The sequence below is a fragment of the Hemiscyllium ocellatum genome, chromosome 25 (assembly GCF_020745735.1).
Source record: "Hemiscyllium ocellatum isolate sHemOce1 chromosome 25, sHemOce1.pat.X.cur, whole genome shotgun sequence".
In the NCBI taxonomy this organism is placed as follows: Eukaryota; Metazoa; Chordata; class Chondrichthyes; order Orectolobiformes; family Hemiscylliidae; genus Hemiscyllium; species Hemiscyllium ocellatum.
The window spans coordinates 3,333,815-3,405,903 of NC_083425.1; positions in this window are offsets into that span (position 1 = coordinate 3,333,815).

The window sequence follows — 72,089 nt, forward strand, 5'->3', positions numbered from 1 at the left end:
GGAATTTCCCAGGATCTACGTAGTCCAGGCTCAATTGCTCCAGTCATTGATCAGTCGACATTCAGTTTAATTTATAGATCAGTAATACCAATTTTCCACGTTCCCATTTATATGGGAAGATACTGCAGGATAGGGAGTGATTAAAGGCAGCAGTCTAATTGAGAGATTCAGGTGATGTCATAAACCGCAGCAGTGAACCTTCAGTACATTATTGCCTCACCAAAGCCCAAAAATGCAATTACAGCATCAAAATCCCAGGGGTACCTTTCTTGAAAACATACATAAAAATAACATACTAAAGCTGAGTTTATCCTATTTGGGGTTCTTTTTGAGTTAACAGGAACAATTTTTTGTCAAACTTCAAAACCCAATGATAGTTGTATTACTGCGGCATTATAAGTTATAGAATAATTTGAAATAATATCTGAAATCTTATTATAATTAACAGCTGTCACATTTTTTTCCCGGTAAGTATCTATATGTTATTAAGAAACATCTCAGGAGATGGAGTTTTTAAATTTATGTCAAAAAGATGGTTCTGGGAAATATAAAAGGCTCTGAAGAGAAGTAAAACAGTAACGCTGCACGTCCTAGAGCAACATTCAACATGTATACAGATTCACTGCATAATCAATTGCTGCTAAAGGATATGCAGTGGTTACAGTTTTACTTTTCAATTGTCCTCCCGTAGTTTATTTGCTCTGTTGATCCTTCTGCATCTCCCATCCTGCAGCAGAGCTGCCTTTACAGTTATAATTATACAGCACCTGATGTTGCTCGTGAAGGGGAGTCAGTGCACTTATGTTCATTCCAATGAATTTACTCAACTCGTTACTCCAAACATAGTAAAGGGACAATGTTCCCACTTGGTGCCTACTGCCATCGTTGTAGGAAAAGGGAGAGCAGGGGATGATTACACAGCAACAATCTTCTACTTAAACTGAAATGCTTCAGTGTTCCACAATATACTTGTTTCATTTTTCAATCTATCCTGCAAAATTGTTCCCACCATCAATTGCAAGGCTATGACTACTTTCATCTTTAGGCATTGAAGCTCAAAATGATCACCTAACGCAAACCAACTTTGGAAGGAAAGAATCTGTCAGTAGACGTTTTATTATCATTGCCAGGTAAAGAAGAGACTTTGTGGAGGAGGGAGGAAGCTGTCAGATCTACAAATTAAGAATTGGAAAGGCCATTCAATCTTGAATGAGGTAGCCACACAGTCAGACAAGGCACCCACTTACTATCCTGCACAGTCTGATATCTGTCAGGAAGGCAGTAAGGTCAACGCTGTTGTTTTACACAAAATTCAAATCGATTCAAATGATCAACTTCGAATTCAACAAATTACCAAGAAACTAATAGAAAAGCAGTCAAAACAGAAGTCAACTGAAATACTTTAACGGAGCAAAAGATTGCTAATGAGGCTAAAGTGAAAGATGATTATAAAACAGTTACATAGATAAAGAAAAAGCAAACCTTCCATATTTGGACATAATCCAAGAAAGATTAATTAGTTCAACATCAATCCAATATAGGTCTTGCAAAGGCCAAAAGGGCTCAAAACAAATAAATCTCCAAAGGTTGAATCAATGGTATTGATCCTAGAATGAAAAAAATGAAAGATGAAATGTGAGGGGAAGTCAATGAATGTTAGGAATGTCTTACTACTTTGGCAACAAGTTAATAGGACACATATTTTTAACAGGGATTTAGTACAAATCCATTGGGCTTTAATCAATTCCCAGGTCAAAAAAGAATTGAACTATTTATCAGGAACAAAGGTGAAGATTTTCTGTCAGATGATAACGTCAGCTTATTGGGCTGTGAGCAAGAGCTGATCCTCCCAACCCTTTTTGTCTTTGATCTCTCAATCAATGTGAAAAGCCCTAAACTTTGTTTGGTTATGTGAGCTCGAGATTGGTCCTTCCAATCTTTTTAAACCCAGACCTCCTTTCAACCCCAATCACCTGATTCCATTACTCCCTCTGGTGGATTGCTCCAAACATTTATTACTCAGATTGAAGAAATCACATCCGCAAGATGAGCTTTAATTTTGTTGTTAATCATTTTATATTGATGCCAGCTAATTCAGGCAGGATTCCAGCTTACCTTGTCCAGATCATCTGAGGCTTATATTATTTGAATAACCAGTTGTTTTGTGGAAGATTAAGTTCAGGAGTATAGGGATAAGAGAAGGCCATTTAGTGCCTTGAGTCTGATTGATCAGAATTCTAATTTGATTATGTACCTCAGAATCTGATCTGTACCTCAGTTTTATTTACCTGTCTTGGATGCCTATCCTTGAATGTCTTGACCAGTAAACATCTTCAATCTTGAAAAATTCAATTGCACCCCTGCATCCTTTTGAGGGAGCAGATTGCTGAATTCCACCATCCAATTTGTAGAAAAAGACATCCTTGTATGACTCCTGAATGGTTAACTCTGAATTTAAGACTGTTCTCGCTTGTTCTGGATGGCCTATCAAGCAAGAATAACTCCACTTTCCTCATAATTCAGCACGATTTCTGGTTACTGTTCTCTTCTAACGCATGAAATGCAAATCGCTGCTAATTCAATTTAAAGCAGTGAAAATTCAAAATAGAAACTGTTTTTGAAAAAAGAGCTGAAGAGAATCAGCTAGAGAGTGCTGGTTAAAGAGATTATATCACACTGGGACGTTGTGCTGAGGATACTTGGAAGGCAGGCTTGTGAGTCAGCTATTCTAAATTTCACGAACAGATTAGATTTAACCAAACTTTCACAATAACTTAGGGTGAAATATTTCCAAGTTAGTTACAGTTTCAAAATTATGCAGAAAAAATAAATATAAGGATGATTTGGATACAATGATATCCATGGTTATGGGAAAAAGCAGGAAATTGACATTAGGTACTGATATCGAGTTTTGAGAAGGTTTGTAGTTCATGTTGAGGTTTTGGATGTAGGTTTGCTCGTACGAACCTTCCAGCTCAGCAAGCAAACCTACATCCAGAACTAGGTACTGATGCTCGTTAGACAAGTCAGTGTAAGTAGGATGGGCTGAACGGCCTCCTTTTAATGCTATTAAATTTCTGTGATTCTGTGAAAATATCCAAGTAATCAGATAGGCAGGAAACAATTGGTCAAGAATAATGGACTGTGAGTGGGCAGAATAAATGGGAAATCTATATGTTTCATGGACAATGTTAAGAAAGATAACGATAAAGCTGAGAAGTGTTAAGTGTGTCAGTATGACTGTAAGCTGGAGCTGTCTAACCCTTTGAGATCTCTGTGCTCCTCCAATTCCATCACTCCGTGATTGCTGACTGTACCTTCAGCTATGAAATGGCTTGGGATACTTTAAGATACTGAAGGCTCTCAATACGCCTAGTTGCTGCAGGAGACTCTGTGGTTAGTCTGTTCAGTCACAAGACTAACTCTATGCAGAGGAATAATCTCAAGCATAATATGGATTTTGGAAATCACATAATCAAAAAATGATGCAAAGCAATTAACAAATCAGACAAAACCTGTGGAAAAAGAGAGCCTGGATATTTTAAAAAGAGGAGAAAGTGCGGAGTGCAGATGCTGGCTTTTAAAATGCTGAGTATTTTAAAAAGAACACTGTTCCCATGGGAGTACCTGAGTGCCTAGTTTTTAACTATAGATGGGTTTATTGCAAGTTTCCCACCCAATGTTCAACCTGACTACTACATTCCCAGGTAGGAATGCCTGCAGGAGAAGGGCAGCTCAGTGTCGATGCTTTCTTAATCAACTTGTTCAGCAATGTTACTAAACACGACTGGAGCAGGGAGGACTTGAACATGGACCTCCTGGCTGAGCGGAAGGGATACTACCACATGCTACAAGAGGACTAGAACTACAAGAGTAGTTCAGCATATTTACAGGGGTAGAGGAACCACAGGGAAGATGGCTCATTGTGGGAGGTGGGTGAGATGGAGGAGGGAAGATATCATTGTGGGGATGGCATTGGGAAGTGGGATTCTACAGAAGAGGGGAAAGATTGTGAGAGGAGAGGGACCAATCACAGGTGGGCAGGCATCCAACAAGGGAACTATAGCTTTCCACCAACTCAGAATCCTGCAGTGAGTAACACAACTCCTGACTTCCCAAAGTCTGTCCACCATCTACAAGGCACAAGTCAGGAGTGTGATGGAATACTCCCCACTTGCCTGAATGGGGGCAGCTCCAACAACACCCTAGAAGCTTGACACCTTCCAGGAAAAAGCAGCCCACCTGTTTGGCCTCATATCCACAAACATCCATTTCCTCCATCAATGACGTTCAGTAGCAACAGTATGTACTATCTAAAAGATACACTGCTGAAATTCACCAAAGATCCTCTGAGAGCACCTTCCAAACCCACAATCACTTCCACTGAGAAGAACAAGGGCAGCTGATACGTGGGAACATCACCATCTTCAAGTTCCCTCCAAGCCACAACTCACCATCTTGACTTGGAAATATATCACCATTCCTTCAGTGTCACTGGGTCAAAATCCTGGAATTCCCTCTCTAAGAGCTTTGTGGATCTTCCTACAGCAGGTGGACTGCAGTGGTTCAAGAAGGCAGCTCACACCCACCTTCTCAAGGGGCATCTAGGGACAGGCAGGAAATGCCGGGCACAGGCAGTGACACCCACACCCCATGAGTAAATTAAAAATAGACTCAACCCTCCTTTTTGAGGAGCTTGAAGTTACTCCATTGCTTAAGTGCGTAAACTTTGAGCAGAAGTCAGGGTTAAACTATACAGTGCAGAGGACTGGTAGAAAATACAAAGCATTGCCCAGAGGGAGTGGTTGAGACATAAACCACTGCAGAGCCAATGTAGAGCAAACAAAGGAAGAGAAGAAGCTGCTGGGCCTTTCCAGCAACGCGGGGGTGCCAGGAACTGCAGAGGTTCAAGAAGGCAGCTCATTATCACCTTCTCCCAAGTCATTAGAGATGCCCATTAAATGCCAGCAAAATGACAACATTCCATGAATTAATTTTAAAAAACAGCAAATTCAGAACAAATGTCTTCATTACACGAGGTGTGATCAACACTCAACATGAGGAAGAGGAGACTAAAAGTCTTAGAATAATTTACAAAGCGTATGGATGCTATCTCTTTGGGCTTGGGGTGGGGTGGTGGATTTAACAGGGAACTTTATGAATAGTTTCCCACATTGAGCCATTAATCTTCTAAAATAGCTGTGTCCTCCTACAGCACAGTTTGCATCAGGATAAGAAATGAGGGATAAATCTAGTCATCAGGTTCAAAACAGATCCCTACTGTGTTTCCAAAATACAACTAAACAAATGGTAAAGTTATAGCCATAAAAAAAACTTTTTTTGTGTAGAGGCTGCATAGAGAATAACACTTTTTTGACATAAAGGAGTAAATTAATGCTTAATATTAAAAGGGCTTTCCAGAATTCCTCAATAGCACTTAATGCACCAACAGAGTTTAGTTTCCGACCATAGTTTTTAATGTCCTCAAACATCTGCCCAGCAATCTCATTTTATAAACTCATTTCATCCACCCCTTCCCATTCTCCTCACCCACTTGGGTATGATACATTGCTGCTGCAAGTTCAAGCTGAATACTCTCTGATGTTAGATTGTATAAAGCACAAGAAACACCCTGCTGCTATATTTAAGAAATTGGATAATCCTCTTGGATTAAACTGCCGTGTTTGCTCATTGAAAATAAATAGGTGAGTAATTGAATTAAAACAGTAAGGACAGAAATTCGCACATGAATAATCTGTTCCAGGGAAGAGTCATAGGACACCAAATGTTAACTTGGTTTTTCTCCACACAAGTTGCCAGACCTGCTGAGTTTCTCCAGCACTTTTCACCTCAGACTTTTCTTGCATCTGGAGTAATTTGCTTCTATTTTTATGGAAAGACCATTTTTATTGAAAATAATTTCTGAGTAGAATATAAGTGTATAATTATGTGGTCAAACTCAATTGGAGGAATTATAATGCTGCTAATAAATTGAAACGGGAACATTAAATTTTTAATATGCCTTAGCCAAGATAAAAGTGGCCTATAATGAATTGGAGAAAATAAAAACTACACACCCAAATTCTCTCCTGGTTCTGTGTAACTACCTGTGCTCTTTGGGGACAGCTCAATCTGGAACCTCACTGTGTAATGCAGCTTGTAATTGCCTAATGCACAAGGATAACACACAAATTATCTTTAGCTTAAGGACTGAGCTCCCCAGACTGGAACATGGCACAGAGTTATTAAACCTTCTGTAAAGCACAGTGGTTTATTGCGAGAACTTTTGCTCACAGTCAAGTTTTAATTGATCTGATCTGCTGAGTTAAGGTTTCTGATCAGTGTATTCCCTTGCATGTGTAATAGGTTGGGAACTGTACCATTACTTATTAAAAAAGAGGGAAAATAAAAACTGCAAGTCTGGGAGATTTATTACGAACATTTTCAAAGTAAATCTCAGCAGGCTGGCGAAACTGCCAACGATAGAAAGCTTTCGGCATACTGCTGAATACCCATTTCACACTCAGCTAGTCAATTGTTGCACAGAGGAAAAGGTTTTGTTTTGTATTTCACAATCATGGATCATAATACTGGATCAACTATAAACTATTGACTTTTTTAATTACAATGTGGCTGTGGAAGTAAATTTAGTGGAAGTCTGAGTGAGACAGAGAGAGAACCTGGAATGTCACTCCTGATGAGGTGTCAATGAAGATTAAAAGGGACGCACTTAAAAAGAAGAACTGCACTATAACTGAACTGTAACCTCCTGGAAATTATCTCAGACTGAATATGGGAGAGAAGAACGTAATCTGGGTGAGAAACATGTTTTGTGTCTTTTCCCTTCAAGAATACAAGAACAGGAATTAAAAGCCATTTCAAGCTTGGTTTCAGTGTGCTCGTGGAAAGTGTGCTAATAAACTGAGGTGCCTTTGGGTGTCAGTTAGCTGTGGCATTTTGTCCTATTAGTCAGGGTTCAAGTATTAGCATGCTCTGAAGGGCACTGTTGAAGAACCACCCACTAGTCACCACTGTGTTACCAATTAAGGTATCTCTCACTTAAGACCAACAAGAAACAAAACAAAAGGGAGTTCAACTAACCCAGAAAGCCAAGAAACCAGGAATCAAACAGTCAATTGTTAACGTTCCACTATATATGCTTCATGAGTGACCCATAGAGACTTAACTGTATATATTTTCACTTTTACCAGGTTAAATTGGCTCTTTTTAAAATTCATTTATTTCGGGAGAAAGGCATCCACAAGGCTGGGGATCTTTTAAAAATTAATCTTGTTGACACCAACTGAGGGTCAATAAAAAAGGAGAGGCAGTTCATCTTTTCTCAGCAGGCAGCTTAATAACTTGGGACGTCTTGTCTGAAACTGTAACAATGTGTGGAATTTCGCCCACAGTTTGATCATAACGACACACAAACATTAATAGAATCATCAGATAATTACAGCACAGAAGTAAGCCATTCGGCTCAAATATCTGTGTTTGCTCTCTGCAGGAATAATCGTCTTAGTCCCATTCCTCTGTCTTTTCCTTACGGTCCTGCAAATCTTCTCTGTTCAAATTTTATATGATACGATTCTGTAGAAATGTCACTAAGTGTTACTGTCCACAAATGATGATTAAAGGGCACTTGGGTCCACTTTCAGGAGAAAGGAAAAGCCTATAAAAGATTGTTTAGCATCTCTGTTCTGAGACAGAAGATATCTTTATTAATACAAAACTTAATGTTTCCTTGGGTGACCTACAAGCAATCTCCGCACTTAGATAACACAAATCTACCCAGCTAATATTCATGTACACCGCTCTGCACCTGCCTGTTGATGTCAGCACAGGAACCATGTACATTCAGTGTGTCTTTAGTAGGTACAGTCAAATATGAAGGGAGAATGGTAACTGGACAGCAGTTTCACGTGGAAACCAACCTAATTACGAAAAAAAATCCATTGTCATTTAGTTTAGCAATGCATCTATACAGACTTACAGTCACAGAGTCATCGAGATGTACAGCAAAGAAACAGACCCTTCAGTCCAACTCGTCCATGTCGACCAGATACCCCAACCCAATTTAGTCCCATTTGCCAGCACTTGGCCTACATCCATCTAAACCCTCCCTATTCATAAAGCCATCCATTCCTTTTAAATGCTGTAATTGTAATTAAAATCATGTTTTTCATTACAAAATGCCATAGTATGCTATAAGTTAATGACAGAGTTGTCATTGGTACTGACTGCCAATTACCATTGGAAGAGAGTGTTTTTTTTAAAAGCGGTAAATCCAAAAACATCAAACCCCAACGGAGAGATAAATGAAGTCCAGTTGACAAGATTCTTTCAAGCTTTTGAAACAAATGCTATATTCCAAAATGTTGTGAACCCTTAAGATTTAAGGACTAGACCAATACACTTTGCATATAGCTGCAGGGCCAGGTAAAAGGGATCATGTTAAGTCTTGGAATCAAAGTCACATTGAGATATACAGCACGGAAAGAGACCCTTTGGTCCAACCCATCTATGCCAAATCTTGTCCCATCCTCTGAACCCTTCCTATTCATATACCCATCCAGATGCCTTTTAAATGTTGCAATTGTCCTCCCGCTGACTCTATCCCACTCTGACACAGTTCCCTAAGGGATGCTACTTGTGAAAGCCAGGATTGGAAGAACCAAAGATGAAATGTACAGCAGCTTGGGATAAGTGGAATTTATTATACAGAAAGGCAACCTGTACAACCCTTGTCTCTGTTTCCATTGAGGACATTGTTGTACAGTGATTTCACATCCTTCTGGTCTGCACAATGCATGCAGTGAGCAATGTATTATCGAACGTTTAGGAACAGTGCCATTAAATTGCACCTTCTATTACTGTCACCTCCATAATACTCAGATCAGCCCTCGCCCTCTGACTTTTTCCATGTCTGCTTTCTCCAGAATTGACCATTCCAACCCACTCCTGGAAGGTTATTCACATTCTATCTCCTGGAAACCTGAGGTCATCTAAAACTCTGCTGCCTCTGTCTTAACTCCCATTGCCCTATCATCCCGTGTGTTGGTCGACATACATTGGCTCGGCAGGGCCAGGGAGGGTAATCATGCATTCGGCAACTTCTCCCATTTATTATCCATTCACCCAAAACCCCTCTTAATCCTCATAATCTTCTGTGTTTTGGGTCAATTTGAACAGAAACACACAGCACAGATGATGGCTATTGAACCCATTGAGTCTTCAGCAGTATTTTCAGAGGGAAATCCAGCCAGTCCTACCACTAATGAGCTTCCATACCATTGATGGTTTCTCTTCCTCTTGAGTATTTATTTAATTCCCTATTGACTGCGGATTTGAATTTTAATCAATCTCAGACTACAAGTGCATTTCAAATCCAAATCACTTTATCCTCATGCCAACTCTGGTATTTTTCCCAACCAAGTTCAATTAATTTACCATGTATATTCGTGTAAAAGTTGACTTTTTGGACTTTTTTTAAGGTTAGATTTATGGGATTGACTATTACATGGATATGCAGGTCCCAGAGCGGAACGGGATGGTCAGTGGGTTAGAGTCCCAGAACAGAGCGGGATGGTCAGTGGGTTAGAGTCCCAGAACAGAGGGGGATGGTCAGTAGGTTAGAGTCCCAGAGAGAAATAGGATGGTCAGTGGATTAGAGTCCCGGAGCGGAACAGGATGGTCAGTGGGGTAGAGTCCCGGAGCGGAGCAGGATGGTCAGTAGGTTAGAGTACCAGAGAGAAATAGGATGGTCAGTGGATTAGAGTCCTGGAGCGGAGTGGGATGGTCAGTGGGTTAGAGTCCCAGAGTGGAATAGGATGGTCAGTGGGTTAGAGTCCCAGAGCAGAACGGGATGGTCAGTGGGTTAGAGTCCCAGAGCGGAGCGGGATGGTCAATGGGTTAGAGTCCCAGAGCGGAGCGGGATGGTCAGTGGGTTAGGGTCCCAGAGTGGAACAGGATGGTCAGTGGGTTAGAGTCCCGGAGTGGAATAGGATGGTCAGTGGGTTAGAGTCCCAGAGCAGAACGGGATGGTCAGTGGGTTAGAGTCCCAGAGCGGAGCGGGATGGTCAGTGGGTTAGGGTCCGGGAGCAGAGCGGGATGGTCAGTGGGTTAGAGTCCCAGAGTGGAACAGGATGGTCAGTGGATTAGAGTCCTGGAGCGGAGTGGGATGGTCAGTGGGTTAGAGTCCCAGAGTGGAATAGGATGGTCAGTGGGTCAGAGTCCCAGAGCAGAACGGGATGGTCAGTGGGTTAGAGTCCCAGAGTGGAATAGGATGGTCAGTGGGTTAGAGTCCCAGAGCAGAACGGGATGGTCAGTGGGTTAGAGTCCCAGAGCGGAGCGGGATGGTCAGTGGGTTAGAGTCCCAGAGCGGAGCGGGATGGTCAGTGGGTTAGGGTCCCAGAGTGGAACAGGATGGTCAGTGGGTTAGAGTCCCGGAGCAGAGTGGGATGGTCAGTGGGTTAGGGTCCGGGAGCAGAGTGGGATGGTCAGTGGGTTAGAGTCCCAGAGTGGAACAGGATGGTCAGTGGGTTAGAGTCCTGGAGCAGAGTGGGATGGTCAGTGGGTTAGAGTCCCAGAGTGGAACAGGATGGTCAGTGGGTTAGAGTCCCGGAGCAGAGCGGGATGGTCAGTGGGTTAGAGTCCTGGAGCAGAGTGGGATGGTCAGTGGGTTAGAGTCCTGGAGCAGAGTGGGATGGTCAGTGGGTTAGAGTCCCAGAGTGGAACAGGATGGTCAGTGGGTTAGAGTCCTGGAGCAGAGCGGGATGGTCAGTGGGTTAGAGTCCTGGAGCAGAGCGGGATGGTCAGTGGGTTAGAGTCCTGGAGCAGAGTGGGATGGTCAGTGGGTTAGAGTCCCAGAGTGGAACAGGATGGTCAGTGGGTTAGAGTCCTGGAGCAGAGTGGGATGGTCAGTGGGTTAGAGTCCCAGAGTGGAACAGGATGGTCAGTGGGTTAGAGTCCTGGAGCAGAGCGGGATGGTCAGTGGGTTAGGGTCCGGGAGCGGAGTGGGATGGTCAGTGGGTTAGAGTCCCAGAGTGGAACAGGATGGTCAGTGGGTTAGGGTCCGGGAGCGGAGTGGGATGGTCAGTGGGTTAGAGTCCCAGAGTGGAACAGGATGGTCAGTGGGTTAGGGTCCGGGAGCGGAGTGGGATGGTCAGTGGGTTAGGGTCCCGGAGCAGAGTGGGATGGTCAGTGGGTTAGGGTCCCGGAGCAGAGTGGGATGGCCATACAAAACATGAATACTTATTGTGCTAATTACTGTGCTCGTTCGATAATGAACATAAGTAATCCGTAGCCCATCGTTGGTGTGAACTGTACATCCAAACACATAATAACATGAAAATGTTAATTTTAACATTCATCTACAGGATAACACGTTGACTCACAAATATTGATCTGTGAAGAGCTGGTGTTGATTTTCACATGAGGTATATGAAAAATCCCACATTTTGTGGCTAATCTTAGGGGGTCAACTTTTACATGAGATCAACTTTCACTCGAGTATGTACGGTAAATTTAGACCAATTGTTTTCCAGGTATTAGAATGAGTTTTTATTTATTTGATTGAAACTCCCCCATATATTTAACCCATCTCCAACAAATCCTCTCAGGCTTCCTGGCTCTTTGGTGAGCAATCTGATTTTCTCTGTAATCCCCCATCCCAGGAGCCAAGTTTGAGTTGACATATGGGGTACTTTGACTCACACAGAAACAGAATTAGGAAAAAGCCATCAATATCCTTTATAATTAACTTTTCATGAAATTTAAAGTCACTACAATACAAAAAAAAGCAGTCATTTTCTCATCATTACTTTTAGATTGACCCAAGACAACAGGAATAAGTTATTACAAAAGAATTTTTCAAGTGACAGACACTATTATACAAAAAAACCCATCACCATAAACATAATTTGGTGTTTCAATGGGCAGTGAAAATTTGAGAGTTCACTTCCAAAGCACGACAGAAAGAGCAATTACATTCATGAAAGGAATTGGGAAATAAATATAGAAAATGGGACTGGGAGTGGGAGCAGGAGTTTGACAAGTATTACTCCATTTGGTAAATGGTGGCTTTCAACAGTGTCCAATGGAACATGTTTTATAAGCCATTGATAATCGAAAATGCACACAGCGGCTCTAATTTATTTGAAGAGCTTAAATGAAAAAGCAAAGATTTGTCAACTTTCCAAGTTTCTATTCTTAAATGCTCTACATAAACACAGTCTGCTAAGTCACATGCACCATTTTCATTAACTCATGGCACTGAAATTCATTGGGATAGAGAGTTGTTCATATTTTTTTATCAGAGGTGTTTAATTGGCAGAAGACTCCCTCAAATACACAGTGAAAAGATGTACCTCAATATGGCTTTCAGCATTTGCATAGCATCTTTAATTTTAATATAGCTCCATTAATGTTCCTCGCAGACATGTCATAAAAATGCAAATTCAAGGATGACATGATCAAAAGGCAAGAAAAAAAAGCTTGAAATTAATTTAAGGGGAGAGAAAGCAGTGGCTAATTGCAGGTGAGAAGGGCTTTCAGCAAAGTTTGATGACCATTTTTCATGTTTCTGAAACATACAATCAAGGAACTAGATTTGGGTACTCAGCTCTTTGATCCTGCTTCACCATTCAGTAACATCATGGTTGACTTAGTTTTAACCTCAACTCTGCATTTCTGCATATCCCCAATAACCTCTCAACCCCTTGATAATCAAACATCAGTCTCCTTCTGCTTTCATAATATCCACTGCATTTTGAGAAAGGGAATTCCAAAGAGTTACAGCCTTCAGAGAAATGAAAAAAAATCCTTATCTCTGTCTTAAATGGAAGCCCTATTATTTTTAAACTATGGCTCCTAATTATAGATTCTCCCACAAGAGGTAATATCCTTATAACATCTACTTATTTAAATCCTCTCAGGACCTTATATGTTCCAATTAAATCACCTCTCAGTCTTCTAAACTCCACTGGATATAGACCTGGCCTGTCTAGCTTTTCCCCAGAAGGCATTCTGCTTATTTCAGGTATTAGACTGGTAAACCTTCTCTGAATTGCTTCCAATGCATTAACATCCTTATGTTCATAGTGACCAATATTGTACAGAGCACTCCAGATGCAGTCTCACCAATTCCCTGTATACCTGAGGCATAATCTCCCTACACTTGAATTCATTCCCCTTCCAATAAATGACAACATTCTAATAGCTTTCCTGATTATTTGTTGAACCTGCAGACTAACCTTGTGATTCATACACTAGGAGACCCAAGTCTCTTTGCATCTCAGAGCTCCAAAACCTCTGATAACTTTTTTAATTCTTTCTGCCAAAATGGACAATTTTACATTTTCCCACACACTACACCATCTGCCAGATCTTTGCTCACTTCCTTAATGTATCTATATCCCCTTTTAAGCTCTTATGTTGTCTTCACATGTTACTTTCTTACCAAACTTGCTGCAATTAGTTTTGGGCAAAGGTCTGTATCCATTCCTGCTGATTTCTGTCATGCCTTTTTTGTCAGCTGTTACAAATGGCACCGCCCTAAATGCATTTTCTTTTGCACCAGAGTCAGTGCCCTCAACTGAAGAGATTCTAAATCTAAATTTTTTTCTTCCTTATATATCTTCTAACTTCCACGCAGCAGTAGATTAGATGACTTACAGTGTGGAAACAGGCCCTTTGGCCCAACAAGTTCACACCGACCCTCTGAAGAGCAACCCCCCTAGACCCATCCCTCTACATTTACCCCTTCACCTAACACTACGGGCAATTTAGCATGGCCAATTCACCCTAACCTGCACATCTTTAGACTGTGGGAGGAAACCGGAGGACCCGGAGGAAACCCACACAGACACGGGGAGAATGTGCAAACTCCACACAGAGAGTATCTTGAAGCGTGGAATGAACCCGGGTCTCTGGCGCTGAGAGGCAGCAGTGCTAACCACTGCGCCACCATGCCGCCCAAAGTGCTTATTTTTTCCCCAGCACCCATGTTGTGTGTATGTGCAGATGTGAGACACAGTGAAGGACAATAGATGTACAAATCCTTATTCAATTCCCACCACCAGGAAGAAACGAAACACCCAAGTGGCCAGTGACAAGCAGCGCCCTTAGGAAATGCATTTACAGGTTATCCATTATTAAGGCTCATTAATCAGTGAGGGAGTCAAGGTTTGCAGATAAATGGAGTTGAGGATTATCAGATCAACTATGATCTCCCTGATTGGCGGAGCAGATATCACCGGTCAAACAGCCTCCTTCTGCTCATTTATCTTATGGTCAGTAATCCAGTAAAGGGGATAATTGTCTGCTGTAGAACCAGCTTGATCCAGCCTTATTTGTATTGCTCAGACCCCCAATATATCTTCAGTAATTCAACACTCAGTTTTTTGACACATTGTGTTCCATCCCTCATTGGGATATACTCTGCTCTGACCCCCTCTACTGTATACCTCTATTATCCCGACCTTTGGATCCTATTTGAATAGTTTTTGAACCATTCCAACTTGGTGATCCACTAACAAAGTTGTGGTTCTTAAAGGGCAACTTCTTTGAGGACAAAATTGTATTGCATTTGTAATAGAAAAGCTAAATTGAACATGTCACCAAGAATCCCTCAGGACAAATACTAAGGAGGTGGCTGAAAATTTAGTGTTGCATTAAAGGTCGTGCTGTGTGGGTTGAGTTAATACAGGTTGAAAGTGATTTCTCCAAGCCCTATGTTTAAAGCATAACCTGTACCTAATTTGCAGAAGAGTATTGTAGTAATTAGGGCAGATGGAATTGCTCATTTTTTAAAAGATACACAAGAAAGAGGATGTACGAGAAGATTAAACGTCAGATACAAAAACAGTAACATGCCTCAATAGCACATGTGCCTGGTTCACTGATTTCTAATTAAAGGTGACCTTATTTACGTCATGCCTTAATTAAGGCAACATTATAACAGTGTTAGTTTTATTTTGGTAAAAGACTAAACCTTGGAGAATTGTTTCCTGCAAAGGGGTCCAAAGGCTTGAATATGAAGTATATAAAAGGCTGAGAATAGAGATTTTTAATCAGTAAAGAGATCAAGGGTTACAGAAAAAGGGCTGGAAAGTGGAGTTGAAGATGATCAGATCAGCCATGAACTCACTGAATGGAGGAACAGACTCGATGGGCTGAATGGCCTACGTTTGCTCAAACATCTTCTGGTCTTACCAAACATAGACAAGCAATTGGACAAAGTTAGACATGAGCTTTTATTTTCAGAAGGCAAAAGAATTCCACCCTCCACTGGTGGTGCATTAGTAGCGTATTAGTTACTGCTGGTGGCCCTATATAGGCAATGGTGCAATAATGAAAGAGGGACCCTCCTTGAAACTCACTGACAAAGTTCTGGGGTTTACCTAATGATCTCCCTATTTTGCAGTAAGGCACCCTATGGTCCAGGTTTATGGATAAACTCTCACAGCAGGGAGAAGGGAAGGGAGAAGTTCAGGGGGCGCAAGTGACAGAGGGAAAGACAAGACAGCTGGTGCTGTGGTGACAATGAAAGAGAGAGAAAGCATTTGGAGAGTTGCTCCAAAAACTGTTGTCTCCGAGTTTATATCTTTATGTGATCCACGGAAGAGGTTAAAATGACTGCTGCTTTCTGAAGTCATTCACTATAATGAGCACCTCATTATTCCTTCCAAGACTGTCAAGTGGCATTTCTGTTGTAAACTCTTCTTCAAGACGCAGATTGGTACCAGATTAGGCGGCACGGTGGCACAGTGGTTAGCTCTGCTGCCTCACAGCGCCAGAGACCCGGGTTCAATTCCCGACTCAGGCGACTGACTGTGTGGAGTTTGCACATTCTCCCCGTGTCTGCGTGGGTTTCCTCCGGGTGCTCCGGTTTCCTCCCACGTCCAAAGATGTGCGGGTCAGGTGAATTGGCCATGCTAAATTGCCCGTAGTGTTAGGTAAGGGGTAAATGTAGGGGTATGGGTGGGTTGCGCTTCGGCGGGTCGGTGTGGACTTGTTGGGCCGAAGGGCCTGTTTCCACACTGTAAGTAATCTAATCACAGAAACCGCCTCTCCTGGGCACTGCTTCTGATATCTTCTGATGTTCAACCCAATATTTTGTTTCTCATTATTCAGAATGCATCAGGTTGACATCAGAACATGAAATTACGACAGCAAATCCAAAACAGAAGAATTTTAGACCAACAGATCAATTCATTACTTAAAATTCAAACATTGAAAACAGGGGAATTTGTTTAAATTTGAAATGTTTGTGCAGTCATTTGTTTTTAGGTGATTCAGTAAATATCTAGAGGTAGTGATAAAAACAGAGCTAATTAAACCCCTTAGAACAACAGCAATGGCCTGCTCTCTGATTCTTGGTTTGAGTTCTGCCAGCTATTGACCTCATTACAGTCTTGATTTAAACATCACCAGAAAGATTGAATGGGGGTGGGGGTGGGATGTTGGAGGTCAGAATGATTGCCCCTATAAAGGGCAATATTACACTGAGTGCGGCATCAACATCGCCTGGTGAAACTTGAATCAACAGGAATCAGGGAGAAAGGTCTCCAATTGTTGGAGACTACAATGTCTAACAAACACCAAACTACATTAACCCATTTACCTGCACTTGGTCCAGAGCCAACAATCCTACAGCATTTCAAGTGTTCATCAAGATGTTTCTTAAATGTTGTGAGAGTACGTGCCTCCATCACACTCTCAGGCAGCATGTTCCATTTTTCTTCCACCATCTAGGTGAAAACATTCTCTCTCAAATCTCCTCAAAACCACTTGCTCTTCACTTTAAACTTATGCCCTCTGTCTTCGACACATCAGCCATGGGGAAGAGATTCTCACAATCTCCTCTGCTTATGAGTCTCATTAATTTTGTATACCTCAATCCAAATTCCCCCTCTGCCCCAAGGAAAGCAAACACATTCTATCCAATCTCACTCCATTATTGAGACTTTTCATCCCAGGCAACATCTTGGTGAAACTCCTCTGCACCCTCTCCATTAAAATCGTGTCCTTCCACTAGTGTGGTGACCAGAACCACACTCAATATTCCATCTAAGGCCTAACCAATGTTTCATAAAGTTGTAACAAGACCATTTTGCTGCTCTATTCTACATCCTGGCAAATGAGGGAAAGCATCCTAAATGCTTTTTTTACCACCCTGTCTATCTGCTGACACCTTTCCAGGACTTTCTTCTTATTTCAAAAATATACTTTATTCATATAATAATTTGATGGTCTGTACAGTTGGTCATGCCATATATATGCAAATGTGTTGCTGGTCAAAGCATAGCAGGCCAGGCAGCATCTCAGGAATAGAGAATTCGACGTTTCGAGCATAAACCCTTCATCAGGAGGCTTATGCTCGAAACGTCGAATTCTCTATTCCTGAGATGCTGCCTGGCCTGCTGTGCTTTGACCAGCAACACATTTGCAGCTGTGATCTCCAGCATCTGCAGACCTCATTTTTTACATGCCATATATATGTAAACATTTACATACAGAGATCAGAATTTATCATTGTTATATACAGGTCTGTACATTTTTCAATCATACGCCCATATATTTAGCTGAGGCATCAGCAGAGCCCAAATGACTGCATGGGCCCCTTGTTCTTCGTTAGGCAGGCAGATGTTACACAGTGGTCTTACCCCACCGTGCCTTGGCGGCAGCTGCCCCAAGCTTCAGCGCATCCCTTGGCACATAGTCCTGGACCTTGGAATGTGCCAGTCTGCAACACTCAGTCAGGGTCAACTCCTTCAGCTGGAAGATCAACAGGTTTCAGACCACCCAGAGAGCACCTTTCACCGAAGTTGATGATCCTCCAGGCACAGTTGACGTTCGTCTCGGTGTGCACCCCGGGGAACAGGCCGTAGAGCACAGAGTCCCACGGCATGGCGCTGCTCGGGACAAACCACAACAAACACCACTTCCCTTTCCAGGACTTGTACACAAAGGTCCCTTTGTTCCTCAGTACTCCATAGGAACCTACCAATGCCTGTGCATGCTCTTCACTTACTACACCTTCCACTTTACACTCATTGTGATTAAATTCTATTTCCCACTGCTCTGCCCATTTTACCAGCTGATCAATATCATACTGTAGCCTGAGACCATCCTCCTTATTATCAGCAACATCATCATCAGGTTTCATGTCAGCGGCAAACTTACTCATGGTACCTTCCACATTCACAATCAAATCGTGAATGTAAATATCAAACAGCAAAGGTCCCAAACTGAAACCAGTGTAGCAGTGCTGGTCACTGACTTCCAGTTACAAAAACAACCAATTCTGGACAGTGTGAAAATAGATAGGTCCCCTGGGCTGGATGGGATTTATCCTGGGATTCTCTGGGAAGCCAAGGAAGAGATTGTAGAGCCTTTGGCTTTGATCTTTATGTCTACAAGAATAGTGCCAGAAAACTGGAGGATAGCAAATGTTGTTTCCTTATTCAAGAAGGAGGGGTAGGGACAATCCTGGTAATTATAGACCAGTGAGCCTTACTTTGGTTGTGGGTAAAGTGTTGGAAAAGGTTATAAGAATCATAGAAAGGAATAAGTTGATCAGGGAGAGTTAACACAGTTTTGTGAAGGGTAAGTCTTGCCTCATAAACCTGAGTTCATTGAGAAGGTGACCAAACAGGTGGATGAGGGTAAAGTGGTTGATATGGTGTATATGGATTTCAGTAAGGAGTTTAATAAGGTTCCCCACGGTAGGCTATTGCACAAAATGTGGAGGCATGGGATTGAGGGGGATTTAGTGGTTTGGATCAGATATTGGCTAGCTGAAAGAAGACAGAGGGTGGTGGCTGATGGGAAATGTTTATCCTGGAGTTCAGTTACTAATGGTGTACTGCAAGGGTCAGTTTTAGGTCCACTGTTGTTTGTCATTTTTATAAATGACCTAGATGAGAGCATAGAAGGATGGGTTAGTAAATTTGTGGATTACGCTAAGTTTGGTGGAGTTGTGGATAGTGCTGAAGGATGTTGCATGTTACAGAGGGACATAGACAAGCTGCAGAGCTGGGCTGAGAGTTTAATGTGGAAAAGTATGAGGTGATTCACTTTAGAAGGAACAACAGGAATAAAGTGTACTGGACCAATGGTAAGGTTCTTGGTAGTGTGGATGTGCAGAGAGATCTTGGTGTCCATGTACATAGATCCCTGAAAGTCACCACTCAGGTTGATCGGGTTGTTGAGAAGGCATATGGTGAGTTAGCTTTTATTGGTAGAGGGAATGAGTTTCAGAGTTATGAGGTCATGCTACAGCTGTACAAAACTCTGGTGCGGCCGCATTTGGAGTATTACATGCAGTTCTGGTCACCGCATTATAGAAAGCATGTAGAAGGTTTTGAAAGGGTTCAGAGGAGACTTACTAGGATGGAAGGAAGGTCTTATGAGAAAAGGCTGAGGGACTTGAGGCTGTTTTCATTAGAGAGAAGAAGGTTGAGAGGTGACTTAATTGAGACATATAAGATGATCAGAGGGTTAGACAGGGTGGACAGTGAAAGCCTTTTTCTTTGGATGGTGATGGTTAGCACGAGGGGACATAGCTTTAAATTGAGGGGTGATAGATATAGGACAGATGTAAGAGGTAGTTTCTTTACTCAGAGAGTAGTAGGGGTGTGGAATGCTCTGTCTGCAACAGTAGTAGACTCACCTATTTTAAGGGCATTTAAATGGTCATTGGATAAACATATGGATAAAAATGGAATAGTGTAGGATAGATGGGCTTCAGATTGGTTCCACAGGTTGGCGCAACATCAAGGGACAAAGGGCCTGTACTGTGCTGTAATGTTTGGTGTTCTATGTTAACCCTCCACTATCAATCTTTGCTTCCTCTTTGCAAGTCAATTTTGAACCGAGTTTGCTGACTTGCCTTGGATCCCATCAGTTCTTATCTTCTGGACTAGCCTTTCAAGTGGCACATAGGAAGATGTTGTGGTTGATGGAGGTCAGTCACCCCAACTCCAGGACATCTCTGCAGAAGTTCCTCAAGGTCCAAATATCTTCAGCTGTTTCATCAATTACCTTTCTTCTCCATCATAAGGAGAGAAGTGGGTGGGGGGGGGGGGGAATATTTGCTGATGATTCCACAAAGTTTAGCACCAATCATGGCACTGAATTAATCTATGTCTAAATGCAGCAAGACCTGTACAAAGTTCAGGTTTGAGCTAATAAGTTGCAATTAAAATTTGCACCATAGAAGTGCCAGACAATGACCAAGTCCAAAAAGACAGAATCTAGCCATTTGACCTTGAGGTTCAATGGTCTAAATTACTACATACCCCATTTTCAATATCTTGATGTTTGTCATGAATAAGACAAGCCACATTAACAATGGAAGAGATTTCAGGAATGATGAGGGGCAAGGCCATAGGATGTGAAAAGAAAGGCAATCATTTTTAAAATGAGCTGTTGCCAGACTCAGAACCGATATGAATCAATGAAATCAGAGATGACGAGTCAATGCCAATACATCGTAAAATTACTCCTGAAGTTAATGAGGTTCCTGTTCCAGGAACTCAAGCCTGTTCAGTAATTTCTCTGACTATCATTATCCTTTTAAATGAGTGCATCCAATGAACAGATTTCCAACCTCTCTTGGCTTAAGTTGTTGTAGTGCAGTCAGTCTAACTGGCTGTGTGTTTCATTAATAAAAAACAAATCAAACAATCTTTCAGAACATGCTTTTATTAAATGCTCGCAGCATTTATTCACATTTAAGACATCTAGTCAAGCAACTGTCTTGCCTCTTTATACATTAACATCTTCCTTTATAATATTAATTAAATATGTTATGCTCTCACAATATTTCATCTAAGGTTAGTTTGTTGATTGGCAAATGAGTTTCAATTTAAAATACAAGACAACTGAAGATTACCACTTTTATTGGAATTGGTAGATTTAGCTGATTCATCATATCCTTGTAATAATAGAAAACAAACTTAACATCACCTTACAACAGTTATTTTGCATTGAAATCGTCATGAAGTTAATATGACACATGGTTTACTGTAACTTTCAAAAGACAAGTGATATATATTTGTAAAGGAAAAAAATACTGCAGTGCTATGGGGAATGGGAGTACTTAATAACTACTAATGAGAAAAAGAGTTGGTACATGGTAAGATGGGCTGAATGGCCTCTTCTTCTATTGAGGATTTGAGGATATTTCATTTACGGAATAATTCAAGAATCACCAACCAGTAAAAAATCAAAGCCCTCTGCTTCTTCCTTTCCCGCCGCACCAACCAGTAAAAAACCCTGTACACCTCTATCCCCCATCACGAAGGACTCAAAGCCCTCCGCTTCTTCCTTTCCCGCCGCACCAACCAGTAAAAAACCCTTCCACTGACACCCTCCTTCGACTGACTGAACTGGTCCTCACCCTGAATAACTTCTCTTTTCAATCCCCCCACTTCCTCCAAACTAAAGGAGTTGCCATGGGCACCCGCATGGGCCCCAGCTATGCCTGCCTCTTCGTAGGATATGTGGAACAGTCCATCTTCCGCAACTATACTGGCACCACCCCCCACCTTTTCCTCCTCTACATCGATGACCGCATCGGCGCTGCCTCGTGCTCCCACGAGGAGGTTGAACAGTTCATCCACTTTACTAACACCTTCCATCCCGACCTGAAATTCACCTGGACTGTCTCAGACTCCTCCCTTCCCTTCCTAGACCTTTCCATTTCTATCTCGGGCGACCGACTCAACACAGACATCTACTATAAACCGACTGACTCCCACAGCTATCTGGACTACACCTCCTCCCACCCTGCCCCCTGCAAAAACGCCATCCCATATTCCCAATTCCTTCGTCTCCGCCGCATCTGCTCCCAGGAGGACCAGTTCCAACACCGCACAGCCCAGATGGCCTCCTTCTTCAAGGACCGCAGATTCCCCCCAGACGTGATTGACGATGCCCTCCACTGCATCTCCTCCACTTCCCGCTCCTCCGCCCTTGAGCCCCGCTCCTCCAACCGCCACCAAGACAGAACCCCACTGGTTCTCACCTACCACCCCACCAACCTCCACATACAACGTATCATCCGCCGCCATTTCCGCCACCTCCAAACGGACCCCACCACCAAGGATATATTTCCCTCCCCTCCCCTATCAGCGTTCCGCAAGGACCACTCCCTTCGTGACTCCCTCGTCAGATCCACACCCCCCACCAACCCAACCTCCACCCCCGGCACCTTCCCCTGCAACCGCAGGAAATGTAAAACTTGCGCCCACACCTCCACACTCACTTCCCTCCAAGGCCCCAAGGGATCCTTCCATATCCGCCACAAGTTCACCTGTACCTCCACACACATCATCTATTGCATCCGCTGCACCCGATGTGGCCTCCTCTATATTGGTGAGACAGGCCGCTTACTTGCGGAACGCTTCAGAGAACACCTCAGGGATGCCCGAACCAACCAACCCAATCACCCCGTGGCTCAACACTTTAACTCTCCCTCCCACTCCACCGAGGACATGCAGGTCCTTGGACTCCTCCACCGGCAGAACACAACAACACGACGGCTGGAGGAGGAGCGCCTCATCTTCCGCCTGGGAACCCTCCAACCACAAGGTATGAATTCAGATTTCTCCAGTTTCCTCATTTCCCCTCCCCCCACCTTGTCTCAGTCGGTTCCCTCAACTCAGCACCGCCCTCCTAACCTGCAATCCTCTTCCTGACCTCTCCGCCCCCACCCCACTCCGGCCTATCACCCTCACCTTGACCTCCTTCCACCTATCCCACCTCCATCGCCCCTCCCCCTAGTCCCTCCTCCCTACCTTTTATCTTAGCCTGCTTGGCTCTCTCTCTTATTCCTGATGAAGGGCTTATGCTCGAAACGTCGAATTCTCTATTCCTGAGATGCTGCCTGACCTGCTGTGCTTTGACCAGCAACACATTTGCAGCTGTGATCTCCAGCATCTGCAGACCTCACTTTTTACTCCAAGAATCAGAATAGCCCATTTGTCCTATTGAATCAGAGTGACCCATTTGTCCTGTTGATTCAGAGTGACCCATTTGTCCTGTTGAATCAGAGTGACCCATTTGTCCTATTGAACTTTGAGTGTCAGAAGTGCCTCAGTCAGTTGCATTTTGTCTGAATCAGTGCACTACTGCAAAGTCTTCAGCAAATCACCTACCATGGTATAACTGTGCAGGACTGAAAGACCCATGTCTAACGAAAGCTCCAATTGAGAGTTTCATCATCTACCTCATGCATGTTCAGATTTTCGGAAGATGGTGACATGGGAGAGTACATTTGAGGTGTAATTAATGCAGAGTAATAAATATGAGTGTTGGGATAGCAGAAGCACGTAGCAGGCTAATTGGCATCTGAAAGAATAAAGTGGGCTCATATTCCAGGGAGACCCTGCATCAAAACCCATGATGAAGAGCTTACCTGTAATGCTTATGTCCTTAGACTGTAAATATCAATGTTTAATGCAAAATTAACTCCAGAACTTGAATACTGGCTCTGTTTGTCAGAGACCTGGCTTTAAGACCAAGCTTTGGCTGATCCAAGCACTGGAACATTACCCTGCAGAATGATCCTCTTCCTTCACTGATCTGACATGCAGCTTAGAGATCAATCAAGGCACAATACTGACCTGAGCCTAATACAGGACACATACAGCAATACTGGATAAATCCTTTGTTTAATCATCTGCGACAAGTTTAATGAAGTCTCCATGTGCCATTATCCATCAAGGCAGAGTAATTGAAGGAGATCCATATTATCTCTAATCTTGCTCCTTCAGAGCTATTTTATTGCATAAAATAGTCAATTATTTAAAATGAAAACCACAACTTTATTCTCCTGACCATTGATTTATTCTCATTAGGCAAAAGACTATTTAACTAGATGACAGAGGAGTGTTAGTCTGTCTCAGTCACCAAAACCAATAACATTGTAATGTATCCATCATAGATCCTGCCAGGATACAATGGGGTGTAGTGCAATGTAGACAGTCAAAAGGTTAAGACATTTATACTCAGCAATCAATACCTACCTCTGAGTCAGAAGCTCTGGGTTCAAGTCTTCGTCCAGCTCTTTTAACCAGGGAATGTTCACAACATAGTTCAATAGGTTAATAACTGGCCTGCACCATTTCCAACATTTCCTACAGTGCCCCAAAGGGAAAATAAAGTATGTGTGAAGATACCAAACAAACTTGACTTCCTTTGGAGGGAACAACATGGAATGCTGGATGTTTTGCATGCCCTCACTTTCAGAAAGCACTTATCGAACACTTTAGCTCGAATAGCTGTGAGGTAAACAAAAACCCTTGGGGCATCATGGAAATAAAGAAGCTGAAAACGAGGAAACTAAAGGTTATGGAGAAGTTCTAAACAACAACACTGCCGAGCCGAGTTTGAAAGGTATAAAACATCTGCTACTCACAACACAAAATGAAGGGTCTTGTTGAACACATCTAAATTCAATTGTCTAACTTTGTAGATGTTGCCAAATTCGATGGAAAACGCAAAGTAATCCATAGAGACTGAGCAATTTACAAATGTAGTTTATTTGATCACTGTAGTAAAAAGTGCAAAAATGATTAAACAATAAATTATATTTTTATGCAGCGATCAATGCAGAAATAATTACTTGTCATCATAGAATCAAATACTAACGGTGTCAGAGCTGAAAATGTGTTGCTGGATGAGTGCAGCAGGTCAGGCAGCTTCCAAGGAGCAGGAGAATCGATGTTTCGGGCATGAGCCCTTCCTCAGGAATGAGGAAGGTGTGCCAAGCAAGCTAAGATAAAAGGTAGGGAGGAGGGTCTTGTGGGAGGGGCATTGGAAATGCGATAGTTGGAAGCAGGTTAAGGTGAGGGTGATAGGCCGGAGTGGCAGTGGGGGCGGAGAGGTCAGGAAGAAGATTGCAGGTTAGGAAGGTGGTGCTGAGTTCAAGGGATTTGACTGAGACAAGGTGGAGGGAGGGGAAATGAGGAAACTGGAGAAATCTGCGTTCATCCCTTGTGGCTGGAGGGTTCCTAGGCGGAAGATGAGGTGCTCTTCCTCCAGCCGTCGTGTTGCTATGGTCTGGCGATGGAGGATTCCAAGGACCTGCATGTCCTTGGTGGAGTGGGAGGGGGAGTTGAAGTGTTGAGCCACAGGGTGGTTGGGTTGGTTGGTCCGGGTGTCCCAGAGGTGTTCTCTGAAACGTTCACTTGTGGAATGCTTCAGAGAACACCTCTGGAACACCAAAGCCAACCAACCCAACCACCCCATGGCTCAACACTTCAACTCACCCTCCCACTCCACCAAGGACATGCAGGTCCTTGGACTCCTCCATCGCCAGACCATAGCAACATGACGGCTGGAGGAAGAGCACCTCATCTTCCGCCTAGGAACCCTCCAACCACAAGGGATGAATGCAGATTTCTCCAGTTTCCTCATTTCCCCTCCCCCCATCTTGTCTCAGTCCCAACCTCGAACTCAGCACCACCTTCCTAACCTGCAATCTTCTTCCTGACCTCTCCGCCCCCACTGCCACTCCGGCCTATCACCCTCACCTTAACCTCCTTCCACCTATCGCATTTCCAACGCCCCTCCCACAAGACCCTCCTCCCTACCTTTTATCTTAGCCTGCTTGGCACACTCTCCTCATTCCTGAAGAAGGGCTCATGCCCAAAACATCGATTCTCCTGCTCCTTGGATGCTGCCTGACCTGCTGCGCTTTTCCAGCAACACATTTTCAGCTCTGATCTCCAGCAATCCTCACTTTCTCCTACTAACAGTGTCAGAAAGGCAAATAACATTTTGACCTGTGTACAAATAAAAGTCCATGAATGTGAATGTTAACAACACTACATGCACAATACTATCTCATTTGTGGTCATCAGACATACAGCAAAATCTGCACAACACAGAGAAAGGGAAAAGACAGATTCAAGCCCTTACAGCATTAATATAGGAAGGGACTAAAAAAATTTAATCTTGTTTTATTGGAAGACACAATAACGGGAAGAAGGACATGATTGGATTTGTTCATAAAAGAAATGGAGTTTTAGAGATGTAAAAAACTTTTCTACAGAAGTAGCATTAGAGAACAAGTTAATTTATATGCTTAATACAAAAAAATACCTTCCCCATGAACGAGAAGTGGTCGGATGGAGCCCTGGAGACCTGAACGGCCTTTTCTCATTGCTACATTCTTATATTCCTATTATTTGAATGTGCGATTCATTTATCTTGCACTGTACCATTTAGAAATGATTAAAGCCAGACATTACCATGAACAGATACAGCAAAAAGCCATTCTCTTAAGGCACATCCAGAGACATGACAGGAACAATACTACAGGCAGATGTGTTTCTCTGATCTCCTTTTCCCCAACTCTCCGTGATACGACTCTGTGAAAGAAAGTTCTTCTCCACTCCCCTCATTTCTCTTGACAACAATACATACTGATGAGTGCAGAAGAGGAGGTGATCTTAGAACTATACAGTACTGAAAAGGCTATATGGCCCATCTATTCAGCACTTACAAAAATAAACTTCTACATCATTACCACTTTCCCACACTAGGCCCATAGCCTTGAATGTCTTGTTACTCCAAGGACTTCGTAATGGTTGTGAGGTTTCCCATTACAGGGCCTTCCAAATTCCCACTACTTTCTGGGAGAAAATGCTTTTCCTTTAATCCCCCTCTAAACCTTCTACCTTTTACTTTAAAATTGCAATGATGACCTACTTACCAGTGCCGGTGGAATTTCACAGCACAGTTGATCTGTGAACATATCATCCCAGTAAATTCTCTGTGAAAAGTAAAATGTTATTATCAACTGAAGAACTTGCAAAATTCCACCCCCCCTGACCCCTGCCAACCCCAACCCCCCCTACACACACACACACACACACACACACACACACACACACACACACACACACACACACACACACACACACATCTAATGGACTTCTGGGCTCCAGTAAGGACCCTGAATGGATATGTTTATTGACAGGTCAATCCTTCAATGTTATCTCAAAGATAAAGTAATCCATAGGGGTGGCCCTGTGGCACAGTGGTTAGCACTGTTGCCTCACAGAGCCAGAGATCTGGGTTCAATTCCCACCTCAGGTGACTCTCTGTGTGGAGTGTGCACATTCCCCCTGTGCCTGCATGAGTTTCCTCCCACAGTCCAAAGGTGTGCAGGTTAGGTGAATTGACCATGCTAAATTGCCCGTAGTGTTACGTGAAGGGCTAAATGTAGGGGAATGGGTCTGGGTGGGTTGGTGTGGACTTGTTGGGCCGAAGGGCCTGTTTCCACACTGTAAATAATCTAATCAGATCCTTTCTAAAGAAAACAAATGAAGAGCTTGTAGCGGAGGTAGATGAGAAATGAGGACAAGCTGCTTCATTGCATTGGAGTTTGATACTACACGTTCGATTGTTGTAAACATTTTGGGTATTTAGTGAACTGCTTGAGAGTATGTACGTAAAATAATTACAATGATCCATGAATACCTTCATCAGCTGTTCCCAACTCGCCAGCAAACATTCTATATTTGGCACGGTGAAAAACTGTTTTAAAAATCTATTTTTGGGATACTTTCAATTTTTCTTCTCCCCCAAGACAGCCTTGAAAGTGACAGAATGGTACAATCCAAATCTCAATGAGGGTTGCCAGTCACTGAGGCAACTCAATGTCAAACAGACTGGAAACCGTGCAATCAAACAGCAAGCCGATCTTTCTATTATGCTTCGAGTTTATTACAGATATGCACTGATAAGTCATAGAAATCTTTTATCTGCACAGAATTCCTGTCATCTTTCTTCATTACAGATGTGTCTGTTCTCATTTATAATAAAAGCTGCTTACATAAGCTCGTCACTCAGTAATTACAGTTTCTTGTGGTGCCACCATTGGGAGAAGACTAGAATTATAGTGTGACAAGTTTACATAGTGTGTTACTATTGTAAATTCACATCAGAATGATGACTGATACTACAAAAATAACAGCACAACACATGACTCTAACATATAAATAATGTCCATCAGATGTCCCACTTCCAGTCTTTTCCATTCCTTTAATCCTGTTTTATACTTGGTCTGACATTCCATGTGTAACATCACAGACCATCAGCAAGTGAATGGATATATAGCTGTACGTTGGAGATAGGTAGGCGATTTACATTGTGATTGCCCATGCACAGAGATAATCAAGCAGTAACTGGTGAAAAATCCTTGGATTCAGAGATATTCAATAATTAATCGTAGTTTCGTCACAATACAACAGCACTCAGTCTTGCACATCCCTCTTTCTTGATCTCCCAAGAATTTATTGGACTGATCTTACATACCCGATTTCACTGCCTTAGTACCCCAGCATGGCACAGATTCCCAGGCCTATTCCCAGCTGGTTCCCACAGAAAGGCAGGCGGTGGTAATTCTCAAGATACAATATTGACCTTAATATCTGGGAAAATGGTTGGAGTTTCTGAAGATATTTAAAAAGGAAAGAGTTAATAAAGTAAGCATTGTTCCCATAGAAAATGAGTTTATGGAATCAATAATGGAAAATAAGTTTACAACCAAATCCCCGGCAAGATTCGCAAAGTCATTTTAATTCTAAACAGGATACCCACATTGACAAGCCCCTGCATGAGGAGGAAAGACCTGGCTCCTTGTATTTATTTAATTCCCCCTCACAACTGTTTGGAAAAAGATTCATTTTAAAAAATAGACCCCTTGCTGATAGATGCCTTTCTCCCAGAGTAAATGAATTTATGTTTTAAAATAAGCCAATCTAACCAGGCTTCCTTGTTATCAAAATACTAAGTTTAATAGTTATGAAGAAATAATAAAGCACACACACAGACTAGAAATGAGAAGTGCGTTAAGGTAATGATATATTTATCAGTCACTATTGGTCATTCGTGAGGAGTAAAGAGTTGAACACTGATAATTAAGCAATTGATCTTGCAGGTTAGTTGGAATTCTTTAGTCCTTGTTCCTTTCAACAGTGACTGACCGACAACAGAGCAAGATTTCTTTCTTTTGTCCTTTTTGAATCCATCCTTTTGAGGTTTCCTTGACAGCTCAAGTGTGACATAACAGGTTCTCACCCATTCCAGGCAGCGACTGAATTTACATCCACTGTCATTTTCTTTGCTGTAGCATTCCCTTTTAAAAATATGCATGTTGGAATATGTATGTCCAAAGGTGATCCAGGGTAATGATATTAAGGTGTGGTGATACTATGGCTTTAAGAGGTGAATGTTGCCCTTTTTTCGTGAAGCGAGGTTGAGATAGAAGTATCGAACAGTATGTTCCAAACCAATAAAGTCAACATCTTGTGAGGCCTTGGGGTTTTTCTTAAAGTTGGAACAATAGAAGCAGGCTGAATGGGTGGGGTTAAGTTCCCAGAGAACCAGAATTTCGGTTTAATTTTCAGTAGCCGTTGGAGTTTGGAAACTACCATACATCTTTCCCTGTTACAGAAAAATGCTTGAATTCTCTCTCTTTTCCTCTGGGCTGGAGAATTCATTGTGAGACTATCTATTTTACCGAATTTGCTTTTGTCAAGGGTATGTTTATGGGATATAACTATCTTGGAACAGCTAATCCATGGTAGTTAACATAAATATTACCTTATTAAGTATTTCAATGGAGTTACAATTAAGCTAATTTTCTTTATTCTAATTTTGTCTGTATTTTAACTATAGAGAAAGAATAAAGTGTGTTTTGCTTCAAGCCTGGTAATTTGACCAATTGAATTGCATCCGGATCACAGTACCTTACAGTAGCGTTTAAAAACAAGTAAAAGTTGGGGTCTAGGCTATCTTCTTAATATATTTTGAGGGGGTTTGGTCTGCTCCATAACAAAGGAGGTAACAGTTGAATTGAACAAATAGTTTGCATCAGCCTTCACTGTAGAAGGTACAAGCAATATCCTGGAAGCAGCTGTAAATCAGGAAATGGGATTGAGGAATGAAAGAAAATTATAATTTTCTTAGGGAAGTGGTAAAGAGTAAATTGTTGGAAGTGCAGACTGACATGTGCCTGTATCCCGATTAAATTCATCCTCGGATCTTAAAAGAAGTGACTAATGAGATAGGTGATGCATTGATTTTAACGTTCCAAATACATAGTTATATAGATTAAGTATGTGGCCAAAGATCTGGAAAACTGTCGATTTGGCAGGAAGAGTCAAAAAGAGGCAGATTGTCTAAATAGTGAGAGATTTTCAGAGCTCTGAGATGCAAAAAATATTCTTATGCATAAATTACAAAAATACTAGTATGCAGGTTCAGCAAACAATTAGGAAAGCTATAGTAAACTTTTGTTTATTGCAAGGGGCACTTTTTTCATTTGTACCTGGAATGTGCACATTCCTGGATAGCCCAGCATTTATTGCCTATCGTTAAATGCCTTGGAGAAGTTGGTGGTGACTTGTCTTCTTGAACTGCTCTGGTCCTTGGGGTGTAGGGAAACCCACAATGCTATTAGGAAGGCACTAGCAGGATTTTGACCCAGGGGAGTAATTGGCTACAAAGTAGTTAGATTATGCTTCAGTTGTGCAGGGCTTTGATGGGACCACATCTGGAGAATTATGTACAGAATCAATCTCCATATTTAGGAAAGATGTCAATTTTCTGGAAAATACCTAGAAGGGGTAGGGTTAGACAGACTAAGCTCATATGTTCTGGCGAAAGTGGGTGCTGCAGATGCTGGAGATCACAGACAAGATTAGAGTGGTGTTGCAAAAGCACAGCAGGTCAGGCAGCATCCGAGGAGCAGGAAGAAGGGCTGATGAAGGGCTTTTGCTCGAAATGTCAATTCTCCTGCTCCTCGGATGCTGCCTGACCTGCTGTGCTTTTCCAGCACCACTCTAATCTTGACTCATATGTTCTGGCATTTAGAAGAGTAAGGGGAGACGAGACTGAAAGATGTAAAGAATCAGAGAAGTTCTTGACAGGCTGGGTGTGAAAAGAATATTTCCTTTCATGCAAAAATCTTAAAAATAGGAGATTAAAGGTAAGGGATAGCCCATATAAGACCAAGGTGAGTATAATTCTTTCCTCTCAGGGAGTTATGAATCTTTGGAACTCTCTTCCTCACAAGCGGTGGAAGCAGAATATTTTAAGACAGAGATGGATGGATTCTTGGTAAGAAATTGAGTGAAAGAGTCAGAGATGGGTGATTAATAATGTACAATCAAATAAACCATGATTCAATAAATGGTGCAGCAGCCTCAAGACCAATTGGGGGCATTGTTCGGGGTCACATACTCCAAGGTCGCAATGACTGACCTCCTCCTTCCTCTGCTGTTGTAGGGCTTCTACCCTTTCCCAATATTCAACCAAGACCAGCAAGCCTTGAAAAGGGGTCACCATGGTGAAACGTTTGGGAAGCACTGATCCAAGGTAGTAGGCGAGCACTGACATTCCCTTCGGATTGTCCATCATTGTAATATACCAGCATTAGCTGTCATCTGAAACTCGCTTTGTAAAAGGTGATCCTTTAAGTTTGTAAAACTTGGCAAGACATTTGGCAGGAGTATTATCAAAATATCAAAAATGGACACTGAGCCATGTAAGGAGCGCGGCAAAGTGTGTCAAATAAACAGGATTTTAAGAGTATCTTAAAATAGCAAGGAGAGTTGGAGATATGGAGGACTTTAAGGAGGGAATTCCAGAACTTGGAATTTTGGAGTACTGTGCAGTTCTGGTCACCCTGCTATAGGAAGGGTATGATTAAATTGGAAAGGTTCAGAAGATATTTGTTAGGATGTTGCTGCAACTGCAGGGCTTGAGTTAAAAAGATTGGCTGAATAGGCTGGGACTTTCTTCACTGGAGCATAGAAGGTTGAGGAGTGACCTGATAGAGGTTCATAAAATCATCAAGAGTATAGATAAGAATAATATAGCAAAGGTCTTTTCTCTTGGGCAAAGGAGCACAAAACAAGAGGGGAGTGTGGCATTATTTTAAGGTGAGAGGAGAATGATTTGAAAGGGACATGAGGGGCAACATTTTCACATAGAGGGTGGTTTGTATGCATTAGAATTCACAACTTTCCTTGTTTCTCCATCTTCCTCAGTGTTTTTCCTCAAAGGGTGTGTGTATTTTGTGCATTTGTCCTGCCCACGCATTTAACTCCACACTTTTTCAAATTAAATAACACTTTTCAGTCATGTCAAGATCTATTATTAGAGTTTTGGTATTGAATCTATAACTGGTCACAATGGAAGTCATCTGTCAGAGGTGATCATCTGGCAGTTTACACTGCATCACTAATTTGAGCTACAGCACATTACAGATTCTATCTTGTAAGCATCAATCAGCCAGCTTAATCCCTTTTCCCTAACTTGAATTCTTCAATATTTTACTTACTCCATCGCATTTCATATTCTGAAATTACAATACACAATTGTATTAACATTTTTAATACTGTCAAATTATACCAGCTCTAGTTTATTAACACTATTATGTATGAAAAAAAGTAGTCATAATTATACAGAAAGCAGTTTAGATGTCAAAACTGAAGGCTACAATATTGTTTATTGAAAAATAAATTGTACCATGTATGTGCAAAATAAGTTAAACACCAATCTGTCAATGTAAGAATTTTGCCAGGATCCACAGACAGTGAAAATATGTCATCCACACACTTGGTAAAATCAACTGCCATGTTACAGCTGTCATAAATAGGTAGTTAATGCATATGTTTTACATTGATGTCGGCATAGTACATTAGTTCTGATGTGCTCTCTCCCTTACTTAGAGCGACTAACTTTGAAATACGTTCCAACATGCCAGCACAATTTGCTGAGTCAAGAAAGCAATATTACGAGGGATAACCAAAAGATTATTATAATTGACATGAGTGCTTAAGTGAGTGGGAAAAGATATGGCAATAGACAATAATGCAGGAAAATATGTTCAGTAAAATATGTTCAATTGTCCACTTTGGCATGAAGATTAAAAACGATGAAAAGCTACAGAGCTCTGAGATGCAGATGGAATTGGACATCCTTGCTTTGAATTGTAAACATTCAGCATGTAGTTCAGTAAGTAATTAGGCACACTGATAGAATGCCATTATTTACATGACAGGATTGACAGAGGTGGCATCCTGTCACCAAGTTACCCTTTATTTACACGTGAACATTCCTTGATGGCATGGTGACTCAGTGGTTAGCACTACTGCCTCACAGCACCAGCAACTCCAGTTTGATTCCAACCTCAGGCGACTGTCTGTGTGCACTTTGCATGTTCTCCCATGTCTCTGTGGGTTTCCTCAGGGTGCTCTGGTGTCTGCTCACAGTCCAAAGATGTGGAGGTTAGATGGATTGGCCCATAATGTCATGGGGGGTACAGGCTAGTGGATTAGCCATTGGAAATTGCGGGTTATAGGGACATGGTGGGGTGGGTCTGGGTGAGATGTTCTTCAGAGGGTCAGTGTGGACTCAATGGGCCAAATGGCCTGCTTTTGCACTGTAGGGACTCTATGAATCTATGTGCAGGTCAGATGAATTGGCCACTCTAAATTGCCCATTGTGTTAGGAGCATTAGTTAGAGGGAAATGGGTCTGGGTGGGTTGCTCTGCAAAGGATTGGTTTGGACTTGTTGGGCCGAAGGGCCTGTTTTCACACTGTAGGGAATCTAATCTAATCTATAGTACTGTTCCATTCAGAGTCAGCGCTTGGTGTGCCAGAATCTCTGACATTCCTCTTTTTATCTGCCAGCCTGGGCTCCCTGATTGAATCAGATCAACAGCTCCAATGAGGTCCAGTTGGCTGACCTCATTCCAATCACTATGATCACAATATCCCTCCCCCTCTGAGAGCGAGGGATTAGGCCAGTGCTTGGAGAGCATCCTGAGGATGTGTTAGCACTGAGTCAGGTTCCTCTGACTCAGCTCCCAACACGGGTGACATATAACACACAGGAGCTTGCCTCTTCCACCAGGAGCACTTTGGTAGAATTTCATTCTCCTCCTTGGGCAGCTACATCCGTCATGTCCATTTCTAATTCAGAGAACTCGTCAATGTGTGATGGAGAGGGAGAACCCAGAGGTTCCGAAGAGTCAGAAAGGCCCTTTAGGATCTGGGCACATTTTTCTCTTGTATCGTTTGTAAGTTTGTAGCTTTCAGATGATCCATGTATTTGTTCAGGACCTTCGCACCCACCCAAACTTTATACGTCAATGGACTTGACCTTGCGTCCACCATGCCTCTTACCCAGGCAGGGTCATTCCCATGATTTCTACACCAAACCTCATCCCATAATGTAAACTGTCTCCCTTGCTTAGCAAAGTCTTATATCTGATACTGCTGGCCCTGATGCCGTTTCACCGAGCCACCGCCTCGCACTCCTGCCCCCAAGGTCTAGAAAGGTCAGCCTTAATGTGATGCAGAATGTCCTCCCCATTAGCACCTCTGCTGTTACTATCCTTGCAGTTGCATGTGGAGTGAGGAGACACACACACAAATCCAGAATCTTGAGTACCATACGGATGGGTATAAAACATTCCAAGGATTTATCTCTAATTCCTCAATCAATATCTCCGAAACATGTTATCTGGTCCTTATCAATATCACTGAAACCTGTTATCCAGTCATAAGCACATTGCTTTTTATGGGAGCACAAATCAGCTGTTATCTCTTCAGACCAACAAAGTCCATACCCACCCTCCAAAGAGTAACCCACCCAGACCCATTTCCCTCTCCTTCATTTTTTTTTAACCTATGACTAGCATCACAATCAGATCCTAAGTTATTGCATTTCCAAACTGACACCTCAAATTCTTAACCTCCCCATCGATGAAGGATTAACGGCTCTTCTTTTTTCACTTGCCCCACTCAACTGGTTGTTACAAGATTAATTTAAAATGGATTCCCTCCCTTAGGAAGGTCCAAACCAAAATGGATTTATATTTTAAAGGAGCCAGTTTAAACAGGGTCCCTTGAGTTAACAGAAGAGTGTATTTGATGGTTACTAAACATGATAAGAAAAAATAACATACCTACACACAGATTAAGAATAAGTAGTATATTTGGACTCAGCAGGATACCGATCAGTTAGAAAATTAGTTGGAGAAGTGGCAGATGGAATTTAATCTGGACAAGATTAGATTAGATTCCCTATAGTGTGGAAATAGGTTCTTCAGCCCAACAAAGTCCACACCCACCCTCCAAAGAGTAACCCACCCAGACCCATTTCCCTCTGACTAATGCACTTAACACTATGGGCAATTTAGCATGGCCATTCCACCTGACCTGCACATCTTTGGACTGTGGGAGGAAACCGGAGCACCCTGTGGAAACCCACACAGAGAATGTGCAAAGTCCACACAGACAGTCACCCAAGACTGAGAATTGAACCTGGGACCCTGGTGCTGTGAGGCAGCAATACTATCTACTAAGCCACTGTGCCTACCCAGTATGATGTGATGCATTTTGAGGGGTCAATTGCAAGAGAAAACTATACAGTAAATTATTGGAGCTTTAGGAGCATTGGTATATACAAGGTATTTGGGGTGTAAGTCCGCAGCCCCCTGAAAGTGGGAACATGCCTCTTACTGAATAAGGTGGTAAAGAAGGCAGACCTGCCTTCGTTGGTATAAAAGTTGGCAACTCATTGCAGCTGTATAAACCTCCAGTTAGGCCACATTGGGAGTATTGTGTGCAGTTTTCAAAACCAGGCTTTGGAGAGGATTAAATGAGGTTTACCAGATGTTGTCTGGGTTGGATTGGACTAGTTTCACCACCACCTTCTCAAGGCCAACTCGGTACGGGTAATAAAATGCTGGTGGGCTAGCGATGTCTACATCTCACAAGTAAGCATCAATTTCTAGATTCCTCCTTTTGTCCAAAATTTGCTATTTATTATTTGACAATTCCCAGTTGATAACATTTACTTACACCTGCTATATCTATTTTACAGCAGAAAACGTGTTGCTGGAAAAGCACAGCAGGTCAGACAGCATTCAAGGAGCAGGAGAATCGACGTTTCGGGCATAAGCCCTTCTTCAGGAGGCTCATGCCCAAAACGTCGATTCTTCTGTTCCTTGGATGCTGCCTGACCTGCTGTGCTTTTCCAGCAACACATTTTCAGCTCTGATCTCCAGCATCTGCAGCCCTCACTTTCTCCTACATCTATTTTACAGCCAAGCTTTATTGACCTTATAAACATTCATGGCAATTAGGGATGAGAGCAACACTGGCCAGTGATGGACATTTATTTTGTGTGATGCTTTGGATTGAGACCTTCCTGCTATCATTGACAAATGATGGCTGAAATTTAGTTTGTGGAGCATGAATCCTTGTTGCACAGCCAGTGAGACCATGTGCCATTTCTCTTCAGGACCTATATAAATGTAAACATCCACTTTTCATACACCTCCCATTCAGTCAAAGCCTCACAAGGAGCAGTGGCTGTTGCTAGTAATGTATTGAAACTTTCACTAGGAATTAGTACTGGAGACAGGTTATTTTGGGAGGGATGTGGGTAATGGGAAAGGGTTGACAGTGAGCTGGGAGAGTGCATGGGCAGGATGTCAGCACACCCAGTACTCAACTGGGCATTGAGTACCTAGGAATGAGAGACTCTCCCCATGAAGCTTAATGAAAGCCCTCAGCCACCATTCCATTCTGGAGAAATCAGGAATATCTATTCTCAAGTGGTTCATTGATGAACCTAGTAATATTCCTGTACCAGCAGGTGAGATTTCTGCATTTGGACCTTCACCCAAATGTCACTATAGTCCCAAACTCACTTCGCATTAGACATGAATGCATCAGCCTGTTGATATTATTATTTGGCTCTGAATCAATTACTAAATAAAGCTTCTAAAACAAAACACTATCATATTTTCTATCATATCCATCAGGATAACTATTTATTGTTAATGTTGGCCACAGAACTTTCTGCAATACAACCATTCTGAAAGTATAACTCAGGAAGTTCCACAGGGGTGAGGGAGAAGAACAGAAACCGAGAGTGGGGGAGAATGGCCTTGTCAATCCCCAGTGTTGAGTTTTAAAAATGGAAACATAAAGAGAAAATCAACCAGAATTGACCAATCTCTGCGTGTTTGAGGGTAAATGGGGTAAATGCTGGTTCTAACAGGATTTAGAACTGACATCCAGTCAATGAGTGTTAGTGGAACATTCAACATGGACTGACCAATGTGGGTGACCTAGAGGGGGCTGCATTGTCTGTTTCATTTGCTGTTATTCTCCATGCTATTATGTCAACAAGCTTAATTTACTGCAAGGTTGCCATCTGGCAGGATAAAAAACCCTTCCGTAACCGCACATACATGGAATAACTCAACCAGCAGCTAAACCGCTCAAAGCAGCACTTAGGATCTATCCATTTGCTCCATTATAGGGAACAACACTATATATACCTGACAGCCTTCTCATCAATTTTAATCAAATGTGAAGTGCAGTAGGGACTGTGATAACTGAAGACCTTTATGCTGAAGAGCATGTCGCTCCTATTTTGAAGGAATTTAATTTGTGTACTAATCAATTTTATACATTCCTGCAACTACAGTCAGCCTTGAAAGGCCCATTAGAGCTAAAGCTGGAAGGTTAAAAAACTCCAGCAGGATTTGAAAATGCATAATCTTATACATGATTGGTTACAGCTGAAAGAGAAAGTCTCTGAGATTTATGATTTCATCATTCATAATAGTTACAACCAGAGCTCTCAATTCAGAGCTGGAGGGGCAGTACATAAACATATCATAAATCATTACAATTTCCGAGAATCAGCTACTTAGAATGCCATGCTGTACTTATAATATCAAACTGATTGGTGCTGGTGTAATGATTAATAACAGAGTCAACGGTGTGAAAGCCGAGCAAAATAAGAACATGAAGCACCAGCTCTGAAGGGATTCATTGACTGGAAGTTTCCCAAAGAGTATATCTTGAAATTTTAAACAACTGCCCATCAAATCCTGGTGCTGTGCAGAGCAAGCTGAATGGTAGTCCTTGTTCATTGAGCATAAACAAGAAAAGATTGAGTAGACTCACAAGTGACACAGTCACAGGTGAGCTATAAGGAATGCTTTATATGTTATAACAGGATCAAGAGAATTTTGAGAAACTCAGAATGCAACAATACACAATTTACAATGATGACACCACACAAAAGCTAATATACAAGCTTTACATTAGTGATAGGAAACGCCATTCTGCAATACCTATACAATTGGGTTTCATTCTGATTTTGTAGTAAATTAAAAGCACAGAGTGACTTACATCAATGATATCTTTTTTTAAAAAACTAGCTCACACATTAACTGTTGAAAAACAAAGCGAGTATGTACAGCGTGGTTGGCAGCATGTGTTTTAAAGAAACACGTACAGCACAGAGGTGCATGTCATTTCCAAATCAGAAAAGCAATTTTCTTTCAATATTGCTCTATCATGGGAACTATGCAAAGGGAAGAAGGTGAAGAAATAAGCAGAGCATTACAAGGAGGAAAATTGATCTGCTGCTGCTGCTGACAATAAAGAAACAGAAAGCCTGCTGCACAGGAGGACTCTCACTTTGCCTCCATGTCTGTGACAGCTCATTCCTAGAACAACACAAAATTGATCTTCATAGCCCCAGATCTTTCTCTGCTTCAATTACTTTTCCATTTTTCCATTAAAGTTTTCATGATAGCTGTTTATCACGAATTCCCGAGGCATGGGATATAATCTTTTCCCATTCAATCCATCAAAAGACTGCACAATTTTAAAACCTTCATTAAGTTCACACTTAGTTTTTCTATAGTGTTAGTATTTTAAATGTCCCACCTCAGAACTATAGTTCTAGCATCATCCTGGTGAATCTATGTTGAATGCACATTCCAGCTTTATTGCCATTCCTATAATAGGAATTTCCTTCAGGGAAGGAAATCTGCCATCTTTACCTGGTCTGGCCAACATGTGACTCGAGATCCACAGCAATGTGGCTCAGTCAATTGCCTTCTGGGCAATTAGCGTTGCGTGATAATGCTGGTCTAGCCACCGACACCACATCTCAAGGGTAAATAATTAAAAATTTGCTACATAAATGCTGCTGAGTACAAACATGACAATTACTGGGTAATTGTTTGTACAATTAACAATCAAAAAAGTTCAAAACTTTTATTCAAGGTTAATTGACTTTTGTTTTTTGTTGCAAGGTTTAGAGGAAACATGAAGAAGAGGATCTTGTTCCACATCCATCTGGTTCACCGCCATTCTATCAAAGGAAGATAATCGATAGCCCAATTTGATAGACTTTATTTTGAAGGATAGGGAGAATGGCCCACAATGTTGTGCCAAACATGATGCCACATTAAACTAATCCCTTCTGCCTGCCTTTGGTCCATATCTGTCCATAACTTGCACATTCATGAGTTTATCTTAAGAGTCTCTGAAATGCCCCAATTGTACTCACCTCCATCACCCCTGGCAGTGTATTCCAGACTCCTACCACTCTCTGTGTAAAAAACCTGCCCCTCACATCTCCTTTGAACTTTCCCCCTCTCATCTTAAATGCAATCCTTCAGTTTTAGATATTTTAACTCTGGGTAAAAGATTCTGACCGTCATCCCTATCCAGCATCTGATAATGTTACAGACTTCTATCAAGTCTCCCCTCAGCCTCTGCTGCTCCAAAGAAAACAGCCTGAGTTTTTCTCACCTCTCCTCAGAGCTCCATCCCTCTAATCCAGCAGCATCCTGGTAAACCTCTTCTGCACTCTCTCCAAAGCATCCACATCCTTCCTGTAATGTGGTGACTCGAATTGAACACAGTACTCTCAGTGCGGTCTAACCAAGGTCTTATAAAGCTGCAACATGACACCCTGACTCTTACACTCAGTTCCCCGACCAATAAAGGCAATCACCTTCGTCACCACCCTATCTACTTGTCTGGCCGCTTTCAGGAAGCTATGGACTTGAACTCCAAGATCCCTCTGTACATCAATGTTGTTCAGGGGCCTGCCATTAACTGTATACTTTTCCTTCACATTTCATCTCCCAAAGTACATTAATATGAGTATTAATTTAGTATTTGTTACAATCAATTCTCTTGCAAGTGTTATTAATCCTACTTTCAAACATGACCAAAGAGAATGGCAGGTTTCCATGTAGACACAATAAAGCCTCATCAGAGATCCCTAGACAGCACCTTCCAAACCCACAATCATTTCCATCGAGAAGGACAAGGACAGCCCCTGCAAGTTCCCTTCTGAGTCCCTCAATGTCCTGACTTGGAAATACATCGCCATTCCTTCAGTATCACTGGGTCAAAATACTGGAGATCCTTCCCAAATGACATTGTGTATCTAACTACAGCAGCAGTTCTGGAAAGCAGCTCACCACCACCTTCACAAAGTCAAATCAGGATCAGCCAGTGACACCAACATCCCTCAAGTGATTATAAAAAATTGATAAGACATCTAATTCAGTTTTAGAAAATTTGGAATGCACACAAAACTGAGTGATGTAAAACTGACAATGATTCTTAACAAGTGCTTGAAGATCTATAATGTCCAGGTTTAAGTAAGTATTCTATTACATTCTACAAACAAATAATGAATAAAATTACTTTAGATCTGGAAGATCTACAAGTACGCAAATCATTTTGTACAGGTGGTGCGTCTGACACGATTCCAGTTATCACAATGTCTCTCTTTGGCTTTCTCTTCAGACATCATGACAACAACAGTTGTAACATCTTGGAGTTAATGAGTATTGTCCCTGGCAAACAAACCTGAAGACTGCAGTACAGGGACTGAATGATTCAATGCACATCATTTGTATTAGGTTACTAGCCAATATTCACTGTATTTTGCTGTTGGAATAATCCTACTTTCATTGGTATTCGTTGCTGTGGGTTCAGCATTTGTTCTCCTGCTGTAATTTATAAAGATTAAATAAACTCTGGTTGCTGAGTAAGTCGACAGTTGAAGCCATTCAGTAACTTTGAAAGCGAAGCAGACTAGTGAACTTCCAACAATATCTTCACCAAAACCTCCAAGAGTTAATTTGAATGGACTGGAAGAAACCTGGACAGAGTTGAAGACAGTGAAGAAATCATCAGCTGTATGAATTGGGAACATCAAGATTGGTTCAGCGGGAATGGCTACATCATCCAAGTCCTCATCGACAAGGAGAGGAAAGCTTTCCGTGCCAGGCAAAGCAACATCAGCAGTGAGGCAAAGAGGAGAATCCATCAAAAAGGCAAGGTTAGATTTATAAATAACAGGGAAACCAATAACCAGTTGAAGAAAGAGAAAGGGAAAGAGCTGCAACCACTTACTGAAAAGCATGACACCAGGGTTTCTTCAGAACCATCAAGGCAATATATGGACCCAACATCCATGGCCTCAAACTGGTGTGGACTAAGGATTAAACCCTTTTGAGAGACTGAGAAAAGACTAGCCTTTAATGGAGAGGACACTTCAAATAACTCCTCAACCAGAAATAACTGTCAACGTTTAAGGAAATTCCAAACTTCCCATCGAAGATGATCTCGGACTACTACCTAATGTGGCAGAAGTTGAAGCCACCATTATAAACACAAAGAATGACAAGCTGCAGGAGTGGATGGGATTTGGAAGAGAAGAATTAACCTGTCATTTCCATCAATTGTTCCTGAAAATCTGGGACAAAGAAGAAAGCCTGGCTGATCTCAGGGTTGTTGCCATCACCACTGTCTTCAATAAAGGAGGCGAAAAGAGAACTGAGGGAACTATTGAAGAATCTCCCTCCTCCCCATCGCCAGGAAGATCATCACCTGAATATCACTAGGTACCTTCCCCCAGTCTCTGAAGAAATCCATCCAGAAAGCCAGTGTCATTTCTGACCAAACTGTGGAACCAAGGACATGATTTTCACTGCTTCACATCTCCAACAGAAATACAGGGAATAACACCAATCATTCAAAGTGGCCTTTGTCAATCTGATCAAGGTTTTTGACTCATTCAATCAGGAAGTGCTATGAAAGACTCTATCAAAGGCTGGCTTGTCCAGTGAGATTCATCAACATCTTCATCCTCCATCAAGACAGGATGAGATTCCTGATGAAGGGTTTATACTTGAAACATTGATTCTCCTGCTCCTGAGATGCTGCTGATCAGCTGTGCTTTTCCAGCACCATACTCTTCAACAGGATGTCAGTGACAGTCCTCACCAATGGTAATATGACAAAATCTTTTGAAGTCGAGAAGGGATCAAACAGGATGTGTCATCACCCTCACCCACTTCTCCATCTTCATCACCATCATTCATAATCTCATAAAATTCTAACAGGGCGAGACAGGGTAGATTCAAGGAGGATGTTCCCCAATTTAGATGTGTCCAGAACCAGGGATCACAGCGTGAGGATTCGGGGTAGACCATTTAGGACGAAGATGAGGAGACATTTCTTCATCCAATGAGTGGTGAGCCTGTGGAATTCATTACACAGATGATGCCAAAACACTGGATGTACTCAAGAGGTGACTAGACACAGCACTTGTGGTGAATCAAAGATTATGGGGAGAAAGCAGGATTAGGCTGTTGAGTTGGATGATCAGCCATGATCATGATGAATGGTGGAGCAAATGTGAAGGATTAAATGGCCACCTCCTATCCTCTATGCTTCTGTGTCAAGAACAAGCTTCGCAGTGGTATGGACATTATCTACAGGACAAATAAAAAACTTCTCAAGCTTAACTGATTGAAATCCAAGAAGAAAATGGCATTGACCTTGTTTGTGAAACTTTAGGATGTGGATGACAATGTTATTGCTGCTTCCTCGGAGGAGAATCTTCAAGTCTCACTGATTGCTTTTGTGGAAGCATACCGAAGGATTGGTCTCGGAATCAACCTCACAAAGACTCAAATCCTTCCCTGATCCATCCCAGTCCAGTCTATCCCTCCAATAGGATCAGAGGGGAAATACTCCCAAACTTGGAACATTTCCCCTACTTGGGAAGCTACCTCTTATATAAAACTGACATTGATGCAGAGATTCAACAGCACATCCAATCTACAAGCGTCACCTTCTACTGCTTAAGTGTAAGAGCCTTCGATGACCCTGACATCTGTGCTGATACCAAGATCCTTGTGTATAAGGCAATCATAGAGTTATACAGCCCTTTGGCCCAACTTACCCGCACCAACCAGATATCCTAAACCGATCCAGTCCCATTTGCCAGCATTTGGTCCGTATCCTTCTAAAGCTTTCCTATCAATGTACCCATCCAGATGCCTTACAAATATTGTAATTGTTCCCATCTCTACCACCTCTTGTGTCAGCTCATTCCATACATGCACCACCCTCTGTGTGAAAAGTTGCCCTTTAAATCTCCTCCCTCTCACCTTAAGCCTATGCCCTCTTGTTTTGCACTTCCCTATCCTAGGAAGAAGACTTGCCTATTCATGGCCCTCATGATTTTATAAACCTCTGTAAGGTCACCCCTCAGCCTCCAATACTGCAGGGAAAACAGCCCCGGCCTATTCAGCCTCTCCCTGTAGCTCAAGCCCTCCAATTTCAGCAACATCCTTCTAAAACTTTTCTGAATCCTTTCAAATTTAACAACATCTTTTCTAGGAGAAAATTAGGACTGCAGATGCCGGAGATCAGAGCTGAAGATGTGTTGCTGGAAAAGTGCAGCAGGTCAGGCAGCATCCAAGAAGCAGGAGAATCGACATTTCGGGCATGAACCCTTCTTCAGGAATGAGGAAGGTGTGCCAAGCAGGCTAAGATAAAAGGTAGAGAGGAGGGACTTGGGGGAGGGGCATTGGGAATGCGATAGGTGGAAGGAGGTTAAGGTGAGGGTGATAGGCCAGAGAGGGGTTGGGGGCAGAGAGGTCGGGAAGAAGATTGCAGGTCAAGAAGGTGGTACTGAGTCCGAGGTTGGGACTGAGATAAGTTGAGGGGGAGGGGAAATGAGAAAGCTGGAGAAATCTGCATTCATCCCTTTTGGTTGGAGGGTTCCTAGGTGGAAGATGAGGCGCTCTTCCTCCAGGCGTCGTGTTGCCATGGTCTGGCGATGGAGGAGGTCAAGGACCTGCATGTCCTTGGCGGAGTGGGAGGGGGAGTTAAAGTATTCAGCCACGGGGCGGTTGGGTTGGTTGGTGCGGGTGTCCCAGAGGTGTTCTCTGAAATGTTCCGCAAGTAGGCAGCCTGTCTCCCCAATATAGAGGAGGCCACATCGAGTGCAGCGGATGCAGTAAATGATGTGTTTGGAGGTGCAGGTGAATTTGTGATGGACATGGAAGGATCCCTTGGGCCCTTGGAGGGGAGTGAGGGGGGAGGTGTGTGCGTATGTTTTGCATTTCTTGCGGTTGCAGGGGAAGGTGCCGGGAGTGGAGGTTGGGTTGGTGGGGGGTGTGGACCTGACAAGGGAGTCACGGAGGGAGTGGTCTTTCCAGAATGCTGATGAGGAGGGGAAGGAAATATATCCCTGGTGGTGGGGTCCGTTTGGAGGTGGCGGAAATGATGAAGGATGATATGATATATATGGAGGTTGGTGGGGTGGTAAGTGAGGACCAGTGGGGTCTGTCCTGGTGGCGATTGGAGGGGCGGGGCTCAAGGGCAGAGGAGCGGGAATTGGAGGAGATGCGGTGGAGAGCATCGTCAACCATGTCTGAGGGGAAATTGCGGTCTTTTAAGAAGGAGGCCATCTGGGCTGTGCGGTGTTGGAATTGGTCCTCCTGGGAGCAGATGTGGCGGAGACGAGGGAATTGGGAATATGGGATGGTGTTTTTACAGGGGGCAGGGTGGGAGGAGGTGTAGTCCAGGTAGCTGTGGGAGTCAGTCGGTTTATAGTAGATGTCTGTGTTGAGTCGGTCGCCCGAGATAGAAATGGAAAGGTCTAGGAAGGGGAGGGAGGAGTCTGAGACAGTCCAGGTAAATTTGAGGTTGGGATGGAAGGTGTTAGTAAAGTGGATGAACTGTTCAACCTCCTCGTGGGAGCACAAGGCAGCGCCGATACAGTCATTGATGTAGCGGAGGAAAAGGTGCGGGGTGGTGCCAGTGTAGCTGCGGAAGATGGACTGTTCCACATATCCTATGAAGAGGCAGGCATAGCTAGGGCCCATGCGGGTGCCCATGGCTACTCCTTTGGTTTGGAGGAAGTGGGAGGATTGGAAAGAGAAGTTGTTCAGGGTGAGGACCAGTTCAGTCAGTCGGAGGAGGGTATCAGTGGAAATGTTCTGGTTGGTATGGCGGGAAAGGAAGAAGCGGAGGGCTTTGAGTCCTTCGTGATGGGGGATGGAGGTGTACAGGGACTGGATGTCCATCGTGAAGATAAGGTGTTGGGGACCGGAGAAGCGAAAATCATGGAGGAGGTGGAGGGCGTGAGTGGTGTCCCGAACGTAGGTGGGTAGTTCTTGGATGAAGGGGGACAGGACCATGTCGAGGTATGCAGAGATGAGTTCAGTAGGGCAGGAGCAGGCTGAGACAATGGGTTGGCTGGGGCAGTCAGGTTTGTGGATTTTGGGCAGGAGGTAGAAATGGCCGATGTGGGGTTGTAGGACTGTGTGGTTGGAGGCAGTGGATGGGAGATCCTCTGAGGTGATGAGTCTATGGATGGTCTGGGAGACGATGGTTTGGTGGTGGGAGGTGGGGTCATGGTCAAAGGGGCTGTAGGAGGAGGTGTCTGTGAACTGGCGTTTAGCCGCTGCACCCGATGTGGCCTCCTCTATATTGGGGAGACAGGCCGCCTACTGGCGGAACATTTCAGAGAACACCTCTGGGACACCCGCGCCAACCAACCCAACCGCCCCGTGGCTGAACACTTTAACTCCCCGTAAGTGTTCAAAGTTTGTGCGAAGATTTGTAGCTCGGGCACTTGTTGTAGTGGTTCTGTTTGCCGAGCTGGAAGTTTTTGTTGCAAACGTTTCGTCCCCTGGCTAGGAGACATCATCAGTGCTCTGGAGCCTCCTGCGAAGCGCTTCTTTGATGTTTCTTCCAGCATTTATAGTGGTCTGTCCTTGCCGCTTCCGGGTGTCAGTTTCAGCTGTTCGCTGTAGTGGTTGGCATATTGGGTCCAGGTCGATGTGTCTGTTGATGGAGTTTGTGGATGAATGCCATGCCTCTAGGAATTCCCTGGCTGTTCTCTGTCTGGCTTGCCCTATGATAGTAGTGTTTTCCCAGTCGAATTCATGTCGAACCAAAAGGACTAGCCACACTACCATACATCAGGAGCGTTTCAGAACTGACAGCCAGACTACTGCGACCCCTAGGACTCATAACGGCACACAAACCAACAGCCACGCTCAGACAACAACTTACTAGAGCAAAGGAGCCAATACCCAACATGAGCAAAACTAATGTAGTTTATAAAATACCATGCAAGGACTGCACAAAACACTATATAGGACAAACAGGAAGACAGCTAACAATCCGCATACATGAACACCAACTAGCCACGAAACGACACGACCAGCTATCCCTAGTAGCCACACACTCAGACAACAAGCAACATGAATTCGACTGGGAAAACACTACTATCATAGGGCAAGCCAGACAGAGAACAGCCAGGGAATTCCTAGAGGCATGGCATTCATCCACAAACTCCATCAACAAACACATCGACCTGGACCCAATATACCAATCACTACAGCGGACAGCTGAAACTGACACCCGGAAGCGGCAAGGACAGACCACTATAAATGCCGGAAGAAACATCAAAGAAGCGCTTCGCAGGAGGCTCCAGAGCACTGATGATGTCTCCTAGCCAGGGGACGAAACGTTTGCAACCAAAACTTCCAGCTCGGCGAACGGAACCACTACAACTTTAACTCCCCCTCCCACTCCACCAATGACATGCAGGTCCTTGGCCTCGTCCATCGCCAGACCATGGCAACACGATGCCTGGAGGAAGAGCGCCTCATCTTCTGCCTAGGAACCCTCCAACCACAAGAGATGAATGCTGATTTCTCCAGTTTCCTCATTTCCCCTCCCCCCACCTTGTCTAAGTCCCAACCCTCGAACTCAGCACCACCTTCTTGACCTGCAATCTTCTTCCTGACCTCTCCGCCCCCACCCCCACTCCGGCCTATCACCCTCACCTTGACCTCCTTCCACCTATCGCATTCCCATCGCCCCTCCCCCAAGTCCCTCCCCTCTACCTTTTATCTTAGCCTGTTTGGCACATCTTCCTCATTCCTGAAGAAGGGCTTATGCCTGAAACATCGATTCTCCTGCTCCTTGGATGCCGCCTGACCTGTTGCGCTTTTCCAGCAACACATTTTTCAACATCTTTTCTAGAGCAGGGAGACAAGAATTTACCACAGTATTCTAAAAGTGGCCTCACAAAAGTTCTATAGAGCCACAACATGAGAGCCCAACTCCTATACTCAATGCACTGACCAGTGAAGGCAAGTGTACCGAATGCCTTCTTTACCACTCTATGTGCGCCTCCACTTTCAAGCACCCTTGCACTTGCAACCCTCGAACTCTTTGTTTGATAACACTCCCTTGGATGTATAAAAGTCATCCATCTGATTAGATTCCCTACAGTGTGCAAACAGGCCCTTTGGCCCAACAAGTCCACACCGACCCTCCAAAGAGTAACCCATCCAAACCCTCTGACTAATGCATCTAACACTATGGGCAATTTAGAATGGGCAAATCACCTGACCTGCACATCTTTAGACTGTGAGAGGAAACCAGAGCACCCGGAGGAAACCCACACTGACACGGGGAAAATGTGCAAACTCCACACAGACAGTCGCCCAAGGCTGGAATCGAACCTGGGTCCCTGGTGGTGTGAGGCAGCAGTGCTAACCACTGAGCCACTGTGCCACCCCTAAAGCTTCTATATGGCTCCAAATCTTGGACTACACTTGGTTACCATCTCAAGGCCCTGGAGAAGTTACGTCGACGCTGCTTGAGATGGATTCTCTGCATCACCTGGGAGGACAGGCTTACTAACGTCAGTGACTTGAAGCTGCTAATAGCTCCAGCATTCAGGAGATGCTCATCTGAAACCAACTGGACCAGCACGCATTTCGGATGCATGGATTCAGAGTGCCAAAACAAATCACATTTGGCCAGCTCAAGGGAGGCACTCGAACATGAGGAGGATAAAGGAAGCATTTCAAAGACTCTGTGTAGGCGTCCCTCTAGAAATGCGACATAGATGCCAATGCAAGGGAGACCTTCACGCAGAAGGGACCAACTCGGAGGAAACTCCTGTATGAAGGAACACAATTCTTTGAGATCACCTGTCAGCGAGAGGGAGCATGGATTTGGAACCAGAGAGAGGAATGCCAGTGATCTCAAGGTAAAGGTCAAACTCCATCTCCTGTGTCAAATGTGTCATTGGAGACACAGCTCTAGGATTGGGTTCCTCAGCCACACAAGGACCCACAGAATCCATGAATCCATGGCCCAGAATTTCCTAGGTGGACAATCACATTGGTTAACAAGTGATTGCCGCTGATGATAGATTGCTAAAAATAGATTCTGTTTGTTTGAAGTACTGACTCACCTCCAACTCATCGGATGAAAACTTGGTCTCAATTCTAACTCCATTCTTTAGCACAGATCTGGAAGAGCTATAATAGAATCGCACATTTCTTGGGAACAAAGTGATGTACTGGAACAAAGAGATCTCAGAGTACAAATACATCAATCATTAAGTGTTCTACTAACAAGTTAGCAAGGTCATAAAAAACATGTAGAGGATAGAATTGAGAAGTGATGCTTAACATGCACTGAAACTTGGTTAAGCCACTGAGTACTGAATGCAGTTCTGGTCATCACATTTATAAAGGATATTGAGGCACTGAAAAGGATGTATAGAAGATTTATAAGGGTGATTTCACGCCTGGGGGCTAAGATAATGCAATGTGGGTTGAGGACCAGCGGGTTTATTCAGCATAAAGGAGTTAAATTAGACATGTTCAGAGACTTTGAGATATGCTCAAACCTTAATAGATGGATAATGCATTGCTAACTTAAATATTGAACAGATATTAGATTCCAGCATAAGCTCATGTCCTTGTATCAGTTCCTCGATATATAACCTCCCGCCTGATTGCTCAGCAGATTCCAGTCTGTAAGCTCACTCCTGGGTATCTATTATTCTATATAAAAATCACCATGAACACCTTGATAAGATTCCAGTCTGTAAGCTCACTCCTGGGTATCTATTATTCTATATAAAAATCACCATGAACACCTTGATAAGATTCCAGTCTGTAACTCACTCCTGGGTATCTATTATTCTATATACAAACCACTATGAACCCCCTTGATTAGATTCCAGTCTGTAACTCACTCCTGGGTATCTGTTATTCTATATAAAAATCACCATGAATACCTTGATAAGATTCCAGTCTGTAAGCTCACTCCTGGGTATCTGTTATTCTATATAAAAATCACCATGAATACCTTGATAAGATTTCAGTCTGTAACTCACTCCTGGGTATCTGTTATTCTATATAAAAATCACCATGAATACCTTGATAAGATTCCGGTCTGTCACTCACTCCTGGGTATCTGTTATTCTATATAAAAATCACCATGAATACCTTGATAAGATTCCAGTCTGTAACTCACTCCTGGGTATCTGTTATTCTATATAAAAATCACCATGAACACCTTGATAAGATTCCGGTCTGTCACTCACTTGCAGGTTTCTGTTGACCTGAAATGGTCCAGCATAATCGGAAACTATTCCATAATTATAACTAAAATGAAACAAATAATTGTTTGTATTCTAGTGCAGTCCTGTTGGCCCTGCCTTCTGCATTACCTGCTGTGAAAATAGCCTTTCTATTCAACCCCATTGCACCATTAACGTTTCACAACAATACAACTGCAAGAGTATGAAGTAGTTTTCAATTGAATCCATTCAGTGAGAGATGAATGGCACGCATGTGTTCGCCAGTAAACAGTCCATTAATGCAGCATTTGTAAAGAAACAATAGATCATCAGAAACCAGAATAGACATAATATTCATTGTTGAGTGCAAGAACTGCAGTACTCATAATTCAAATTAGGCATAGTTCCAATTTTCTCCTTGTTAACTGAGTGGGCGCAAACCTTCCATGACCTCTAAACCTTTCTAAAGATAGTCTCTTTGTGGTAGTTTTAGAGACATGTATGTGCCAGTAGTAGAGATACAGCTGCTAAAATCACATGTGTACACTGATCATTATATTCCTCAGGAATCAACTGCAAACCATTTGATGACCTTTGGGTAGTGACACTGGAATTGTAAATCCTTCAATCTGAATGTCACACACATCAGCAAATAGAATCACCAGTGTCAAGCTGGCATTAAACTATAGTGCTAGTCGCAAAGTAAAACAAAGCTCGCCAGTGTCAGTGCGACATTAAAAGTTGGTTCTGACAGAAAGGCAAAGCAGAAGAAATCTGCCTTATAAAGCTCACCGCTTAGATTAAACATAATCACGTATCACTGAATAATCACAAAAGCATCAAAGTAATATCAGGATTAAGTAACAGATACAACTCATTCTCAGTTTAGTGCTTCATCTAAAATGCTCAATTACAACTTAACGCCATCACGGCTGTCTTTTATTCTGGATATAAACCATCCAGACCTGTTGATTAAGTCCCTAATGTTAATATGTTCCTGAAATTTATAACTCTACATATAAATCACCCAGGCTCCTCAACAATAATTTGCAATTATATGGCACTTTTAGCAGAATAATTACTTCCTAAGCTGCTTCAAAAGAGCTGTATCGGATGAAGTTTGGCATTGAGCCACACAGGAAGAAATGAGGAGAAATGACCACAATCCTGGTCAAAGATGGAGGCTTTAAAGAATGGTCTGACAACGTTGAGAGAAATAAAGAGGCGGACAGCATCAGCGAGGGAATCTGGGCTCTAGGATCAAGGCACTGGAGAAAGGGCCAACAATGCTAAAGGAATTAAAACGGAGGACACTTGTCAAGCCAGAATGACAGGAGCTAAACCATTTGATGATTTGATTAGATTCCTGTTGGCAGCTTCCCCCTGGGTATCCTTTATTCTGTTGTTGTGGTTCTGTTCGCTGAGCTGGAAGTTTTTGCTGCAAACGTTTCGTTCCCTGGCTAGGGAACATCATCAGTGCTATTGGAGCCTCCTGTGAAGCGCTGCTTTGATGTTTCTTTTGGTATTTATAGTGGTTTGTTCTTGCCGCTTCCGGGTGTCAGTTTCAGCTGTAGTAGTTTGTATGTGGGGTCCAGGTCGATGTGTCTGTTGATGGATGTTCTTGCCGCTTCCGGGTGTCGGTTTCAGCTGTAGTGATTTGTATATGGGGTCCAGGTCCATGTGTCTGTTAATGGAGTTTGTGGAATGAATGCCATGCCTCTAGGAATTCCCTGGCCGTTCTCTGTCTGGCTTGTCCTATGATGGTAGTGTTTTCCCAGTCAAATTCATGTTCCTGATTGTCTGAGTGTATGGCTACTAGGGATAGCTGGTCGTGTCGTTTTGTGGCTAGCTGATGTTCATGGATGCGGATTGTTAGCTGTCTTCCTGTTTGTCCTATATAGTGTTTTGTGCAGTCCTTGCATGGTATTTTGTAAACTACGTTAGTTTGGCTCGTGCTGGCTATTGGGTCCTTTGTTCTAGTGAGTTGTTGTCTGAGTGTGGAAGTTGGCTTGTGTGCTGAGTCCTAAGGGTCGCAGTAGTCTGGCTGTCAGTTCTGAGACGCTCCTGACATATGGTAGTGTGGCTAGTCCTTTTGGTTGTGGCATGTCCTCGTTCCGTGGTCTATCTCTTAGGCATCTGGTGATAAAGTTGCGTGGGTATCCGTTTTTGGCGAATACCTTGTATAGGTGTTCCTCTTCCTCTTTTCGCAGTTCTGGTGTACTGCAGTGTGTTGTGGCTCAGAGCCACAACCTACTGCAGTACACCAGAACTGCGAAAAGAGGAAGAGGAACACCTATACAAGGTATTCGCCAAAAACGGATACCCACGCAACTTTATCACCAGATGCCTAAGAGATAGACCACGGAACGAGGACATGCCACAACCAAAAGGACTAGCCACACTACCATACGTCAGGAGCGTCTCAGAACTGACAGCCAGACTACTGTGACCCTTAGGATTCATAACAGCACACAAGCCAACTTCCACACTCAGACAACAACTCACTAGAACAAAGGACCCAATAGCCAGCACGAGCCAAACTAACGTAGTTTACAAAATACCATGCAAGGACTGCACAAAACACTATATAGGACAAACAGGAAGACAGCTAACAATCCGCATCCATGAACATCAGCTAGCCACAAAACGACACGACCAGCTATCCCTAGTAGCCATACACTCAGACAACCAGCAACATGAATTTGACTGGGAAAACGCTACCATCATAGGACAAGCCAGACAGAGAACAGCCAGGGAATTCCTAGAGGCATGGCATTCATCCACAAACTCCATTAACAGACACATGGACCTGGACCCCATATACAAACCACTACAGCTGAAACTGACACCCGGAAGCGGCAAGAACATCCATCAACAGACACATCGACCTGGACCCCACATACAAACTACTACAGCTGAAACTGACACCCGGAAGCGGCAAGAACAAACCACTATAAATACCAAAAGAAACATCAAAGCAGCGCTTCACAGGAGGCTCCAATAGCACTGATGATGTTCCCTAGCCAGGGAACGAAACGTTCGCAGCAAAAACTTCCAGCTCGGCGAACAGAACCACAACAACGGACACCCGAGCTACAAATCTTCAACCAGACTTTATCCTTTATTCTAGATTCAACTATAACCCAAGTAAAACTTTTTTTAAACATCACTCATATGCAGAGTCTTTGCACAGCAGTGGAATTAATGGATCAAATCATTAACAGAAGAAACGGAGAAAAATGGGCGAGGGGAGGAAAGGGAAAGTGTCTTGAGACTTTAGAAGAAAGGAAGGGAAAATAGCCAGTCAGAGAGGTGTTGATGATGGACTGGGAAGCATCAAGCCTCTGCAAGAGCAGCCATGGTGAATTCCACGGCCAAACAATTTAGGGCAAGGACACAAAGCTAATGACAAGGACCTTGAAATGAATATTCCAAGGGCGGTGGAGATCAGCAGGGTCAGAAGCTAGTCACAGGCCTGTCTTTCTTGAATTAGTTGCAAACTATCATGGATGGAGGTATAAAATCTTACCACTGCCCTAGCTGCTGGATTGAAATGGTCATTTTCAAGCCTGCACTTCTCCCTCTGCGCCTAGGGAGATAGGAAGGTATTGCAGGAAGTTGGTTAAATGTGTGAGAGACACTAAGGATAATCACAATCTCTTTGCATTGTTGCTTTACAAAGTAAGGACTCACAATACTGGTCTCTCCAGTTCAAAATGTTTTTGTACTTTGATTTCCTGGGACTGAGGGTAGTGAGGGTAACCAGGCATCTGGACCTCAGTGAGCAACAGGACTAAGAGTTCGCTTGCTTAACAGATGAAACTGAAGAGTCAGAAAAAGATAACAGAAGGAAGTAGGGTGAATCAGAGTCAAATTGTGTTTAGAAAGAGGAATAAAGAGAGAGAATATTGGACTATGCGAGCAAAAGAAACATAAGAAAAGTTAAAATTTAAAATGTGTCATTTTGAAAATTTTGAACAATTTAACGTATGTGGGGATGGAAAAATATTACTATTCCAGCTGGATTTGGTCTATATGGTTTATCTCTACCGAAACTGACATTGGAAATTAAACAATGAAAGCAAGGCATGGGCCTGTTCGATCAAAAAGATCCATACCAAAGATTATATATTAGGTTTTAATATTTTGGTTTCACTATCGCCAAATCTCATGCTCCACCACTTTCACCACTGCCTGCAACATCTTCCATCAATCACTCTCACTCACCCCAACCTCTGACACCATTAACCCTGTCTGTGCTGCCTACTCACTAACTCAGGGCACCTCCTCAGCTGTACGAACAGTAACTCCTGTGTCATCCATTTTCATCACCTTTATTTTCCTCCTTGGTCTTATTCTAGGAGGAAAACAGCCCACAAATGGGCAGAAAGGCTCAATGCAGGTCATGGGCTGTGAGGCCTCCAGCTCCTGATTGCTTATGAGGAGACTGTCCTGACTCCGAGCACCCAGAGGGGCTGATGGGACATTTCCAGGCCCCTTGACTAGTACGGAAGGCTGCCGTCACCTGTGCCATGACCATATAATGCTTCTCTTCTTTTGTGCTTGTGCTAAGTGGCGAAGCCAGACTGAAGGATTATGAATTTTACATCTCTGGCTGAGCGGACGAAGTGCAGAAAGGCAACCTGGAGATGCTGAGAGTATCGAGAGCAGCTGAGAGTGAGTGAGTGCCATGACAGTGAGTGAAGAGCCCAGAGATGCAGCCTGGCCCAGTCTGAGGTGCAGCATTGAAGGGTAGGAGTGTCCTGTAAGGGGATCGGAGAGGTACCAGCAGACTTCATAGAGGCTGGCACATGTCAGATGCCTATATACAGAACATAGAACAGAGAACATAACAGTGCAGTACAGCCCCTTCAACCCTCGATGTTGCACTGACCTGCTGAATCAATCTGAAGCCTATCTACCCTACACTATTCCATTATCATCCATATGTTTATCTAATGCCCACTTAAATACCCTCAAGGTTGGCAAGTCTACCACTGTTGCAGGAAGTGTGTTCCATGCCCCTACTACTCTCTGAGTAAAGAAGCTATCTCTGACATCTGTCCTGTGTCTATCAGCCCTCAATTTAAAATTATGTCCCCTTATGCTAGCCATCACCATTTGAGGAAAAAGGGTCTCATTGTCCATCCTTTCTAACCCTCTGATTATCTTATATGTCTCATCTCTCAACCTTCTCTCTCTAACGAAAACGGCCTCAAGTCCCTCAGCCTTTCCACATAAGACCTTCCCTCCATATCAGGCAACATCCTGGTAAATCTCCTCTGAACCCTTTAGAAAGCTTCCACATCCTTCCTATAATGGGGTGACCAGAACTGTACATAATATTCCAAGTGCAGCCACACCAGAGTTTTCTACAGCTGCAGCATTACCTCACAACTCAAACTCAATTCATCTTCCAATAAAAGCTAACATACCGTATGCCTTCTTAACAATCCTATCAGCTTGAGTGGCAATTTTCAGGGATCTATGTATATGGATACTGAAATCTCTCTGCTCATCTTTGTGGATGCAGCGTGTGAGTGGCCAATGTCAATGGAGTTTGCCCTGAGATGTTGGTACCCAGTATCTAACAATGAAGGTGGTTCAGAATAAGCAGTGAGCTGAATTTGCCAGGTACCTGCTCTGTTTTGCATATTGAGGTTTGTTTGGCAAATTTGATAAGATGGAAAGCTGAGTATTAATGAGGTTCACTTGGCTATTAACAGGATGTTTAATAAGCAATAATCCTTCTTAATTAGCAATTCTCACTGCTGCTTGGCAAGAAGTTTACCAAGGCACTTGGGAAAAGCATGAAAGATGAGATAAAATGCTCCCATGATTGAGATCAGCCTCACCAGACTTGTTTGATTTTGCCACAGATATCACCGTAGCTCATATTGTTTAGATTTCTACAAGGTTCCACCCCATTATTCAGTTCATTTAAATGATAAGACTGGAGTGGATTCACCATTATCGCTGTCATAATGCTAGTTAAAGTATTGGTTGTACTCCACACATAATATAAGGGAAATTTGTAAGAAAACATCACATTTCTGCAGGAAATTTGAATCTTTGTTACCAGAGAAATTAAATATACAATCACCTTCAAAACTGTAAGTTACCCCAAAGTCAGCAGTGAATCCAAAGCTGCCAGTCAGAACTACCAATGGTGTACCCCTCAGCTTTCACAAGACATTCCCATTAGTACCTGGGTGCTGTGCATACTGAGAGGGAGATTGTATACGATAAATCAATGACCTATTTAAAATGAGAATCCAGTGACAAGCGCAGTCTTACTGCATACCAATTTTTCTACTTGTATACAATACCAATGTCTGAGTGCCCTCAAGGTCTGTATGCAAGTAATGAAATGAGAAGACTTGAACCATTTTCAGCGACAACTGTATGGCTGAATAAGGTAATCAATTTCAAGTCCTTTATGTGTAACTGTTAGTGTCTGCCCAAATGAGAGAGAGAGATTAAGTGCAGTTGATTGATAATTAGCTTCTGTTTCTGGTGGCATAAGTGATTTACCTTTGAACTCAATGAATGTAATTTATAAACTTGACTTACTTCCTGGTTTTGAAGATGATGGATGGCCTTTTCTTTGTATTAAACCCCTTCATGGCTACCCCTTTTTACAATCTAAAAAAAAAATACTGGAAGCTGAGAGATGCCGAGCCATCAAATTATCAGCCCCCCATTCACTTCATTCCACAATACAACGAATAAAATTGTACACTAATAATAATTAGTGTGTCTATGCATTCTTCACAAGTGTTGGTGAATAAGCTGGGCTGATGGCTGTCTACAGTCCTTCTTAATTCATCCATCCAGAAAGGCAAAGCTCTTTATAGAGTCATAGAGATGTACAGCAGGAAGCAGACCCTTCGGTCCAACTCGTCCATTCCGTCCAGATATCCCAACCTAATCTAATCCCATTTGCCAGCACTTGGCCCATATGCTTCCAAACTCTTCCTATTTATATACCCATCTAGATGCCTTTATGGGCGGCATGGTGGCACAGTGGCTAGCACTACTGCCTCACAGTGCCAGGGACGCGGGTTCAATTCCCACCTCGGGCAACTGTCTGTGTGGAGTTTGCACATTCTCCCCGTGTCTGCGTAGGTTTCCTCCGGTTTCCTCCCGCAGTCCAAAAATGTGCACGCTAGGTGAATAGGCCATGCTGAATTGCCCGTAGTGTTAAGTGTATTAGTCAGGGGTGAATGTTGGGGAATGGGTCTGGGTGGTTTGCTCTTCAGAGGGTCAGTTAGGCTGAAGGGCCTGTTTCCGCGCTGTAGGAAATCTAATCTAAATGTTGCAATTATACCAGCCTTCACCATTTCCTCTGGCAGCTCATTCCATACACACCGCCCTCTGCATGCAGCAAATTGCCCCTTAGGTCCCTTTTATATCTTTCTCCTCTCACCCTAAACCTATGCCCTCTAGTTCTGGATTCCTCCACCCCAGGGAAAAGACCTTGTCTATTTACCCTATCCATGTTCCTCATGATTTTATAAAATTCTACAAGCTCACCCCTCAGCCTCTGATATGCCAGGGAAAACAGCCTATTCAGCCTCTCCCCAGAGCTCAAATCCTCCAACCCTGGTGCTGTGGGGAAAATCACGAGCCTCGGAGTCAGGGACGGGGTTCTCAATACGGAGCACGTGTTAAGATATTTTTATACACTTTGTAATAATAGGCCAGGGATGAGGTTATTGCCTTCGTAACATGGTTTATTTCTGGTAATCATTGCAGGATCATTAATAGTTTTGGGACAGTCATTGTCAGTTCCAGCGCAGTCATTGTCAGGTTCACTGTCTGCGTGGAAGTCCATTGCTGTAGTTATGGACACTAATGCAGTAATGGATGATTACTGCAGCCCTGGTTATTATCACTCTGTATTGAGTTAGCATTTCTATCAAAGGCATTGGCTGGACCCAGACACTTCGGCGGGCAGTGTTTGCTATTCATGTGTATTCTCTCCCCCACCCACCTTAAACTAATCAACTAGGCTGAGTGCATTGTGCTGGCATTCTGGTGCCCCAGGCAGTGTTTGTGTTTGCTCTGCTGTCTCTCTCCATATTGTGGTCCTTTGGCCATCTTGTGTGTCCATGTGTCTAGTGTCACTCCGCCCAATGCCATCTCCCGCTTCACTGGCAACATCCTTGTAAATCTTTTCTGAACCCTTTGAAGTTTCACAACATCCTTCTGATAGGAAGGAGACCAGAAATGCATGCAATTGTTCAAAAGTCGTCTAACCAATGTCCTGTACGTCTGCAACATGACCTCCAAACTCTGATACTCAATAGTCTGACCAATAAAGGAAAGCATACCAAATGCCTTTTTCACTGTCCTATCTACCTGGGAATCTGCTTCCAAGTAACTATGGATCTGCACTCCAAGGTATCTTTGTTCAGCAACACTCCCCAGGACCTTACCATTAAGTGTATAAATCTGGCTTCTGTCTGGCTGAACTGGTCCTCACCCTTAACAACTTCTCCTTCCAATTCTCCCACTTCCTCCAAACCAGGAGATAGCCATGGGCACCTGCACGGGACCCAGCTATGCCTGTCTGTTTGTCGGATATGTGGAACAGTCCATTTTCCACACCTATACCAGCACCAACCCCCACCTGTTCCTCTGCTACATTTATGACTATATTGGTGCCACTTGGTACTCCCATGAGGAGGTTAAACAGTTCATCAACTTCACCAGCACCTTTCACCCCGACCTCAATTTCATCCGGACCATCTCGGACACCTCCCTCCCTTTCCTGGACCTCTCCATCATCATCTCCAGCAACCGACTAACCACAGATATCTACTACAAACACACCGACTCCCACAGCTACCTAGACTATACCTCCTCCCACCCTACCCTCCTGTAAAGACACCATCCCTTATTCCCAATTCCTCTGCCTCTGCCGCATTTGTTCCCAGGATGACCAATTCCACCTTTAAAAATCCCAGATGGTCACCTTGTTCCAACATTGCAATTTTCCTTCCCATGTGGTCTCCAGCGCATTTCCTCCACTTCCACATCACTGCCACTGAACCCCACCCCTCCCAACACAACAAGGGCAGAACCCTCTGGTCCTCACTTTCCACCCCACTAACCTCTGCATACAACACATCATCCTTCGCCACCTACAAACAGACCCCACCACTAGGAATATATTTCCCTCCCCAACCCTAACAGAATTCCGGAGAGACTATTCCCTTCGTGAATCTCTCGCTAGGTCCTTGCCCCCCACCAGCCCACACCCCACTCCTGGCACCTTTCCCTGCCACCACAGGAAGTGCAAAACCTGGGCTCACACCACTCCCCTCACCTCCATCCAGGGCCCCAAGAGATCCTTCCACATCCATCAAAGTTTCATCTGCATCTCCACTAATGTCATTGACTGTATCCATTGCACCCGATGTGGCCTCCTCTACATCGGGGAGACAGGACGTCAAATTGCAGATCGTTTTAGAGAACATCTGTGGGACACCCACACCAACCAACCCCACTGCCCCATGGCTGAACACTTCAACTCCCTCTCCCACTCTGTCAAGGATATGCAGCTCCATCGTCAAACCATTACCACCCGATGCCTGGAGGAAGAACGCCTCATCTTCCACTGTGGGACCCTGCAACCACACGGGATTAATGTGGATTTCAACAATTTCCGCATTTACCCTCCCCCCACATTATCCCAGTCCCAAGTCTCCAACTCAGCACCACCCTCCTGACCTGTCCATCATCTTTCCCATCTATCTGCTCCACCCACCTCCCCAACCTACCATCTTCTCCCTCACCTTCATCTACCTATCGCATTCTCAGCTCCTTCCCCTCAACCCCACCCCCCCCCCCACCCAATTTTTCTCTCGACCCCTCCGGCCCAAAAGCCTAATTTCTGATGAAGACCTTATGTCCAAAATGTCGATTCTCCTGCTCCTCAGATGCTGCCTAACCAGCTGTGCTTTTCCAGCACCACACTCTCAACTCTGATCTCCAGCATCTGAAGTCCTCAATTTCTCCTCGTGTATAAGTCCAGTCCTAATTTGGGAGAGTGGTCCAGGAAATGGCTGATGGAATTCAACGTGAGCAAATGCAAGGTCTTGCACTTTGGAAAAAAGTAGAAAAGTGTAGACTACTTTCTAAACGGTGAGAAAATTCGTAAAGCCAAAATACAAAGGGATCTGGGAGTGCTAGTCGAGGATTCTCTAAAGGTAAATACGCAGGTTGAGTCTGTGATTAATAAAAGCGAATGCAATGCTGTCACTTATCTCAAGAGGGTTGGAATATAAAAACACCGTTGTGGTACTGAGACTTTATAAAGCTCTGGTTAGGCCCCATTTGGAGTACTGTGTCCAGTTTTGGTCCCCACACCTCAGGAAGGACATACTGGCACTGGAGCGTGTCCAGTGGAGATTCACACGGATGATCCCTAGAATGGTAGGTCTAACATACGAGGAACGGCTGAGGATCCTGGAATTGTATTCATTGGAGTTTAGAAGATTAAGGGGGGATTTAATAGAAACGTACAAGATAATACATGGCTTGGAAAGGGTGGATGCTAGGAAATTGTTTCCGTTAGGTGAGGAGACTAGGACCCGTGGACACAGCTTTAGAATTAGAGGGGGTCAATTCAGAACAGAAATGCGGAGACATTTCTTCAGCCAGAGAGTGGTGGGCCTGTGGAATTCATTGCCACAGAGTGCAGTGGAGGCCGGGACGCTAAATGAGTTCAAGGCAGAGATTGATAAATTCTTGATGTCACAAGGAATTAAGGGCTACAGGGAGAACGCTGATAAGTGGAGTTGAAATGCCCATCAGCCATGATTGAATGGCGGAGTGGACTCAATGGGCCGAATGGCCTTACTTCCATTCCTATGTCTTTTGGTAATTTGACTTTCCAAAATGCAGCATCTCACATTTACCTAAATTAAATTCCATCTGCCACTCCTCAGCCTATTGATCAGATGGGCCAAGATCCCATTGTAATCTGAGGTAACCTTCTTCACTGCCCGCTATACCTCCAATTTTGGTGTCATCTGCAAACTTACCAACTTCAACTCCCTCTCCCAATCTGTCAAGGACATGCAGCTCCATCGTTCACATCCAAATCATTTATATAAATGACAAAAGGTAGAGGACCCAGCATCGATCGTTGTGTTACCCTGCTGGTCACAGGCCTCCAGTCCAAAAAACAACCCTCCACCATCACCCTCTGTCTTCTACCTTTGAGCTAGTTCTGTATCCAAATGGCTAGTTCTCCCTATATTTCCATGGGGAACCTTGTTGAACGCCTTACTGAAGTCCATATAGATCATATCTACTGCTCTGCCCTCACCAATCCTCTTTGATACTTCTTCAAAAAACTTAATCAAGTTTGTGAGACACTATTTCCCACGTACAAGGTCATGTTGACTATTCCTAATCAGTCCTTGCCTTTCCAAATACATGTACATCCTGTCCCTCAGGATTCCCTCCAACAACTTGCCCACCACCAATGTCAGGCTCACTGGCTTGTCCTTACCGCCCTTCTTTAACAGTGTCACCATGTTAGCCAACCTCCAGTCTTCCAGCACCTCACCTGTGATTATAGATGATGCAAATATCTCAGCAAGGGGCCCAGTAATCACTTCCCTAGCTTCTCACAGAGTTGTCTATGATCCATTTGTTTCTTGCACAATTCCAGAGTTTTTGACTCTTCAACCCAATTTGTTCATTCGCATTTAATCTGTATATGGATATGTCAATTTTCAACGTGCATTTTACTATTTCGAATTTGTTCAACTCACAGCATTTAAAATATTTTCTGATTTCTCTTTTGTATTCCACTGTGTATTTGTCTCTAACCTTGTCACAAAGAATCCACTTCTTATGTTTGATATTTGCATTTTTTCCAGTCCTTCCTCATACTTCAGGGACAGGATTTTCCATTTTGGACTTGGACCCTGATGTCTGGTCAAATGTAGATGCCAATGTGTTAGCCATACTAATATTTGCTGGATTGGTCAGTTAGTGGCCAGTGACTATACTTGGTGTCCAGTTGTGGTGCTTCTCCAGCACTGAAAGAATTTGCTACCTGGAATTTTAAGTAAGACTGAGGGCCCCTCCGTATTGAAAGCTAAAAAAAAGGCGACGGCTACATTGTTATGAAGGGGGAGTCTCCTCCATAGGGCAGCTGAGAGCTGCAGCTGTGGCGAGATAGGTACGATGATTGTGGAGTGAGGGTGACGTGTCATTGACATGGGCCTGGAGCACAGCTGACCCCCTCCCCAATTTGCCTCCAGGTATTTGTCAGGGGTTTGATACTGTGCAGAATTATCAGAGTCAGCCTTTGATCAGTGACATTAATCAATCATTGATTTGGCAAACTCCAGGCAGCTTGTGGCAACTAAGTATTCTTTTACCAGATCTGGGTTAATGGCCAAACATCAGGACACTTATGAGGTACTCGTGTACTGAATAGAATCAGAAATTCTCTCCCAATCAGTGTCATTCCCAAACCACCTCCCCCCATTCGCCTGCCCACCACCGCCCTCCAACATACACACAGACACACACATCTCTAAACCTTTTGAGCTTTCCATTGGCGTTTCACTGCACTGCCTCCAACAGCTGGACAACTCAATTAATTTTCTCAGATATTGCTTTCTTGACCATTTTTCACAAATAGGCTTGAGATTTCCATTTATGACAGCGTTTTAAAGGAAAGTGTATTCACAGAAAATGGTAATTATGCAAGGTACTTGGTTTGAAGTCAAGTAAGGTGAGTCACTGTGGTGACATAAAGTGAAGCTTTCGAATCGGTTTTCGTGATTGTGTAAAGAAAGATTATGCCAACTGTATTGAGTTTAATCTGTAACTGTTTCTGTAAATGTTGACCAGATGTGAAATAAAGCAGCTTAATGATTCTTATTTAACTCTATTTTATTGATTGCTTGAATCACCAATAAAATGGCAGTGCAGGATCAGGGGGTCGTGTGGAAAGTTCAAATATACCGTTCTGAACCTAATCAGTTCCTTATCATATTCCTGACTTATACTATTGTATAAGGACAATAAATGGACAGTACGAATCAACCATAGCATGAGTTGTTTACGGTCACAATTGGATGCTATTGAACCCAAAAGGATATAGATTGTGAACCCTAATTTTATTATCTTCCTTTCTTCTTTAGAGAGGATACAGGACAATCAACCTCAAATGTGGCCTGAGCAGAGACTATGTAATTTGCTTGTGGCTTCCTCTAGTTTGGTATCTACCAATCTGACTATATTGGCTTGATTGATTGGCTCATTGATTGCTGTTGTGCCTCAGTTGGACACATTGAGCAGCAACTTGACCAATACTTGGAGAGATTCCTTTACAAAAGCAAAATATAATTATAATCACAGCTCCCACTTGCTAACATCAGGAGATGTTGGTTATGGTTGGTTACTCCCATTGACAGTTCCTCAAGACTGTACTTTGTTCCATTACCACCCCATTTTATCCTGCACCATCATATCTGTTATTGCTCAGTGCTGCTTTATCATAACCATTCCCTTTCACCCTTTCTACCATCTACCTCTGCACTTAATTTAAACCTGTTACATCTCTGACATGCACAGTTTACTGAATATTTCCAACAGTTTCTGCTTTATCACACAGCTCTTTCAACATTTACTCTTTGTCATCCCCATTTCGGTATTCCCATTTTCCTCCTCAGATGCAGAGTTGTGTAGTTACTGACATTAAACTGAACCTCATTGTGATAGCAGCCGACAAACCTCATGAGCTCACTTTTCCGATGTCATTCCCCTTTAATCCCACTAATTTTGAAGTGGATCAAATTTGACTAATTTCATGGGATTTACTACTCTCAGATTAACAACAGTAATGATCATAAGGATTATCATTTGATCCACTCAACACCTCCCATCTTAATATAATGCCTTTGCTATGTTCCTGCTGTTTCCTATTGTTTTATATCTTTAATGAAGCTTTTCCACTTCCCGAGCGGCCTTTGTGTGAAATTATTAAATGCATTTTGGAAGGTTAATGCACAACATTATGGTGTTTACTGTTTGTAGATATTCCATGACTGAATTCTTGTTAAACACTGTTTACAAGGTTATTACTGTAGCGATGAGCATTAAGTTTACACACGATCATTGATTCCTACCCAATGATCAGCCTGGTCTGAGATCTAGTTTCCTCCTCTCTCATTCCTCATCCATCTAAATTAAATTTCTATTGATGGGCATCTTTTACAGATCACATGCAATTGTAATATAATGAAAACCGTGCACAGCCCAGAATTGTACTTCACTGATAGCCCGATGTGCATTTTCAATCCTGCAACTTTGTTAATAGCAATCTAAATATTCAGACACCTGGCGGGTGATCTGCAAGGACATAAGAAACAGCAGCAGGAAATTCATGAAACAACAGCGTGCTAAAAGTCATTTTTAAGTCTACTGCCATCTTTCTTTTTCACATTCCTCTGCCTTCAACTTCTGTTCTCACTTATTGAACTGGAACTTTCCTAGGTGGAGAGCAATTCCTTTAATTTCCAGTGTCAAGTTCAATGTAACTTGACTGCAGGCTATAAATCACTGAAATGCCATGTCAGATATTCAGTCAGGCAGTATAACATTCTGTATTATCTCTGACTAGTTGGGTTACCACTAGTAGATGTTCCAAATGTATTAGACATTGATCAGCACAGATCTTGTAAGAATTTATGAATGGAACAAAGAGACTTGTGCTGATCATGCAGTTCCACTTTCATCTATTGGCAGGTACTGCACCAACTCAGGGACCTAACACTTCAGAATTCTTAGCTTGCTTCTACGCCTGAGTGAAAACCACCAGGAATGTTTACAATCCATTTTCAAGCAACTAAGGCCTCACACTGGACAACCTCCGTCCCCAGGCAAACTGAAAAGAGGTGCAGTGGGAAACTGTTTAATTGGTACAGGGGTATTGTGGTTAAAGGATGGGATAAGGCCATTTAGTTCATTGTATCCACACACCTCAGTAGGTCCCGTTAGCCTGTCTTTTTACCCTGTAAAATTTCTCTTCAGAGACTTATCCAATAACTTTTTGAAAGACATGTTTTAATTTAACTCATGGAATCATAGTATAGTATAGCTCAGAAGGTCAATTTGTCAGTGCTGGCTCTCTGAAGGAGGAATTTGCTTATATTTATTTGCAGGATATGGACATCGTCGGCCAGTCCAGCATTTATTGCTGGCCTACGTCTGGAGTCACATGTAGGGCAGACCAGGTGAAGATGGCAGTTTCCATTCCTAATGGACATTAGTGAATCAAATGGGTCTTTCCTACAATCAGCAATTGAGTCATGGTCATCATTAGACTCTTATTGCCAGATTTTTAATGAATTCAAATTCCACCATCTGCCTCGAGACTATCACCGCCCCTTACTTAACTCAATGCCATTCCCCTGTACTTTTCACAAATCCCTCTAATTTAATTTTAAAATTTATATCTTCTTGGGGATGTGGTCATTGTTGGTAAGGTCAGTATGTGTTGTTAACTCCCCAGAAAAGCTTGAAAAGTCACTGAGTGTGAGGACAGTCGAGAGTCAATAACATCTGAAGTCACGTGTAGACCCAGACTAAATAAATGTGATTGATTACCTTCCCTAAAGGACATTAATGAACTAGATGAGGTTTCACTACAATCAGTCATAGTTTCGTGATCACTTTTAACTTACAGAATTTTTATTAATTGAGTTTAAATTCAGTCCACTGACATTGCCATTACACCACCATCTTCCCCATACTCTTCCTTTTCAGTGATCACATGCAACTTTAAAAACTTTAGCTGACACCTTCTCTCCTCCAAACTCTCAGACAGCACATTCCAGGTTCTCAACATTCACGGTGTAAAAAGCTTTTCCTTGTGTCCCCTTGCTTCTGCTACCAATTCCCTTCAATCGGTGTCCTTTGGTTCCTGACGGTTCTGCCAATGAGAAAGCTTTCTTTCCACCTGTTCTGTCAAAGCTCCTCACGACTGAGCACACCTTTCACAGCCCACTCTTCTCTCAGGAGAACACTGTCACATTCTCTCAATGAAGTTCCTCATCCCCAGAACCATTCTCATTAATCCTTTCTGCCTGGAGCGTTGGAGGCTGAGGGGTGACCTTACAGAGGTTTACAAAATTATGAGGGATATGGATAGGATAAATAGACAAAGTCTTTCCCCTGGGGTCGGGGAGTCCAGAACTAGAGGGCATAGGTTTAGGGTGAGAGGGGAAAGATATAAAAGAGACCTAAGGGGTAACGTTTTCATGCAGAGGGTGGTACGTGTGTGGAATGAGCTGCCAGAGGAAGTGGTGGAGGCTGGTACAACTGCAACATTTAAAAGACATCTGGATGGGTTTATGAATAGGAAGGGTTTGGATGGATATGGGCCAGGTCCTGGCAGGTGGGACTAGATTGGGTTGGGATATCTGGTCGGCATGGACGGGTTTGACCGAAGGGTCTGTTTCCTTGCTGCACATCTCTACTCTCTGACTCTCTCTGATGCCCTCACATTCTTCCTAACATGTAGTGCCCAGAATTGGATACAATCATCGAGGTTGAAGCTTAATTCTATGAAGACTCACTCTAACTTCTTTGTTTAACATGAGGGGGACACAATGTTGTGTCTACCCAGAATCTAATCAGTTAGTCTTGAAGGATTTGGCAATAGCAATACGACCATCCCTGCAGTAAAGCATGTGTTGGTGCACATTGGATGAAGACAACATGAGTTTTATTGTGGTGCCCCACAGTCAAACAGCTTACTAACACTCATTATCCTGGCAGCCAAAACCAGGAAATTCAGGAAGAGGCGACAAAACAGCTTTGCAAAGTTCTCTGTACATGTACTTAATAATCTGAACAAGCCAAGTTATACGTGAACAAAATAATTAAAATATGAATAAGCCAGTGAGGATTTAAAATGAACTCCCTTTCTGTCATAATTCTGCATCAATTGTTAAAAATAATGACCACTATCTCAGCGAGGAAATTCAGCAGAGTGCCTTTAAACTAAAGGAAAGCAATTTAAATCTCTAGCTACAAAACTGTGGGGGACAAAAAAAAATTAAATATAAAATGAATATGAACAACAGAGATAATATTGAGATTGAAGGATCCTTTGCCATCACAACAGGAAACCCCAACTTGGATTTGCTGTAATCCACCACAAAAAAAAATTCATCATTCCACTACACACTAATAGAATCAATATCCATGATCTCTAAGCCCATTACACAAACGGTATCTGAGTGAACTGAGTCCACAATAAGAGTAGGAAGATCCTCTAGGATTGTGATCTGACATTACCACTATTTTGAGATTTGAGCCCACCGAGGGGTGTGGCAGTCACAGGCACTGACTTTCAAGGCGACAGTCTGCCACCTGGATGGAGGATTAGTTGGTTGGCTAATCGGCAGTGACAGGGTCAGAAATAGAGGCACCACTGACAGAGTGCAGGCCCAATATAAACAGACCCCAGCATCTATTACTGTGTCTGCTGTTTTACTCGGTGAATTGCAGCAGCAGATATGAAAGATGACTGGAGCCTGAAAGGTCCTGATCTTTACAGTTGTGAATCTGATCCGATCTGAGACAGTAAGGGAGACGATGGAGGCGTTCTTTCTGGAGGTTAATAGAAGATCCTAAACCGAGCAGGCCTGGATCAAGATGGTAGGGGCTCAGAAAGCAAGTGGCTAGAGGCTGCAGTGCAGGAAAGGGTTCAACAACCTTCTTCACTCTGGCAAAATGAATGGAATACCAGACCCTCACGAGAAACCTCTGGATAGTCACGCTGACTACAGCTAAGGAACCTGATGGTGTACTCTACTCTCAAACATGAGGAGACCTATTGATTCCCATTGAAGGCTCAGAGCCAATAGCGGTGAGGTTGTGCCAGAATTGATAATAATGCTTCCTGTCAATGAGCCAATACCACTGGCTACAGAGGACACCAATGCCTCTTGTTATTGCTTTTTCATATGATGTGGAGGTTACCAGCAAGGCCAGCATTTGTTGTCCATCCCGCACTGAACAGAGAGGCTTGCTGGGCCATTTTTGAGGGCAGTTTAGAGTCAACTATCCTGCTGTTGGTCTGAAGTCACATGTAGGCCAGACCAAGTAGGAATGGCAGGTTTCCTTCCATAATACGCATTAGAGGACCAGACAGGATTTTCCAACAATAGCTGCCATGGTTACCATCACGAACAATATGCTTTATAATCTAGATGGATTCATTTAATTTGCATTCCAGCTGCCATGGTGGAATTTGCCAAGTTCCAAAGGATTACTCTGGCATCGTCTTTCACAGCAAACATCTCACTATCTTGCAGAAGAAGGAACATATGAGGTGAGAAGAACATAGGTAGAAACATAGAAAATAGGAGCAGGAGTCAGCCATCCAGCCCTTCAAGCCTGCTGTATCATTCATAGAGTCATAGAGATGTACAGCACGGAAACAGACCCTTCAGTCCAATCCATCCATGCCAACCAGATATCCCAACCCAACCTAGTCCCACCTACCAGCACCTGGCCCATATCCTTCAAACCCTTCCTATTCATATACCCATCCAAATTCCTTTTAAAGGTTGCAATTGTACCAGTCTCCACCATATCCTCTGGCAGCTTATTCCATACACGCACCACCCTTTGTGTGAAAAAATTGCCCCTTAGGTCTCTTTTATATCTTTCCCCTCTCACCCTAAACCTATGCCCTCTAGTTCTGGACTCCCCGACCCCAGGGAAAAGACTTTGTCTATTTATCCTATCCATGCCTCTCATAATTTTGTAAACCTCTATAAGGTCACCCCTCAGCCTCCAACGCTCCAGGGAATCATGGCGAATTATCCAACTCAATAGCCTATTCTTGCTTTCTCTCCATACCCTTTAGTTCTAAGACCTTTATCCTCTCCCTGCAAAGCCTGTCAAAATATGCATGTTCTGCAATGCTCCACTTATATTGAAGAAGTAATTGTGTGGCAATCCCCTTCGCTGGCTAGCCTGAAATGACACCAGCACAGCTGCATCTAGAGATGCTCCTACATGGACCTCCACCACAAGGACAATTGCCAAGTGTATCACAGCAACAGCAGACACAAGTGAGCTGGCTCCCTCTATCTCATCTGAAGCCACAAGAAGTGCATCAAGGCGAACTGGCAAGTGCAGAAGTCACCACATCAGACAGTGGCTCACCGGGGTTTACTCACACTTAGATAAGCAATGTTTCCATTCTGCAACATGATGTATATTATAGGGCAGATGATTGAGCCGACATTCTTTAACAGTGAGCCAGGAAAGGAGGGGTGAAGTGGTGAAATGGATTAAAGAATCATGATTCGGGACGGTGAAACCTCTGGACAGATTTGGAAGCAGGACATGAGTGCCTCTAGTTCTCATCTTCAATGGAAGTGTTCTCACAAGCAGCTCAAAGAGAATTCCAGACCATGCTGTCCCACTAGAGAGGAGGGGTCAGTAGAAGTGTGTCGAGATAAATGGTCTCATAATGGTGATGAAATATTTCGAGTCCTGCATTGGGCTCCCTGTGCAGCCAATACACTTCAGTGTCCTGCATCTTGATCCTCTTCATGCTCTTTTTCTCCTTCATCCTGCTCCTGCTCCCCCATGAGCAATGTCACTCCAAGCCTCACTTCGTCAAAGGTCTGCACCTTTCTGGAAGGTACTATGAAAAGTGCAGGAGACTACAAAGACGAATGAGCCCTTTGCAGAAATGTACAGCAGGGAGTCACCTCCCCAGTCCAGGTATTGGAACTGCATTGATGTAGCCTGATGACCTGATTGATGTGTCATCCCTGTGACCATCAACTACATTCCCACAACTAAAGGTCGAAACCAGTGAAATGACAGGCAGCTTTCACAAGTGTACAAATGTCACATGTGAATTAGCAATGCTCTAGATCTCGGACATGCGTCATATACTCTTACTAATGGATAAGTGAGGCCAATTTCAAAGACATGTTTCACGACTAATTAACCAGAAGTTTAATTGTAACCATGATGATTACTCATCCCCCTTCCATCTGTTGTCTATTAAAACTGCGTGTTTTATTTCCACATTATTAAACATTAAACAAAAAGTATTTTGCACCTTTGGAATTTTCTGGGTCAGAACTGTTAGTTTCTGTTTTTCTGTCAATTTTGTCCCAAGGCCCAAGGGGGTCAGTAAGACATGAAGCAGTCCAATTACTCTCAATGTGCACTGGATTGATCTGAAAGGGGGCCCTGGGTCTCCTGAGCTGTTACCAAGCTTCCTGACTGTCTGCAGCTAATCCTGGGACCAGCCATTATACTGGACAGGACTGCAGGTTGGTGAAAGTGAGGGCTGTAGATGCTGGAGATTAGAGTCAAGAGTGTGGTGCTGGAGGTGCACAGCAGGGATCAGGCAGCATCCGAGGTGTGGGAGAATCAATATTTCGGGCAAAAGCCATTCATCAAAAAGGTCGGCCTGGCAGGGAAGGGAACTTAGTGTAAGAGAAGGTCTTTCCTGTTCCTGTCAGTTCCATGATAATGTGATGTCAAAATTTAGGAACAATACTTTCTGTTGGTGCGTCCCTCCCACAATCTCCTACAGGTCTGTTGATATGGTTGTAGATGAAAGTGAACTGACCAATTTCAGAGATATGTTTGTCCCCAAGCTACCCAATGCCTGTTTAAGGTGGCTATCATTGGCAGCAGAACACAAACTGATTCCCAATAGGAACAAGAGGAGACTATTCGGTCTCTTGAGCCTGTTCCAACATTCAGTAAGATCACGGCTAACCTGATTAAAGCCTCAACTCCACTCTGCTGCTTGCACTCCATAAACCCTGACTCCCTTGTAATGTTTAACTCACCCTTGAATATACTCAAAGTCCCAGCCTTCACTGCTGTGTGGGGAAGGGAAATCCAATTATAAACGATCCTCTGAGGAAATAAATTTCTCACCTTTTTTTTCCCTGAATGGGGTACGTCTTCTTCTGAAACTGTGCCTGAGATTCAGATTCACCAAAGAAGGGAAACAGGTCATCAGTACCTCTGCTGCTAAACTGCCTCAGAATGCTATATATTTCAATAAGATCATCGCTCATTCTTCCAAACTTCACTCAATGTACACCAAACCTTTCTTCATAAAATGCTAATGCCTTCATCCCAGGAACCAATGTTCTCTACATTGCTTCTAAATCAAGTAAATCCTCCTTCAATAAGGACAACAGAACTGCTTGCAGCTATTCAGGTGTGGGCTCACCAATGTAAGGCACCAGTTGTGACAATGCATCCTGACTCCTATACTCATCCCCTTTGCAATGAAGGCCAATTGTTGGAGGACTCTTGGGTGTCACTTGAACCTGTCATATTGAGAGTGTCCCTGGGATTTGGGGCATACCCCTATGAATTTTGAATTGAGCATAAATGAGGGCTAGTTCAAAAGAATTATTGTTTCCAGGGAGGTGAATCTTTTGGAAGTCTCTGCACAGAGGATGGCGAATCAACTTACAGTGTTGGGGCCAATGTCTCTGAAAGCCTGAAATTCAAACGATACATTCCTATCACTTTCACATCTCCTGCCAGAGCTTGGATTAAATATTGCCTGGATTAGGGCTCAATAGCCACTTGTATGAATCTATTCCATTTTCTAGTAACTTCATATCCAAAAGAATTATATCCTACTTCAGTCTTTGTTATCAATACTGCGACTAATAATATCACATTATGGCAAAACCTTCTCATTATATTGAATAAGCTGGATAAGCAGGCAGGAAACTTTACCACATGATGTAGTTTACAAAAGCCAGGAGCAATCATGTTAATTTACATCCCACAATGAAGTTTTCATCCATTCAATAACCTTAAGAACACTATTTTATTGAGTAAATAGCAAAGGTACATTGTGATGGATACTGGAGACAAAAACAGACAAAATGAGCAAGTTTTTAACTGGTATTAGGTTTGGGTTGAGAAATCTGGAACATTTGTGAAAGAGTGGCCAAGATTAGGCAGAAACTTCAGCTCTGTGTATCTGAGGAACAAAGGTAGACAGCATCCAACATTAAGCCAGCTAGCATGTCCACTTTCCAATAACATTCCCAAAATTGCCACATCAAAGGTTACTGTGGAAGATAAAAGCTTATGCTGTGGGGACAGTTGCATGGCTCAAAGATTCACTAGCTAACTGGAAACAGCATATGAAAGTAACCACCCCAACACACACAAACGAAGCTGCATCAGGACACTATTCAAAAGGGCCACAACACACTGCAGTACACCAGAACTGCGAAAAGAGGAAGAGGAACATCTATACAAGGTATTCGCCAAAAACGGATACCCACGCAACTTTATCACCAGATGCCTAAGAGATAGACCACGGAACGAGGACATGCCACAACCAAAAGGACTAGCCACTCTACCATACGTCAGGAGTGTCTCAGAACTGACAGCCAGACTACTGCGACCCTTAGGACTCATAACAGCACACAAGCCAACA